General features: G+C 30.7%; 2 protein-coding genes across 6 annotated transcripts; one reads left to right on the top strand and one right to left on the bottom strand.

The window, feature by feature from the left end:
- Positions 1–22306: 22306 nt before the first annotated feature.
- LOC117683666 (protein draper-like) lies at positions 22307–35680 on the top strand. Of its 5 annotated transcripts, XM_066073969.1 has the most exons (8): positions 22307–22429; positions 22513–22574; positions 22673–22826; positions 22916–22980; positions 23060–23172; positions 31596–31626; positions 33430–33450; positions 35273–35680. In XM_066073969.1, exons 1-8 carry the CDS (start codon positions 22347–22349, stop codon positions 35479–35481), a joined length of 738 nt encoding a protein of 245 aa, XP_065930041.1. In that variant the 5' UTR covers positions 22307–22346; the 3' UTR covers positions 35482–35680. The 5 variants fall into 5 exon arrangements, with proteins under 5 accessions (XP_065930041.1, XP_065930044.1, XP_065930043.1 ...); XM_066073972.1 differs by lacking the exon at positions 33430–33450; XM_066073968.1 differs by lacking the exons at positions 22307–22429; positions 22513–22574; positions 22673–22826; positions 22916–22980; positions 23060–23172 and adding exons at positions 30232–30678; positions 30759–30820; positions 30919–31072; positions 31339–31403 and having other exon boundaries at positions 31483–31626.
- Positions 35681–59654: 23974 nt separating this feature from the next.
- Positions 59655–66772, bottom strand: LOC117683899 (multiple epidermal growth factor-like domains protein 11). Its single transcript, XM_066074111.1, has 7 exons — positions 66550–66772; positions 66386–66445; positions 64368–64383; positions 64195–64256; positions 63820–63948; positions 63550–63618; positions 59655–61377 (listed from the first exon to the last, which is right to left on the bottom strand). The coding sequence occupies exons 1-7, from the start codon at positions 66749–66751 to the stop codon at positions 61184–61186; spliced, it is 732 nt and encodes a 243-aa protein (XP_065930183.1). The 5' UTR covers positions 66752–66772; the 3' UTR covers positions 59655–61183.
- Between the last annotated feature and the right edge of the window lie 5317 nt (positions 66773–72089).

Below are 72089 nucleotides of genomic sequence, written 5' to 3' on the forward strand. Positions count from 1 at the left end.
CTTTCAACTTAGCAATTTTTGCTGTGTATAAATTTTTGATTTATTTACGGATATCTATATATAAAATTATATACAAATGCTCAGATTAATTTAAAAGGAAGAAGGAAACATGAGTTTTGTAAATATGCTACATATACTGAGAAAATCGTTTTCAATCGCATTTTCACATCTACGCTTTGATAAACTTGCTCATACATTTTCTGATAAAATGAGAAATGCCACCAAAGATTTTTTTGCGTGCATTGTTTGTGTTTTAATTATCTGTTGTATTGATGCTGCATATAATGAACAGTAAGTATTTATTTCTTGTTACTTATAAACAGATGCCTTACTGTATTTAGGATAATTCCTTTTTTTATTTTTTATTTCCTGATGTAACTAGTCAGCACTTAATCGTTGTTTGCTATTGTGTAGTTTAGAAGGATCTTCTTGCACTTATGGACAAAATTGGGATCGATTACAACAGAAATGTACAAGTAAGTAATATAGAACACATGAAAGTTGATGAAGTTTTCAAAATTAAAAAAAGAAATTGAGCTTCCCTTTTTTATTGTAGAATGTGACTCTGGTTTCTATGGAAATGATTGCAAAAAACCTTGTGATTATCCATTCTATGGAGCCAACTGCGTTTTAACGTGTGATTGTTCAAAAGAAGATTGTCACTTCAAAAACGGCTGTAGAGATCATCATATAAAAGGTATTTTACTAGAGATAAAGCTCGATTACATACGTTAAAACTTACAGTGAAGACAGTTTGAAGTTTCGTTACAGCATTTTATCATATTTTGTATTTAGGTGAAAATAATCAAAATAGCTTATCAAAAATAAACCCGAGTTTCAAGAACGTCAAAAACGGTAATTAATTGTTCTTATTTGATGTCTTACAATATTATTCACTTTAGATTACATAAAGCTCTAGATAGGGTGTCAAAGAATTTTCGATATGTTGCATGAAGAAGAATAAACATGTTGTATCTTGCTTTAAAAACAAGGAATGACAGTGTAGTACATATAAAACTAAACGAAATAAAGACAACACACCTTTTAAACCATTAGGATGAACCCTGGTTCTAACACAACTCTCTCTCTCTCTCTCTCTCTCTCTCTCTCTCTCAGAAAAAAACACTGTCCTATTGTTTTGACTACAAGCAAAACCTTGTATGCATATTTCAAATTCAAAAATAATGTTTAGCTTATACATAAACATTACCTGCTCTGTTTAAGCTAGTGAATTTTGCTTAAAAAAATGATGGTTAGAAACATCATCTAGCCAAAAAAGAATGTAACCAATATTTATAGGAGTCATTCTTCTTGCAGAGATAGCTCATATCGTTCTACTGTCGATCATTTAAACCTATATAAGGAAATTCCATCGCTGTCAAGGACTAGGAGGGAATGAAATGTATCAAGTGAATTCAATCTTTTAATTTTGTTTTCAAAATGTTGTTCTCATTGCATCAAACATATGCCTTAAAATGGCGTAATACAAAAAGTTGAAATCATATGAGTCATTGTTTTTCCATTTTCCATTCTAATACATATACAATAAATGACTTCGGTGTGGAAATATACCTGCTACTTTTCATCAGCATAGTAGCGTACATGTAACTATTTTATTTAATAACACATTATGTTTTATTATGCATCAAAATAAAAATGTTAATAAATAAACATCGCGCACTACTTAAGTGAATCCTTTTCAATTATATTGTAACTTTTTAAAGGAAAATAAAATGATCATAAACTCATAAAACAATACAATACGCTTAAACTGTCCCCCACAATTTTTTTAGTAAACTAATATCTAATCTAGCCCTATCTATTTAAAATACATTTTTCTATTTAATTGTTTGTAAGTGTTTAACGAGCTTGGTGTTGACAGTTTGATAAATGATAATCAATAATTATACATTGTATTATCAGCGAAATTGGTTTAATAAACCATATTGAAAGTAAAAAAAGACATGCATAAGTTTATGAAGCTTTCATACAAAAAGAATATGTTCATAGTTCTTTGGAAAAAGTTAAATTTTCAAAATCACCCAATTTAAACTGTATTATTAAAAAAACATGTATATGTTAAACTACTCCCATGATAGTCGACAGTTTCATTAAAAATCTTGATAACATTGCTACACTGAAATATTTATTTTCCAAAAAAAAAAAATAAGTGAATTATACAACATCTACTTGTGACACTTGGTCAACAGCTGATAACAATTGAACAACTTCGATAGCATCGTTATCTTTAGGAAATATGTGTTAACGGTTTTTGAATGTTAAATAGATAGAGATTGATCTGTTTTTCAGTATCTATACTGGTTGTAACATACATTATATGTGACTACATATATCAAAGATTTAGGATATGCAAAATGAATCAGAAATTCCTGTATTTATGTACTGCCGATCTTCTGAAGGCCATTCTGGTATTTCAAATCAACCTAGTTAATCTAACAGTGGATGAAAAATGTTGCATTGTTCAGAACTGATATAAAAAATATACGCAGTTTGACCATTTTTAAAAAAGTACATATGCTGATACTGTTGACAATTTTTGTCTACATTATTTTGGATGAGATGCTGCCGAATTTGTATACTTAAAGCTCGAAAAGATGTCTCAAAAAGGTCTAGTTTTCTATACAGTGTATAGACTAAAGTATGCATATTTCAAGCTCATTATTTTGCCGACATTGTTTTACGCAGCTTGATTCTACTGCAAAGTGTTTAAACTGATTTTCAGATTAGCCATTTCGGAAAATGTCATAATATTATGAATACCATATCAATCGCTTTTATTAATATTTCCTTAATTAGTATAAATATGATTTTATCATTTACCGCACGTTTTGGGGAACCAAAAATGGAATTTATACAATACGTAATGCGTCATTATTTAGTGATATAGTCATTTCATGTATTTATTTAATTTTTTTTTTAAATCGTTAATCTAAAATTATTTTAGCAAAGGTACATGTATCCAATATGCTATTTATTTTTCTAATATGTCAATTTGTATTTCTTGAAGCAACACGAGGTGATGGGTATGTATGAAACTTTGTAATTATTTAAGAGTCCGAAAATTTCTATGATTTACATTTTACATGCAAGCCAAACAAGTTCTGAAACCGTTATACTATTTGTATATGTACTAGGGTACTAGGAAAGACATGTTGCGCTGGATATAATTGGAATCCCATAATAAAGAACTGTATAAGTGAGTATTATTTCGTAATGAAACAAAATTATAAAGTTTTCGAAGCACCTGAATACTTGTAATAAAAATAAAAGATGTTGTACATATATATGCTATTAATATAGGAATCTGAAGTATTTGAAGTGTTGTTTTATGCACTTAATATTCTTCCTTCAATAAAAAAAAGAGATTGGAATTCAGTATGTGTAACAAAGATGCTATACTTTTGAATTAGCTATCTATTATGGTGGAATAACACACCTGGAAAAAGTTAGTCAAATGTACAGGACATTATTTGATAATGAAAGAGATAAAGATAAATAAACTGTACATGTGTCAAATAAGCGACATTTTTGCAGTTTGGGAATAAAAAATAATATCTAAAATAATTTTTTGAGTAAGTAACAACAAAAGCCCTTGCCGGATTCGAATTCGGGATGTACAGATCACAAGTCCGACACTTTATCCACTCGGCTATGGCCCTTTCTATAAAACGAAATGTCGTTTCGATTAGCGGTCAGCCATTTTGTGATGATGTGTTATTCCTTTATAAAAACTATGAAATGCGATTTGTGTTTAAGGGTGTGAGACAGGTTTTTATGGACTTAACTGTACGCTGCAATGTCCAAAAGGTACATACGGAAAGGACTGTCAGCACATGTGTAGTTGTGAGGTTAAAGACTGTCATCATGTATTCGGTTGTTTTAAACGTAAGGTTACATTTACTTACTTAATATCCTAAGCAAACATTCTATTCATTTAAATAATTCACCATTCGTAAAATAGTCATACTTCTACATTGTAATTCATTTAAAAACAAAATAATTCACGATGCGATCCTTATTTCACTTTTTTTTTTTATTTTAATGACAACATTTTTTTTAAAAGCTTCCACACAGAGAACAAAAAACATAACCTATGGTCGAGTTACAACAATTGAAAAGAGCCTTCTAAAAGGTAATTGAAATGTAAACACGATTATTTATTTAAAAAAAATATCCTATCATGTATTTGTTATATGTGACAGTGACAGACAAAATGGGACCAGATGCAGCAAAAAACGTAACAGAGAAAAAAATCACAACGTCGTGTCAAGTGTTTTTTAATAACGCGTTTTTTTTTTTGTTAAAAAATCTAATATTTTAATGTACACATTAAAAATGAAAATAATTTCTTTAAAGTGACTTTTGCAAATGCACTTCATTCCCAATACGCAATATCAATTATTTTTCTCGGACATTTCGTTTAAAATTTTTAAAAAAGCGAGTATATAAACAAACGAGTCCGACATGCAGTTATGACGTGCCATGTCAATCATGAAGAAAAACGACTTATATTTAATATTTCGTCGGAATTCGCGAGTTAAAATTGAAGTTGGTGACATAATCATGAGCCAGGATAGTCAGGCAAGTTCTGTTCCATCTGAATTGAAGGATTATTAGAATGACGAGTTTGTTAATGAACTTAAATTAGTTGACTTTCTGTATTTCGGGAATATCATAACAGAATCAAAGATGAAAGTGAAAGAACTCTAAACGATGATTCTGACACGAGTTCCTCAGCAACTGATTACGAATCGGTCGTTAATGTTGACCCCTCAGATGAAGATGAATCTGTGTATATCAAGCAGGCTCAATTTAGGAATTAGACATGTGGTTGTACAGAATTCTACGGTAAACCCTGTAGTGTGATTGTTGTTTATGATCAATTCAATTCTGATTAAGCACAAACATAAATCTGTAACTGCATTTATCATGTACATTGTCCATGTAAATTGTGACAGTTTACATGAGTAGATAATGATTTAATTACACATTGTATGTACCGGACCAGTAATATTTCTCTATATTGTAGGAAACCTGCCGATGTCTGTGGAAGGGAAGTTCCATTATTCTTGGGATTATGCCTAGCAGGTTCACATACCTCATCATGCACAGCAGGTTGGTCCAGTTTACTTTAGGACACCATGGAAATGCAATATATATTTGGCATGTGTTCTGAAGGTTCAAATTAGATTTTCATTTGAGTATTGTATGTAAAAAGGATTTAATTAAACATTGAGTCATTAATTTTGGAATGATATAGTCTCGTAAGTGCAACAATATGTGCATACAAACTAAGTAATGCACATCAGCATGTTAACAAAAGTTTGCTTGCACACACCGTTGCATTTACAGGACTATAGTTTTCGAAAAATAATGACTCAATGCTCATATCATTAGTTTTTAAAATTCCTAGATTGTCTGCCTAGATGATTAATTTCTCAAGATCCATTTTTTATCTTATGGGTAAGTTCAAATTAATGGAATAGCAACTGTAACAGCCGCAAGCATGAACTTTGATTTTCGCTTGTAACGTTGCGTTTGTAGATACATTAACAGAGGTAAATTCATAGATGCAGATGACGTCATGAATCAGTTTTTATTTTACCAAAGTTGCCCTTTCAAAAATATCCAAAGATGTATTTGATGAAAGAAGAGAACTTTTTATGTCTTTCTTCAGGTAGCAGAATCAGGTCAAGTAAATATATACACAACATTCCAGAGGTGAGATTGTTCAGGACCAGGACAAAGCAGTGGTGTTTTATGACGAAAACATATCTCCAGAAATTCTTGAAACCTTTGAAAAATTTGTTAAGATATCATCACTTTGGATTTCATGCTGACAGCCCTGGACGGATTGAGATGAAGGAGAGAAATTCAGGCAACCCTGTTTCTGTGAATGTGCTTAAAGGAAATGAACAACCAAAAGCAGGACATCTGCCTGATGTTATCACAGAGAGGGGTCTTGACATTGGAAGACAATGGTATTTGTTTGAGAGTTTCAGAGAATTCTGCTCGTCAGATGCTGCAAAGGATGCCGTTTTCGTCCAAGGCCTGTGCTTCCCAAACCTGAGGCTATAGCTATTGCTGATTAAGAAAATGGCAAGCCCACTATCATAAAACGGAAACAATCTTTACTGCATTAACTCATATCTGAAAACAAGTTTATTTTCAATGGTCATTGACTGTTTCATAACATACCATGCGCTGAGCCTCCCATAAAATATCAGTTACTAAATTTGTTATAAAACTGTTGTCAAAAATGTGTTAATAACTCATTTATCTTCTTTATTTTTTATTTAGATTTTATGTGTATAATATTCTCAGATTATACACCTGCATATTTATATAAATTTTGAAAATACTAAACTTTGTACGAATATTCAGAATATGTTTAATGTTATTAACCTTTATTGTCAGTTTCTTATTTTTTTGTATTTTTCATTAATACACTGGTTGTTTTCTTTTGATGAATGATTCTCTGTTACCATGGTAACATATATTGAAATGTATTATATCAAGGAATAATGGAAAAATTCATTTACTGTACATTATGAATTATGTTGTTAACCCCCAGAATATCATGTCTTTTATTTCTTTTTTAAATTGTATTACTTTCTGAAGAAATATAAAAAAACGTGTAAGCTTTATTCTCCGGAAAGGAATTATGTGAAAATTGTTGTCTTATTCAAATTGTCATATTTCCCATTAGTGTTGGACATTTTATAAAAAAATATTTTGGATTCTTTTTCTTAACATTAATACAAATCAAAAAAGCAGAAAAAAAATGAAAATGTGAATTTTCCTTATCTGGTCCTATTCTGCTAGTCACTGTCACATATAATCATGACTTTTAAATGGACTGCTAGATATAACAATAAAAACCTTACGACACTAGTCATCGTTTAAAGAGAGTACGATATACTAAATGCAATGTTATTTCGAAGACAAATGTACTCAAGAGATGATAAACTCCTTGAATACGACCATTGATCACACGCCTTTCATCAAACGTTCAATTATTAAATTTTGTTAATGTATGTGCTGTAAAAATGTTATTTTTCATGCTGAACAGATCCCATTCTTTATTTGAAGAAATGTCCCCATGTATTTAAAGTAGAAAGATAATATTTACTTTGATCCATTTGCTGGAAACTTGTTGCATTGTAGTCTAGAGTAGACTACTTTAGTTTTTAATTTGTATCATAAATTACAAAAATTATATTTTAGTCTAGCATTTGTTGTTTACATAACTTAGTAGTGTTTTACTCTGGAACATTTAATTGACTAACAAATATGGTCACATTAGAGCTCCAAAACATTATTCTATCAACAATTTAAAACAGCAGTTTAATATCAATTAGATGTAAAAATCAATGATTAACATAAGGGTCGGGCCACGCATAGTCACCGATTTTTTTTATAATTCATACCTGGGCACATCTAGGTTTAGAAAAACAATCATGTACTAAAAGTTGATAGCTTGCTTAACCGTTGACATGATAACCGAGGCTGAAGATGGAAAAATAGCAAAACTTACTGTCTTTGAAGCCATGTTATAGTCACATTTTCTAGAGCCTTCAGACAGAATTTGGAAACATTCCTGTAAAGACGTTGGTTACTCGGAGTTTTAGTTTTCAAATTCGAATAAAGTTTAATGTCATGAGTAAAACTTGTTCGAAACACAGAACGTATTCCTGATATGAATTATGATTGATAAAACATTCGATGTTTTACTATATTAAGGGGTGAAGTTAAAAATAAATTGATCTTTTAGCAAAACAGAGGAAATTTGGACTAAATTTTTCAGATGTTGTTTTTCGTTGAAACATTTTGGGCAGTTCCATAATAATAACAGTTTAGATTTTATTAGTTATTCAACATAATTTTGCATACTTTCTGGTGGTTTTATCTCACCTATTCATTTAGATAATCGTATGACACACGATACAAAAATATTGAAAAATGCTTAAAAACGATAAAAGACACCATATCTCCAAATTTTGATCATTGACCTTCTATAAATTTAATGCTAGCAAAATTGAACCGATATATTTAGTTTAAGAGCACAGCTGTTTCCGTATTTTATTAATCAATTTTTTAGTTAAATTGAATAAAAAATAGGCATGGATTTGAAAACTAATAGAGGAAATTTTGACTGGAATATTTTTAACAATATTTAAACATTTACTCAAAAACCAGGTCATTCACCTACTTTTTTGAAAGTAAAAAATAACACTACAATCAAAGTTCTATTATACACGATGGATGGTTTTTCTTAATTATCAGTGAATTTTTTTGCATTCTGTCATCCTTAAACTACAGATAACTCTTTCATTTTGTGACTGAGTAATATTAGTTAATGTGTTAATAAAGGAATTTTTTTTTCAAAAATGTAAAACAGAAATGTTTTCATCTGTGTTTGACCAAAAATACCACACATACAGGCCTTTTATGTATATTTTTTTACAATTTCATGGTATTCTATGGTAGCCGATTTTAATGATATGCTATGAGATTTCAGTGCAATGCTATGAGATTTGTATGCTATTCTATGAGAAATTGAAAGAAGTGCCTAATGATATGGTATGCTATGAGATTTAAACAAAAACGCCTCCATGCTCAAATGAGTTCCACATTTTTCAAAGTAAAATGATAAGAAGCCCATTAATCAGCAATGTGAACATTTATTCTTTTAAATAAAAACATTTTAAACCGGGTTAACAACATGTTGTATGCTATGCTTTAGTATGCTTTGGTGTGATTTGAAAATGTGATTCTTTGTGTTTTTATGCTATGGTATGAGATTTCAATGCTATGTTATGCTATGGTGTATGATGTTAAATACATGTTTGAGCTAACTGTAACTGTGAGGGTCAAGTGTTCAAACGTATGAAATTGAAGAAATTCATATCTGTATATTTTCAGATAAGAATGATTTACACTTAAAACTCAACCGAATGTGCGACAATTCTTCAACAAAACCAAAGAATACTCTAATGATGAATGGAGTTATAGTTCTTGCAGCTGTGGCTTTCATTATTTCACTTTTAAATCTGTTTATCCATCGAGTGATAAAACGCTCTAAGTTGACAAGTCGGATTGGTACTATTCGTGTGTAAATGTTTACAAACAAATAATAAATTGATTTGTGAACAATCATTTGAAAACTTTGTAAAGAAAAGAATATTGTTAATCTTAGACTTGCATTGCAATACAATAAATACAAAGGGGGACAATATTGTTAGATAACACGGTTTTAAAGATTCATGCTGATACTATTTTGTCAAGTTTATTAAATAGTGTTATAGTTTATGATTTGTTGAGGATGATGATTTATAGAAAGGGGTAACATAATGTAGCCAACAAAAATTAAATAAAAAATGAAAACAATCATAAATGATTCCTTCACCCGAAATGATATTTTTTTTAATTATAAAATAACGATAAAAAAATGAAATTTGTAATATTTTGTAATTGATATGTCTTCTCGTAAATTGCCAAAGAAAACAAGACAACATAAATTAAAATCACGACCGGTGACAAAGTGTGAAATATTGAATTGGTATTTTTTCTGCTCACAATCTATATGTTAGGGAACTTTTTGTGATTGATAATAGTCTTAACTGGTAGTTTCAAAAGAAAAATAAACTGACTGAAATTGATTAATACGTTTTATCAAGTCCATGGCTATTTCAGACCACAATAAATGTGAAGATATTACGTTACCAATTTTTGATTTCATTTTCTCAATAAAGCCAACAAATAAAATTCATATTTGTATATGATTAATAATTACTATTCGGAAACTAAATATAATTACATCATATTAAGATCGAATGCAGAATTGTGACATAATTCAATTAAATTTCAATTGTAGTATTACGTAATATTATTTTATATAATTTTACGCAATGTGTCTCAATGTTATGTAACAATTAAAGTCACGTTGGTGGCAAAGAGCAACATACATGTACACCATGTCTTGTTTAGTTAATATATCACATGTATGTATCGAAAGATGGAAGTGATGGACAAACGTCAAGTAAACTACACAGGTTATAGCCCCGTCATATGGAAATCAATTATGGATAAAATATATTAAGCAATTTAAAAAAAACACAACATTATTATGAAATAATGTTTCACTTTTATGAGTGTACATTAAATGACCTTTCGATCGGCAACTTCAAGCAATCCCAATAATATCGGATGTCATTTTTTCTATAAATAGCATTTGATTTGATTTACTTATATTCTTTTATAAAAAAACATGTTTTCAACTAGTACACGTTTTTGTGAAAAACAAACGATTTCACTTTTTATTTGAGTCATACATGTAATTCACAAGTTTTGGATATATATCATTTCTGGGAATCCTTCATTATTCTACATAGTTTTACATTATACTTGTATTGAGATTTAACTCCTCAATTATAACTTTGCAATGAACTGCAATAAACACATCCCATAGTAATAAAATTAACAACAGCGGGGTTCAATCTAATATATTTCTTTTCATTCTTAAGTACTGAGCGGTATTTACCTAAAAAATGCAGACCAATTTTAACATTATGATAGTGGCACATCATTTATCATTTTTTTCTTTGTTGTCATTGTTTTTAATAAAGTTTCGGTGAACGGAAATGGACATCCCCGATGACTATATAAAACCGATACTATGAATCTCATTTTTCAAAAATTTATTTTTAGTTATAAACTTTAAAGGAAATATTCTGAACAGAAGTTTTCAACTTGTACAATATGCTAGGATTCGCCAACATTTATAGAGTCTTATCATAGTTTAGTCCTGTTTTGGTCACAGGTCCGATATAAGATATAAGTTAGATTTTAGTAATCACCGCTGAATGACATCTACAGCAAGTACATGTACAATGTAGTCTGCAAAATTGCAGCAACTTAAAATCATTACCTTTGACAACTATTCCCTTAAATGTATCATTATCTGTTTTGGCTTCACTGCGAAAAAGTAGAGCGCACGTTCGTAGAAACTTGGGAGGTGGGGGGGGGAGGGGTGGGGATGGCAAAAGTGTATACTAACATCTAAGATGGTGAACGGATGAAGTGTATTCGGATGCACAAAACGATCTAAAGTGGCGTTAAGGTTTTTTCCTCATCAGGAAAGTAAAGAGAAGAGAGTGGATGGGTTAAGTTAAAGACCTAATCCAGGCTCTTAAATTGGCAGCCATCTGAGAATTCTGTTGAGCTCTTTTTTACCTAGTTCTTAGGCTAAATGGATTTTACGTGATGTTAATGTAAATATGTTTTTCGATATGCAGAGTATGATTTATTCTAAAACATGTAAATGGTGATCAGCTTAAGGAATTCATAGCGTGATATAATTGGATTATTGTTATGATGTTGACCGATACAGGTAAGCATAAAACATGTACAATAATATGAAACACCGGCATACATAAGAATTTCTTTCACTCTCAAAATGAGTGATATCCCTTTGCCAGCTACACATTTTGTATCATCATCATTCAATATATTAAATAAGCTTATCAGCGTTACCTTTCCTAGCGCATTTGTACAGTTTCTGTCATTTTAATTGCAACAGTTATTTTTTTTTTCATTTGTCAGACTTACTCTTTTAAATTGATCTCATATTCACACGGTGACATTTTGTATTAAATTACTTATCATTCTTATATGAGTTATAAAAGGGAGGGATATACGTTTTATTTCTTAACGTAATATGATGCATCAGATATAATGTAGGCCATGACTATATGATATTCTTCTTACCCCATGCAACAGAAAAATGCCCAATATCTTGAAAATATCTAAACCACTAAACCATATATATATATATATATATATATATATATATATATATATATATATATATATATATATATATATATATATATATATATTTTAAATGTCACTATGATGCATCAAACGGTGTAAAGTGCATGACACCAAGGGGTGGTTTTTAACACACCCCCCCCCCCCCCCCCTTGAAAGGATGACATATTTTGATAAATTTTGAGATCTTTATCCCTAACTCATAATTATTCTTGCTGTTTGTGTCATTGTGCATCAAATGGTGTATATGTTATTCTCCCCTTTCGAGACACTCTGGCTTTCCAGAAAGGGAAATAATAAAGTAGTTTATCTTATTCATACGTAACTATAGTGTTTGACCAATATGGATAATTTCTAGTCTATTGGTGACCCTGCTTTATTTAGGAGACTTAACAATTGCCCTAAATACATAGTACATATAACATTTTTGTTTTTCCTAAAAGAAACAATTCCAAAAATCAAAATATGTGCATCTAGAGAAAAAAAAAACAATCAAGAAACAATACAAAAATTGCTACTGAACATGTACAGTTGTAGGAATTAAGAGATTCTGAATCTCTAAAAGAAGATTTAATGACAAGGTTGGTGGGGGCTGTGGACGATATACATTTCAAGTTTAACTTGAATATTAGTTATTGATCCCCAGATAGAATATAATACTCTGATCATATTTCAATAGATCATTTTTCGATTATGAAAGTGTGATGTGATTTTTTTTTTATAAAAAACATTTTCTACAAATTTATTAAACTCTCTAGACCTCAAATTATATTTTGATTTTGATAGACCATTCTACAATTAAGATGAGTATGAATGTAAAGGTTTTTTAAACTTTGAATTTTAAGGGAAAAAAAACCTGTAATTTTATTTATAGTGTAAGAAGGGATACATATCAATTTTCTGCTACTATTAGACTACAAGGATAACATTTTAATTAAAAAAAATGTTTTGTGTTTTATCTCCCTCGCTCGGAATGGGCTGTAAATAAGGGCGCGGATGAGGCCCAAATTTTGAAAAATTAAGCCTTAATCTTGCAGGCCCCCCAGTGTGTCTTTAGTGTATATATGCACTGCAATATGTAGATTTCATGCTCTGGGTGAGTCTATGCGAGGCATTCGAGAAAAGAAAACAAACAGGAATTGGAAATGCGTTTGGTAAAGGTAAAGGTATAATTTTTTTAGTCTTTCTCTCATATAAATTGCCTCGCACGACTTCTAACTTCTAAATAATACCCCCAGTCGACCCCTGTACCGCCCATAGCTTCCACAACTCCTTGATGGGCATACAAGCTGAGCTGTCAAATTAAGGCGCTCATATTTCACATTAAAAATTACCAGTTCGTCTTACGTGAGTGTGAAATATGTTTATTGTGGTTTTTGTTTTGCATTGTATTTATTTTCAAAAACAATTACTTGATTTACGTACATGTGTCCATATGTTTGTTAGTGGATTGTTCACGTACAACAAAACTCGATATTTACCGTTTAAAAAAAATGTTCGGAAAAATAGCAAGGTTTCGTCCGTTTTTTACGCTTGCATCAATTTTCTTCTTGTATGAACACTTTAGACACAAGTTTCTTTTTAAGAGTTATAAAGAAAAACATTATTTTCGTTATTCTTATCAAATTAATTTTGATTTAACATCCCCAATTTTATAGATACATTTGCTTCTTTAAAAGAAAATTTGTGTACAACCATTTCTTACTATCTGCGCAATATATCAATATGTAAGGATTTATATCCGTGTGATCAAATATGAACTTCACATTTGTCCTCATTACTAAATTAATATATTTCATTTCTTGAATAATGATATGTAATAAACAAAAGATGAATGTTATATATATATATATATATATATATATATATATATATATATATATATATATTATATATATATATATATATATATATATATATATATATATATATATATATATATATATACGATATATGATGTTTCAATATATTTCTTTTCACCAACAAAATGAACAATTTCACTTTAAATTCATGGAATAATGATCAAATATGTACGTTGCATGAAATCGTTTATGTTCCTGTCGAAATCAAAACGATGGTTTTTATTTTTAAGTACGTCCTTTAAGCTTTTTTATGTTATTTTTTATTTTGCTTACACAATGCCTTAGTTCAAATTTTTTTCTAATAAATGGTTGCAAAATGGCGGATACGATAAATTGATAGATATGAAATCCGTAGTACCTACAATGCGTTTGTTGATGAAGAACAAAATATGCCTTTTGTTATTTCAGTAATAAATCACCGATATCAAACAAAAATATATGCATAGAGTTATTTTCCCAACTGTAATTTAATAACTTTTTTTATTCTAACATATGTTACATGTCTGCTTCAAATGAAGTTTATCTATAACAGGGCTTGTATAATTAATACTCCTATCATACGTTGAACTAAAATGTTTTATTTCAATTAATGAAAAATATAGTGTGATAATCTCATTGTTATTCATAAAGAATTTTGAAATATGATATGCAACGTACTACTAACAAGATATAAATGCCACTTATTTATTGTTATACATTGTGCATGACCAATTCAGTTCAATGCAAGTAAATCTTATTACAGGTTATTGCATGCCATTTAACATGCCGTTAGAATTTCACATGGGAATATGCGAAAACAGGATGTATTCTGTTCGATCCTGACTTTGATAAAGCAGCCATAATCCAAGATAACAATCAAGGAGTGCTCATTTTTGTACCCAAAATGCATACAACATGATCTGATAAAACAAAACATGTTATAATATTATCAAAAATAACAGCTGCAGGTTGATTGTTGTGTATCAAAATAGATTTATTTCATAAATCTATCTTATGAAACATTTGAAAAAAAGACGATTTTATAGTATTGAAGGAATAGAAGTTTGCAGCAGCTATTACGCGTATCAGATAGTACCTTTTTTAATGTCATCACCTTATGTTTCTTTTTTCTTTTTTTTGTTTTGGAACAGAAAGGAATGTTGCATTTGTGGAGATTAATTAGAACCCAGATCATCTGGTTTTTAACATAATAAGCACTATACCAATAGTCCTCACATGTCATCCACTGCCTTGCTCATCTTGAAATGTCAGATATCGTACTCCACAACTTCTGTGCACTCTTTCTAATTAAAGTGTTGTCTTCAGGATAAACAATTTATTAATATTAAAAGTGTTCCGTACATTACTATTTTACCCGATTATTTTTTTTTTAAATTAATCAAAATTCTGCTCAAAATCTAAACACAAATATGATATGGTTAGAAAAAAATAGACTAGACAATGTTGCTATTGTGAATGGAAAATATACACCTGTTCTAATTATACATAATTTATCTCACTTTCTCTGTTTAGATCGCTGATATCAGTATATATATTATTCAATATTAAAGAGAGTACGGAAATATTAGGTAATCATAAAATAAAAACATCACTTTTTTAACAGCAAAGAGAGAGACTTCAGCTTTTGTAAAACATAGAGGAGTTACATTTCCAAATGAATGTTACAGTTATTTTGATAACAGTATGTTTTATAAATTTTTTGATAGACCATACGAATGAGACGAAAATTTGTGGAAGGTAAACATTTTTACTTTATTTATTTTATAAACTTTCATTAAAGATTTATAATTATCACGGGAAAAAAGTAGCGAAAAGATATTTAGTCAATGGTATCTTAGGACACATTAATCATAATAGTGATCATACCCTTTTGTAGCCAAATAGGGTTTTTGTGCTGTGCAGGATATCAATGGAACAACATGCTAGACACATGTATACGTAAGTATGACAAAGAAGTCAAGAATTAGTTTAACATTGAGATCACCAACGTTATATAATATTTGTCCGATGTTCAACAGGTTGTAAAACGGGCTTCTATGGCTTTAACTGCACGATTCCATGCCAGTTCCCAACATACGGGTTGGATTGTCAGTCGATATGTAACTGCAGTAACGGTACATGTCATTTTGCAACTGGCTGCATCGGAACAACAGTGACCGTAATAGGTAAACAACGAACACATCATACCCTATATTTAAAAGCATGTCCTTTTACTGTAATCAAGTCGATTATAGATTTAAAAAATGAATTATTCCACTCTCAATTTTGTAAATTATAGAAATATCACGAAACAAAATATAATCATGTTAGAAACACTGGTGTAAATTATTAAGAAATTGTGTACCCCGCTATCATGTATTATTGTAATTTTACTGAAAGCTAGAAAAGAGAAAAAAAGAATGTAGAGAAAAAAAGGATAGGAAAACATTGTATCTTGCATTTCTTTTTAGAAAACGACAGTTTGTATAGAATAACGTCTAGAGGCAGCCTTGATGATGAGGTGAAGCCTAACAGCCAGCCATCAAATATGACGACTGGAACAATTGTTCTTGCAACAGTTGCTTTCAGCATTTTACTGGTGATTCTGTTTACCTATCGAGTGGAAAAGCGTATGAAATTGATGAACCACCCCTCACATAATGTGTGATTAAAGGAATTAAAATCAACATTCTACAATTCATTAATATATACTGTGCTAATTTTGTATAGTTTGTAAATTAAACCAAACGAACAATGTTAAGTAAATAAGTTCTATCAAATTCAAAGAATAATGAAATATGTTGTATAACTACATATTGATAAAGTTGATGGGATTTTTTTGTTGTTTTTATGATATGTTTGATTATAAGATTACAATAAAATTATATTTGTTATTATGTTTATTGTTTTTATCATATAAGTTGCACATGTTATCTCTTGTTTGTTCCTGTTTGAAGTGTAGTGAATGAAATATCTAAAAAATTAAATTGATCATTCAATAATTATTTACAATAGGTACATGTTTGTACATGTATTTTGTAGATGACAACATCAAGTTGTAGATTTGCCACTCTCGTAAAAAAAAAAGTTATTTCAAAGAAAAAATATATCTTTTCTTAAAGCCATTGGATAGATGCATCGTTTTAAAATTCTGATATTTAATACATTTTTGTTTAGCAAAAATCAATGACTTTGATTCTTTATAATGATGTTTGAAATATAATTGGTGTAATTGATTTTCATATATTTAAATTTAGTGTATAATTTTCCTTTTGTTTGCAAAAGGAAATCTGCGACGTTCAATTTTTTATGAACACATTTTGCTCATTCATGCACCATTAGCACAGATACAAACGTCTTCACGTGTTTTGAGTATATTTATTTTTGTACCAAGAATAAATGAAACTTTCAATCTCACATAACCAATTAAATATGTACTTTTGAAAAAAGTCAATGACATCCAAAAATAAGCAGTCAATGCTTAAATAAATACTAAAGTCCGTAACCAGAACAATTATTTCAAACAGCTTCCTGTAAGAAGTTCACTTAGTAACATACAATGTTGTTTATAATTTTTGAACAAACCAAACAATAATGATTTGAAGATAGCTTCCATATTATCACATTATCGGTGAATGGTTGAAATAAAAGAAAGATATCGTTTTTATATTGAAAAAGATAAGGATAAGTTCAGCTTATTTCAATAAAATAAGTGCAATTAGGAAAACGATGTAAAAATTTAATCTTTAAAACCACTAGCCTTAGTTTTTGGTCACTCTCAAAAATTGTTCATTTGATTTAAATTAGATAAATTTTATAAACATTTAATACACCATTTATATGTGGTTCAATAATTTAGTTACCAGATTTCTGATGCTTTTGAGTAAAAAAAATGAAGTCACAGCTTTGGCAAAAATAAGTTGATGACACATCACAATTTAAACTTGCAATTGCAAGTCCCTTTTTCTGAAACACAATTCTAAAACTCATTCTCAAAACCTTTGTATAATTCAGCTATACTTGTCTTAATGTTTCATATTTGCTCCATAATTGTGCCCACCCCCCCCCCCCCCCCAAAAAAAAAAAAAATTAAACATTTAACTTTAACTGTTAGTATTTTTAAATAAGCATGCACTTGTGAAAACACCTGAACTATAGCAAATCATTTTTGTGGTCGGCATTGGTCGATCACAGCTGCGTCCGTATGAGGCATCCGGCAAATTTTACATTTTGCGCAGGAGTTGCATCTCGGATTACTTTCGATGGTTTATTATACAGTGACAGCTTCTTGTAAATGTTCAATAACATGTAGATTACTAAAAAGTATTCAGATTCCTTTACATTTATATTAAAACATTAACACAGTTTGAGAAGGATTCAAATTTTAAGGGAAAGTGCACTTCGCCTACTAAGTGTTAAGTTTATTCATTTCTTGCTATTTCGGAAATCAACAAAACGGTGCGATATATCATAATCAAAATAACAAGAAGTTGACCCATGAATGTCGTTCCTTAATAGGAATACATGTTCAGATTTATTTTTGCAGGGAAGTAGAACCGGGACAATCATGTTTTACTATGAAACAAAAAGGATATTGAACAATAATTTTATTAAGGTTTTGTCCTTGACTCTCTATGAAAAATAAGCTGATTTGACATTTGCTGTAAATACACATACTTTAACAAATAATACTACATGAATCTAATGAAAATCATAATGCAATCATTGTATATAATCAAAGTACTGAAGTACTGACGGGAGTTGATTTTATCGCTTATCATTTATTCAAAATCAACGATATGTGATTTTGCATCGCAAGTAATATCAGTAATCGAAATATTTCTGAGAAATTGTATGGATCCAGGCAAGATTGAACTCTTGTTTTGTTCAACCAAATGCTCTGCTGTCTCCGTTTATCTCCGACAAGCAAGAAAAACTCTGTTTTGTCGGATATTAACGGAGACAGCCAAGCGTCTGGTTGAACGAGACTACATTTAACTCTAGCGTAGGAATACATACGAAAAATATCTAAACTGTTTGTACAATTTAAAATCTTATTATTTTCATTGTATTAATAAAAAAGTTTTCCTGAAAAACAATGCTTCAGAATACATTGCATCGAATTTATCGATTATTTTCAAGAACTAAGTGTTGTCAGCGGTATCAATTCGTGCGTAGGTCCAAACACTGTTTTACTTTGTTTTGCCCCTGTAAGTGCATAATCAATTCCCAAAAATGAATCAAACTTTTTAAAAGCTAAAATACCCACTCTGTTGTAGACACTTTAATTACCATTTAACAGGCGTTTTAATTTAAATGATTTCACTTGGGGATAAACGAGAATCAACGACCAAAACTACTCTTGCGATCATAGAACTGATTATATATGGTTAAATTTGTTATCTTCGGTATACATTAAGAATTTTTTTTATATAAGTTGATGAAATGTGTTCCATGCCATTATATTTGTCAATAACATTTCACAAATTTAAGGAGGTTGTTTTCTCAAACAATAGTAATGTCATTCGAATATAAAGATGAAATCCTAAAACGTTCATTTATTTTATTTGTGGCCCATGTCACATGCCATTTTTTTGAAAATATAGGGTTCCAAACAGAATTGAAAATTTCTCTGAAATTTTTGCTAAAATGGAAATTGATTATTTGAAGAAATCAAACAAATGTTAATGGTTTTCATTATTTTTTAGTTATGATTATAATACAGTATGAAGATAAACACATGTAATAACAATTAAAGTGAAATCTAAGTGAAAGTTTATAACTTCTTGTTTTACGAGTGGCTTCAAATGCCAGTGCATAATGAACAAAACAACAGGTGTTACAAAAGTTTGGAGTAATCAAATTATAACGCAAATTTTAAGAAAAGTTATCGTAGTGTCATTTTTCCAAAACTTTGCATACAAATAGACTCATTTAAAAGTGAAACAAGTAGGGGTCACATCTCAACAATTTGAGATGTAGCATAAAATAAGCTGATTTAAGGCCAAAATTGAAATATTTTTGTCTTAGTTTTAATGAAATATAAGCTAAATATGCCAAAATATATTGATAGAAATATCAAAATAATCCCTTACTAAACTCTGTAAAAATGTATATTTTCAGCAGTTTTATTCATTAAAGTTTATTTATTATTTTTATCTTATTTATCATTGAAAAATATAAATATACGGCTAGAATCAATATGTGATGCAGAATTTTCAGACTAGAGGTAACCAAAAATGGCTATCCAAAACCTAATGAGCGAATCCTTTAACACTTCAATACTTAAACTTGAATTGACTTCACCTTAAGACAGAACAGCCGAATAATTCATTTTGTAAATTATATTGATGTATACCGTGTCCCAAAAACGTATATCCGAAATATATTTTGTTCGAGTTAAGAGAATAAAAAGTAATGTTTTATATTTGCTTATACTGAGATATTAATACTATCAAACAGTAAATACGTAAGATTATTTTCATTTGTGATTTACATCTATATGAAAAATACCAATAATATCTTGGCTTGTTAATATTATGCTTTCTTTCAACACTATTATCAGCTTTTGTACACCCCAAGCTTTGCAATGCATTTTTTTTAATACGCAAGTTGCAGATTTTAGTGAGGAATATCACTGGTATAACTAACTCTCCGCATCAATCTACGTTGTACTTTGATATTTTACTCCCCGAGTACATCAAAGCAATTACCTGTTATAACCTTCTACATAGTAACTGTGTAATGCATACTAAATTTAAAATGAGACAGGTCATTTACCATTGATACATTGTAATATTTTTTTTTCATAAATCTAATTTCAGTTCATGGATAATAAGCAACACTCAGAACCATAAAAAACAGCACATCTCAATTTTCGAATACATTGACGGGTACATTTTCTTAAAACTACTTTTTCAATCTACAATTTTTAGAAATCACAAAGATTCACAAATATTTACAATGAATATTTTATACTTTTTTAATATTGAAAAAAGTTGCTTCCTGTTATACATAATTAAATGTTAACATTGCACCTATCAACCTCATTATATTTAGAGAGAAAAGGAAACGCAAGTTCAATTCATGCTCCTTAATCTTAAGGAAACTTTTAAACTCGTTCTTTGTATATGCAGAGGGTAAGTTAGGGTAAGATAGATTCATTTTTCAGATAAATGTGTAAAACGAAAATGCACGTACCATTAACATTTAATTGAAATAAACATATTTTATAAAGTGGGACAGTGATAGTAAATAATTTGAACGTTAGTGATATCTAAAATACTTGTACATGTAAGCTATAAAATTTGTATTTTTTGATATGTTCATTAAAAAAAAAAATAATAAACAGCACATTATTATATTTAACTTAGCTTATGGAGTTGGATATACTGGAAGTAACTGTGACATCCCTCCCCCTCCCCGCTTGTGACATTTCCTCCCCATTTCCTTGATGAGGCCCCTGTCTATCGCAGGCTAAACCCCCGACGTAAGCCAGTAGCAAAAACAACCTGCTTGACAGATACATGTACTATACGGATAAAGTGTCCTCCATAAGAACACAACACACCGCGTCCAGTAACCAATAAAAGGGAGATGAAGGAATTTGAACGAGCAACATTTGGGTTGCTGACTTAACACATGAATGCTTAACAAATGCACTTCACCATATACAAACAGCTGGTTTAGAAACATTCATTATGAAGCATATTTTAAAAAAAACCGCCATAACAGAAATCCACAACAAACCGTAATCATTTATAGCATCACTGCATGTGAGTTAAGTGCTTATTTGATCTATTGTACAAAGGCTATAACGCTGTTCTCATATATTGTAAGTGGTTTACTTATGGGTTCGGTTTTCAAATTCGGATTGTTAAAAAGTTCAATGCCATTGGTAAAATTTGTCTAAACACGAAAAAAGTTTTCACAAAACATTCGATTTATAAGTATATTATTGAATTAGGCTCAAACAAAATTAGGTTTTTACCAAAGTAGAGAAAATTCGGACTACATTATCCAGATATTGGTCCCTATAATGTTTTTGACTGTACAGTAAATTTTAAAATGTAAGGAATTTATTTGTAAGTCAACTTGATTTTGCATGTCTCACTTTTTCCTTTAAAAAAGCGTATGACACACTAAACATTTTAAAAAAAAAATTCTTTAAAAGGATAAAAGACACAAATCTCAATTTTTTTATCACTGACCTCATATAAACTTTATGTCAGCAGAATAAAGGTAAAACAATTCGTTTTCTTCAATTATCATTTTTTTTTTGTTTAATTGAATTAAAATGGTTAGGAATTTGAAAACTGATACAGAATATTCTAAATAGAATGATTATAAAAATTGTCAACGAAATCTTAATACTTTGCATCTATGTAGTGTCATTGTAATTCATAAAATGGTTTTCATTTTTAAAAGAGTTTTAGCAATTTGTAGGATTTTCAATTGATGTGTTATCATCTAAAAGGAACAAGTTATTCTAGTAAACATTGAGGAGTTCTACTTAATATCAAACCAAAAACAAATATTAATTCAATTGATTCCTGATTTTCAGGAACAAGGAAGGATTGATTATAAAAAACAAAATACTTTCCTGTATAATCTCTAAACTTTTAACGAAATTCTCAATTCTAACAAACAAAAATGAATAACACAGATGTTTTATTCTTTTTGATTTTGATATACCTTTGGAATTTCGGAGATATATATTCGACACTTTGCGGGAGGTACGATATATTGCGACTTGATATATTGTGTTTGAATTTCATGATTGCAATATAAACAACATATACATTTATTATCGTTTCAGTGTAAACGGAACATCTTGCTGTTCCGGGTTTTATTGGGACAAAACACAAATGAGTTGTATACGTAAGTTTTGTAGCTACGAAATAAAACTGTGGAGCTTTCTTACTAACAAACCAGTTTAGAAATTTATTGAATTTCGTCTGTACATTCCATTGATTAAGCCTGTAAGGTGGGTTACTTTGGAACAAACTGCGACAAGAAATGTGTTTACCCTTTGTATGGAAAAGACTGTCAGTTAGTATGCAATTGCTCAAAAAGGGACTGTTGGCATGTCGGAGGATGTACATTGGATATTACTGGTAACATCTGTGATGGGTATGTAAATTGCTTTTACATTACATAGATGTATAATGTTTGATGAATTTTGCTTGCATCAATACTTCTTTCTCTTTATTTTGGTAAAGACAAACAGGGGCTATAATCTGTTGTAATGGATTCAAGTGGAATAATGAGGACAGAAAATGCATACGTAAGTAAACATACATTATTTTTTCTATATCATATTACATTTCAAATAACATAAATTCTCTCAATTTATAATACTTCAGGTTGTGACAACGGATACACTGGACAAAACTGTGAGGATGTTTGTCGTTTCCCTTCATATGGCCAGGACTGTCAGTCAATATGCAACTGTACACAGACAAAGTGCAATCCTGTGGTTGGGTGTTTTGGACACTCAACAAGATTTGGTATGCTTTTTTGAACAACCCATAGAAATGTTGTAGCCAAAACTTTTTCAACTTAAACAAAAACAAAAACAAAGAAGGCACATTATAAGAACTCTGTCACTACACATAATAAATATACATTAAACAGGTATAGGCCTACTATCTGAATTGCGAGGACGGAGTAAAGATTATTCTTTTAAAGATGAACGAATATATTCGTGTTTTTTTTTTAATTATACCTTTACTATTTTTTTTTTACTAATTAAGAGTTATTCGATATATCTAGCCTACACCCTGAAAGACTGATTCCCTGTAAAGCAGACTGATTCCCTGCGAAGAGGTGCATCAGTGTTATAAACTGATACAACCCTATTCGGAACAATTTGCAGTTTTCTCTAATCTAAGTAAAAGTACGAAGTATTCCGAATTAAATCACTAATATTCATTATCAAATAAGCTTGTCCGGGAACCAGTTTTTTTTTAGCAAATGACAGCCAAAAAAATGTTGAGTACCAGGTTTGGGGTGCTCAGATACTGAATCAAATTAATTAAATGATAAGAATTGTGAATGTCAATGAACTGAGTTTCTTTATTGGTTGTTACTAATTGAAGATTGTTGTTAAACGGGTTTCATTTTTTGTTATTACTTGTTAGTTACATTAAAATCATACTGAATTTTTTTCTCATTCATGTTTGTATCGATATAATAAAATAGGTAAAGAATACACTGTTTAGGACAACTTTACATCTGAACCATTGTTTTGTTGAATATGAGTGGTTGAAGCAAAATCGAAATCCGTAATGCCATACGTGTACCATTTAATCAATCTATCCAAGGTTTTTGCTATGTTATGCAACTTATTTCGCTAAGTCTAAACTTGTTTAGATTATGAATTTTGATTTCTGGACATTTTAGCTTCATCAAGAAGCCACAACTACACGAGCGTCGACACCACAACAGAACGGTTTAACAGTAAGGTCATCAACTCAGAAGGTGGTTATAATTCTGGTTTTGATTTATACACAAATGTATTGTGTGCATGTTTCATGATTCATTTAAATATTGTACCGTTACATCCCGAAAAATATTTATATAAAAATTAAAAAGTGTATACTTTTTCGTGGAGAGACACCTGGAGTTAACATTTATTTAGCGCTCGGCACATAACTATGATTTCGCTGCATATCTTGCAAACATCGTTGATTAAAGATGCGCTTTTTTCAACACACTTCATTTAAATCTCTATTAGTTTTTAGATTTGATTATCATTATGAATTAATGTATTCTATAGAAAGAATGGTGCAGAAACTCGATCTTTACTGTTTCAAACATTTATTTATCTGAATAATACCTAAATAAATGCTGTTGTTTGTATAAACTTTCGTCTTGCATAAATCCTGTTTTGGGCACATATTTCTTTATATTGGGTGTAAAGACGACACACTCGTTACGTTATTTTATCAAATAAATTGCGACAAAATATCAAACAATTCAAATAAAATGCATTTGTGGGCTTAAAACTACCCTTTTTAATAGTTTCGTTAGCTTATTCATTACGATATTTGTGCACAACTATTCCTTTCTAATCGTGCAAAATGTTAATATGTTCTGCACATTTGACCTCATTACTAAATATATTTCATTTCTTATATAAAAATTCACAAAGAATGTTTGCAAAGTTGTTTCAACACAAATGTTCGTATTACCTATGAGTAAATGCGTCTGTGGATGAAAAAATGAAAATTACATTTCGTTATTTTAGAAATAAATCATTGATCTGATCTGAAACGAAAAATCCGCATAGTGTTATTTCCCTTCTGTGACAATTTTTCTTTTATTTACAAAAGCCTGTATAATTAATATCTTTTTAAAAATCTCAATTTTATTTTCTAAAATGTGTTACACGTCTGCCTCAAATGACTTTTTTATTTAAGATGTCATTCAGGCTTTTATCCAAATCTTAGCTGAACTATTTTATTGTAATAAATTGAAAAATAATGTTAAAATCGCATTGATATTCATTAGAAATCTTGTCACACTTAACAACTACATTTTGAAAATCAATATGCAACGTACTAGTAAAAGGATACAAACGCTACTGATTAATATTTACAAATGTATACATTGTGCATGACCATTCAGCTCAATGTAAGTAAATCTGATTACAGTTTATTGCATGTCATTTAACATCCCATTAAAATTTAACATGGGAATATGCAAAACCAGGAATCATTCTTCTCGATCTTGACAGTGATAAAGCAGACAATTTTTATTATGCAGCCATAATCCAAGATAATAATCATGGAGTGCTCATTTATGTACCCAAAATGCATACATCATGATCTGATAAAATGAAACACTTAATAATATTATCAGAAACAGCTGCATTTTGGTACTTGTGTATCAAAATAGGTTTCAAAAATTTATGTGTTTTTGAAATATTTAAAATAAGACGATTTTATACTATTAGTGGGTTTAAAATTTAAGTTCGCAGCAGCTACTACACACATCAGAGTGCACCTCAAGCAATATTCATGTTTTGTAACAGAAACGAATATTCTGTTTGCTGAGATAAATTGGAACCCAGATTATCTGGTTTTTAATACAAACACTGTACCAATAGTACTCACATGCCATCCACTTAGTACACCCAGCCCCTCTAGGAATGTCATATGTCGTACTCCGCAATTTTTGTGTCCTCCTTTTTAAAGTGTTGTCTTTAGGATTAACAATTATTAGATTTAAGATTGTTCCGTAAACTACTTTTTTACTCGATGATTCTTTTTAAAATTAATCAAAATTCTACTCAAAGACTAAACACAGTTATGATTTGACTAAAAAAAAAATAGACTAGACAAAGTTATCATTAAAAATAGAAAATACACCTGTTCTAATTATATAACTATAATTTAATTCTGGTTGTCACGCGACATTTAATTGGATAGAAAAAAATTAATTAATTTTGTATAACCTGGTTTGCACGTCACAAGACACGTCACAATGCACCACCGTCAAAACGTACTAATCCACTTGGTGTTACATTTGAATTTTGAACAGATTAATAACATTTTTGAAAGTAAAACAAATATTATTTGTACAGCAAAATGCAGAAAATTAAAGTATAAGGAATGAACTCAAAGGGGAAGGAAAGTCAAACACATAATTCATTTATTTTAATAAAGTGGTGTAAATTATAACATGTGGTCATGCTGTTTTGGAAATAAAATACGTAATTAAGCTTTAATGAACATTTGAAGTTGGAGAAATCGTATTTACTGGAGGCTGACATGGTGTAGAAATCTCTTGTATTAAAAACAAAAAAAAATAATTATTTTGACGTCACACCATCTATTCCGGTTGAGTTTACATAAACAAATGAATGTACACAGTGCTCTGAATATAATTAACGCTGGTTTCTGCCTTTCTGTTACTCAAATAATCGACTAACCAAAATCGATAATGTTTGAGTTCTCACGTCAATCTAAAGAATAAATACATGTATCATTGTATGCATAAATTGAAGTAAATGACAGCTGTTAATTTATAATCTGCTATCATTCAAAGTTGAAAACGACCTCTATTAAGTTTGTTATTCCAAGTCAAGTTCTTCGCTAACTGATTAAATGTTTTAATTGTAATCGGGATGTTTAAAATTCATTCTTTGAAATCGGAATTACCATGTCGAAATAACGACGGCAGACATTTTCTATGATACTTGGCATCTGTTGACAATTTCCACATTTACGCGAATATTTCTCCGACACTAACCTCCGCTTTTAGATTTCAACGAACATGCTCCATTTGACGTTTATGAGTTTGTAGTTTGCAAAGGTAAAAGAACGGTCTCAAATTAATATTGTTTCAAATTTTCCACAACTTGTCATTCAGAGCGAATATCATGATTTACTAATACTGATGTTAGGTTGATAAGACAAACCGGAATAGATGGTGTGACGTCATAGATTAAAGTTCAATGGCATCCCCCATGGCGGCGGGAAATTTAAATTAAGCGATCGATTTTCTTAATTAATTCATTGTTCCGGGGTTTTTAATGAAAATAAATACGATTTACAATTATAGTAGATGATAATTAATTGATTTATCGTACAACACATTTTTAGTTTCCTTCCCCTCTAATATCTACCCAAGTTATAATCGTATAACCTGGGTTGGAGCAATTTACGCTTTTTTAAATCTGCTTCGCGGATTATAAAGCGTCAATTGCCCCAACCCAGGATATAATCGTATAACTTGGGTAGACTTTGAGATCATTTCTTAAATATTACATCTCACTTTCTCTGTTTAGATCGTAGATTTCAGTACATATTTTTCAATATGAAAGAGAGGACGGAAATAATAAGCTATCATAAAATAAAAACAACATTTTTCTAACAGCAAAGAGTGAGACTACGAATTTTGTAAAAGATAGAAGAATTACATACCTGAATGAATATTACAGTTTTTTCGATAACAGTGTGCTTTATAAGTTTTTTGATAGACCATATAAATGAAACATACTTTTGTGAAGAAAAAAAGATAAAAAGATAGAAAAACATTTTGTCTTGCATTTAATAACTTTTTAGAAAAAAAAACTACAGTTTTACGTATAGATTAATGTCTAGAGGCAGCCTTGAAGATGAAATGAAGACTAACAGCCAGTCATTAAAGATGACGATTGGATGTGGGGATTTAGAACTGAGACAATCATGTTTTAGTTAAATACCGAAAAATACAGTTTATATTGGTAAAAATACATGGTAAATACTATAAAGCAGAGTGGATATTAAACACTATTTTTTGCATATTTTTTTGGCTTTCTATAAAGAAATAAGCTGATTTGAAATGTGCTCTTAATACACATACTTTTGTTAAAAAAAGAAAAAAACTATTTGAATTTAGAAAGTAGAAATTAGAAAGTAATCACTGCATTAAAAAATGATTTGAACTTTAAAGAGGCTAAAACATCCAATCTGATGTAGACACTTAACCTAGCATTTAACAGACGGCGGCGTTGTAATTTAAATCATTTCACGTGGGAATAAACGAAAATTCAACAACAAAACTACATAGGCGATCGTTAATCTAATTATATAATGTTATCTCCGTTGTCTTTGGTATAAAATATGAAATGTTTATATCATTTGAAGGAATGTGTGCCATGCCATTATGTTTGTCAATTAATGAAATCGGTTCATAAATTTAAATTGAAACAAATTTAAGTCCAATTTAAGAGATATAGTAATTGCGGTACGTAAAAAAGATGTTTGATATAATTGAGGAAACATACTCAATGTTAACATTTTGTTTTTGAAAGCATGCAAGTATTTAAGTTAAGTATTTAACTTAAATTTACATTAAACTCAGAGGAAATAAGTAACAAAACGTTTATAATCGGTTACAAGAAAAACGGAAATGAATAAATAAATAAATAAAATACACTTTACAAATCTAACATCTTTATACTTGGAATTGTTACAATGGAAAATATCATTAATCGTTAAATTTAAAAAAAGAACCAAAAAGATGTACTGTGTATCTAATGGGGAAAAAATCACTTAAAATTTTGTACACATGTCAATGATTTAATTAAAGTGATTTTATAGCTATCGAATGCCGATCTGGAATAAAGGTAAACAGATTAGACGATGCTACTATTTTAAAATACCCCATGCCCTACTATTAAAACATAGCATACTTTCATTCATTTTTTTCATAGAAAATAAACCTTAGTATGTGTTGTAAAATTGAAAAGAAAGAAGGAAACATCCGAGCATTTTGATGGTGTAACACCTAAATTAAAAGAATCTGTTTCAGTATGATATGTTAGAGTGACATGTACAAATACAATAAACGTGGTAAAATAAATAAATTGTTAATTCTGTTAACGATTTGCTTCCTGGACATTCAGATAGGCCAGGCCTCTGTCACAGGGATTTGTGGAAGGTAATATTTTATCTTGTCTAATTTATCATTGAGTACTTAAAGATATACACAAATAACGGTTTTAAGGACTGGATTCAATGTTTATTAGTTTTGTACACAAAAAAAAGAAGATTGGGACATTTTGCATCTTTTAACAAAAACCCACAAAAGCGTAAACTGTTCCAAACCGTTTTATAATTCATTGCTTAAAATTTATTAGGTGCTATTACATTGTAATTGTAAATATAAACAGTCATTTTGGCCTATGAAAGGGCAACAATTTGTACACAATTCAAATGTAACGTCAGACGGATTGATACCTTTTTGACATTAGTCTTATGTGACATAGTAAACATTCAATATTAGGCAAAACATATTTTTTAGCCAATCAGAAGGCCTGTTACAACAACAAATTTAATCATTTATGGTCAAAATAGTACGTTAATTGTCGCTGCTCTCTTTACATTATGTTTTTAGCCGTAATCATTATCATGGAGATACATTATGAAAATATACAAATGACTAGTCACCGATATCATAGATTTCGATGATCATTAATGTATACTGTTTGTTTTGAAGCATCAATGGAACTACATGTTGTATTGGTTATCGATGGAATGACACACAAGGAAAGTGTATAAGTAAGTATGGAATACAAGTTTTGTCAGTTTTTACATTTTAATTAATGTCATACTATATAACCCCGTCTTTTTTTAGGTTGTGGAAAAGGCCTCACTGGAATAAAATGTACAATACAATTTAAGTTTCCACAATATGGATTAGATTGTCAGTCGACATGTAACTGCACTATCGATACATGTCACTATTTGGATAACCCCCCCCCCTATAAGCCATTAGCAAAAACAACCTGCTGGACGGAGACTATACGGATAAAGTGTCTTTCATAAGAACACAACATACTGCGTCCGGTGACCAATAAGAGGGAGATAAATGGGTTTGAACGAACAACATCTGGGTTGTTGACTTAACACATGGATGCTTAACAAATGCTTTTCATCATATACAAACAGCTGGTTTAGAAACATTCATTATGAGACATATTGAAAAAAAACGAAATCAATAAAACAATTCGTTTTCCTCTTTTTATCTCTTAGCATGATTATCATTTTTTTTTGGTAAATTGAAAACTGATACAGGTGATTCTAAATGGAATATTCATGAAAAACGTCAGTGACATTTTAATACTTGGTATCTACATGTATGTGGTGTCATTGCAATTCATAAAACAGTTTTCATTTTCAAAAAAGTTTTAGCAATTTGTAGGATTTTCAATTGATGTGTAATTATCTAAAAGGACCAATTTATTCTAGTAAACATTGAGGAGTTCTACTTAATATCAAACCAAAAACGAAAATTATTCAATTGATTCCTGATTTGCAGGAACAAGGAAGGAACAATTGTAATAAACAAAATACTTTCCTGTATAATTTCTAAACTTTGAACGGAATTTTCAATTTCAACAAACAAACATGAATAACACAGATGTTTTATTCTTTTTGATTGTGATATACCTTTTTAATTTCGGAGATTTATATTCGACACTTTGTGGGAGGTAAGAAATATAAAGACTTGATAAAGTGTGTTAGGATTTCTCGGTTTTGATTGCAATATAAATATCTATTATCGTTTCAGTGTAAACGGAACATCTTGCTGTTCCGGGTTCCACTGGGACAAAACACAAATGAGCTGTATACGTAAGTTTTGTAGCTACGAAATAAAACTGTGGACCTTTCTTACTAACAAAGCGGTTTAGAAATATATTGAATTTCGTCTGTATATTCCATTGATTTAGCCTGTAAGGTGGGTTTCTTTGGAACAAACTGCGACAAGAAATGTGTTTACCCTTCGTATGGAAAAGACTGTCAGTTAACATGCAATTGCTCAAAAAGGGACTGTTGGCATGTCGCAGGATGTACATTGGATATTACTGGTAACATCTGTGGTGGGTATGTAAATTGCTTTTACATTACATACAGCAAAACTCGGTTATAACAAAGTCACTGGGACGTAAGAAATAACTTCGCTATATCCGTAATTCGTTATAACCGTATAAGAAATTCATTGAATTTACATAGCTGGGGATCCAAGATGACTTTGCTATATCCGTGAATTCGCAATATCCGTGTTCGTACTAAACGAGTTTTACTGTACATGCATAATGTTTGATGAATTTTGCTTGAAACAATACTTCTTTCTCTTTATTTTGATAAAGACAAACAGGGTCTATAATCTGTTGTAATGGATTCAAGTGGAATAATGAGGAAAGAAAATGCATACGTAAGTAAACTTACAATATTTTTACTATATCATAGTACATTTCAAAAAACATACAATCTCTTAACTTATATTACTTCAGGTTGTAACAACGGATACACTGGACAAAACTGTGAGGATGTTTGTCGTTTCCCTTCATATGGTCAGGACTGTCAATCAATATGCACCTGTACACAGACAAAGTGCAGTCCTGAGGATGGGTGTTATGGCCACTCAACAAGATTTGGTATGCTTTTTTTGAACAACCCATAACAATGTTGTAGCTAAAACTTTATCAACTTAAAATAAGAACAAAAACAAAGAAGGCACATTATAAGAACGCTGTCAGTACACATCATAAATATACATTAAACAGGTATACTATCTAAAATGCGAGGACGGAGTAAAGATTCTTCTTTTAAAGATAAACGAATATATTCGTTTTGTTTTTAAATTTTTATTATACCTTTACTATTTTTTTTACTAAGTAAGAGTTATTCGATATATTTAGCTGACACCCTGAAAATCGCCTTAAACAGACTGATTCCCTGTAAAGCAGAGTGATTTCATGCGAAGAGGTGCGTCATTGTTAGAAACTGATACACCCCTATTCGGAACAATTTGCAGTTTTCTCTAATCTAAGTAAAAGTACGAAGTATTCCGAATAAAATCACGAATATTCATTATCAAATAAGCTTGTCCAGGAACGAGTTTTTAGTAGCAAAAAATGACAGCCAAAAAAATGATGAGTACCGGGTTTGGGGTGCTCAGATACTGAATCAAATTATTTAAATGATAAGAATTGTGAAAGTCAATGAACTGAGTTTCTTTATTGGTTGTTAATAATTGAAGATTGTTGTTTCATTTTTTTGTTATTACTTGTTGGTTACATTAAAATCATACTGAATTTTTTTCTCATTCATGTTTGTATCGATATACATGTAATAACATAATTAAAGTATACCATTGAGGGAGTCAGCAAGATTCTAGTTCCCCTCAAGCAAGCCTATTTCCCTCGGCTTTGCCTTGGAAAATTGACTTGTTCTCGGGGAACTGGAATCTTGCTAACTCCCTCAGTGGTATACTTTATTTGTATAAAAACAAATATGAAAGGCAAACAATTGATGTAAGATATTTGTCACATAATCGAAATCTGGGAAAGAGTGTCAATGAAAGATAACGAGCAAAAACGTTTTTAAAACTCAAACAAATAAACGGTTATCAACTTGATCGAAAAATGTTTTATTATTTTCTTAATATAAAAAAGGAAAAACAATTTAGAGTTTACTGCCAAAAAATGAATGCAACTCCTTCTTAAAGGTATTTCTGTATTCTGTCTCTAATAAATGAATGATTCGATATTTGTTTTCATCATGGAAACCTTTAGCATGTATTATCAAATAAAAATACTCCACAGATTAAATTCAAAGTGTTAATCAAATTGACTGTTCTAAAAACAAAAAACACCCCCCCCCCCAAAAAAAAAAAAAAAAAAAAAAAAAAATCAAACAAACAAACAAACAAAAAACGACGACACCCTAACGTATAGAATGTAGTAAACTTATTGGAACCGACACTCTTAATGAGGCATTTGGTCAATTGCTTATATGTCATAAATAAAAAAGAGTGTTGGTCAATTGTTGTACAGCTCATAGACATATCCGTGTACTTGACAATTAATATGCACATGTCAATATACATATAAACGGCCACTTGAAAAAAGGCAAGTTTAAACACAGAGTTTTCTGATACCAAAAGCATTCTTAATATAATTACCTAAATTGCACAAATCTTTTACATTTTGTGTTGACAATAGTTGAATTAATGACAAGTGGGTTTGATCTAGTAAAACTTGTTAAGGAATTGTTCTCTTAAATTACAATTGGAGGGGCATTTCAATATAAAATGATATTCATCTTCTAACTCTGAAGCATTTAAGAACATAAACCTCCTTGAATTAAATATTGTTGCATCTACCAGTTTCGACGGTAAGACAATGAGACGAATATCTTATTTACATTTGATATCGTTTAACTCTTTTATACATTAGATTTGGTCACCAAACCATTAGGTACAGCCTTTTATTGTTTTTCTTATCTTGTGTTTTGAAAGGATCTATTCTATTTACAGAAAGAGTTTCTTGCATAATTGGTTCAATTTCTGATTGCTTGTTACCTCTTTTTTTCGAGATGGGTTTTAAAATGTAAAAAAAATACTTTGTATTGTTATATTCAGTAGTATATTCTCACTATATAACTCTTTATACACAAATAGTCAATAACGGTAATATTAGTTCGTCCGAAAAATATTGACCGGTCAATAATTTTTTGGATATTGACCGGCTAGGAATAATATCTAGAGAACATTCCCTCTGTTTCTAATAATCGCCTCTGATTTGAGGATTCGTAAATGATGACGTAAATAACTCTTTGCGACTCTAAAACAAGGTGACGGCATTATATATGACAGTCAGTCAAGGCAAGTAAACAACGGAGGCGCAATGCGACGGTTTGCTATCAGAACGAATATAACGATTTGCGAATGACTGTGAAGTAAAATCAGGTAGAACATCTGTATTTTAATTCTTTCGGTCGGCGGAATATCACCAGTGACCATTTGATGCTGACGATATTTTGGAAATGGACTCTGCACAAAACGGAATTCGTGATTTTTTTGTTGAGCTGAGAAAATTACGGCGATTTGTTTTCAATTACTTTCTTAAATTTTTGTTTGTTTTTTTTTTCATATAAAAAAACAAATGTTGACTGTGTTTTCGGGCAACATTGATTATATTAGCCCCCTTGGGACGAAAATATTGCCCTCCGCTTCGCGTCAGGCAATATTTCGTCCCTCGGGGGCTAATGTAATCAATGTTGCCCTCAACCCCAGTCAATATTTGTATAATACAGCTTGATCATTAGTATTTCTCAAATGTCTGGTAAATTCTCTTTTAATTAATATGCCCTTGACAACTGATGATATGTAAGCACTGCCATGTTATTGTCAAGCCCTTTTGTCAATTAAGATAACATGTCTTTTTGTACCTTTATATCCTTTGGTACTTTAATTGAGCAGTAGGTAAAATTTGTTTACATTTAAGATTTGACGGCATCTAAAAATTGCCGGCAAATCAAACACACCTCGTGGTTACTTTTTGTCCGGCCCATATCGACCATCGTAATTATCAGATATCGCAGGTATATTTCTTCTGTCCATCAAGGAAAGATAACTCATCAAAACTATTAAAGGCGCAAAATGATCGATTTTAATGTAATGAGTCGTGTGGATTTTGATTGATTTCACTTTTATTGTTCTCTAGCGAAGCAAAAATATTTAACTAGTATAAAATGATTCAAAGATCTATATCACTTCAGTTGTTATTTAATGGCTACTTCTTCTTTTTTTTTTTTTTTTACAAAATGTTACGTAAATAAAATAATTATTGTAAAAATAACAGATGGTAATAATCGTGTTTTTAATAATTCGGTTTAATTATGTCGATCCACAGACTTTCTTTTTTTATTGATTATCTTGGGCTTAACTTGAAGAAGAGTTCTCAACATTACATATTGATTTACCGCTTTATCTCACCATCCTTGCATTCCAAAATTATGATCATAAATACCATATTTTTATATTATTTTTAAAACCAAATATATTTGTTTGTAAAAACAAATTCTACCATTTAAAAAATCCCACAAAAGGGAAAAAAATAATGGTATTCAAACATCTGAAAAGTAAAATATAAAATAAAATTATCTCACATTTTCCTTTATTTGATAGATTATAAAAAAGTCTCAATATATAGGTTTAGGTGCATTTCATTATCATCCAATAGCCAGAAACAAGCTTTATTTAATTGTTGACTATAGTTTCTTTTGTATTTTCTATAGAAATGCAGATGCCAGATAACTTCACAAAAGTTGTTGACAGAGAATTTTACCAACAAGTCTTGGCAGATAAGAAGCAGTCAACATTAATGATAGGAATTGGTGTTCTTGCAGCGGTGGCTTTGTTCATTGTTATTGGTATATTCGTTACCTACCGACTGGAAAACACCAATAAAGAGAACGAGTCCATCATTTACTATAGCATCAAATAATGACAATATTCCGATTTTTTTTGCTATACAATGGATATGTATTGAGCATTGTTTCGCTTCTGTCCTTCGTCGTCTTGTTGCTGATAATTGTACATTCTTGTTTTATTGATATTTTTAAAGTAGATTGATATTGGTGGAAAAATGAATCAACTTTACTGTCTATTGTACAAGAATTAATAAAAAAAAACACCGAATGTTATTATGCTTCTTTCATCGCATGCCTAGGTAAATGCCGTTCAAGCAAGTTTGTGCCAAGAGACGAAAACGATGCAACAAAACATGGTATAACATCACACATCTTTACATTTTTCAGCATTAATTTAAACTCTTTTAAAACATATTTAAGTTAACAATGTTTTTGTTTATAAATGTTTAAAAAGTTTATATGGTATCAATACATGCTTATCGTTTGAATTATTCATTTTGAAGGTTGATAGGTTTGCTTCTAACAAACATTTTCATAATATTATTGTTGAGTTCTAATACGGAAACAACTTTAATGACATTGTTAATTAATTTTGCCCGTTAAAATACATAGTTTTTCCTATAAGTCTATATTATTTTCTTACATTGTATGATTTAAATTGATAGAAAACAAATTCATTAAATAATTTCATTAATGTAAAAACCAATTTCTATCTTAATTTTGTGTTGTTGAAACATTCACTAATAGATCCGCTCCGGTGAATAAAGGAAACCTGTAAAAAAAAAACTGATACATGCTTTGAAAAATAACAAAGCAAATAGTTAAAACAAAATTGTATATTTATATATTAATTTCACTTTATTACATCAAACAATTCTACGCTCTCTAGGAACAAGGAAATTAACCAGAAATTATAATATTTTGTTTTCAATTGTTTTCAAAAAGTAAGCGAACTTTGCTATTTCAAAACAATTCTTCCGTAATATATGCAGCATATAGTTGTTAATTAAGCCTGCAAAATGGGATATACTGGGATAAACTATGTCAACAAGTGTCCTTTTCCTACACATGGTCCCGAATGCCACATGATATGAACTTGTGAAGAAAATGTTGTGATTTTCACCATTTTCTACGAAATAATTAATACATGTACAGTGGTAACAACGTAATTGTTGACAAGCCAATCGTGTTATATAGGTCTTGTAACGTGGGTGATCGTTCGTGTAACGTGCGGGATCGTGCGTGTATCAGGAAAAATAGTTTGCGTTTTTTAACGTGCGTGTTCGTACGTGATCGTGCGGTTTTTTCGTTTTGTAACTTTTTTTACGGAATGTCAGGATTTATTCTTAAAACAACGACAAGCAGTTTTTGTAAAACAATGTGAATTTTAAACTTTTTTTTATAGAAGAACATTGACAGTTGTTAACATTCATTCTCTCTTCCGTCATTTATCAAGTATGTCCACAGCTCATTCAATCCTTTGTTCGGTCGAATTAGTTTTGCACAATGTTATAGTCAGCCTATATCAAGCATCCATTGTGTCTTGACACATAATTTTAATCATGTTAGCAAGAGCGACACGTTGAATGAAAGCGGTCAAGCTTACCCACTCCCCGTTTTAAACTAAACTAAAACGTGTTTCTTTTAAATGAGAATACGATACGCATTCCTATCTGGTACATTGTGTAAACATTTGTTTGAAATAAATTTACATTACATAAACAGTCAACTCGTATGTAACGTATGTATGTAGTTAACGCATTATCTTCATTTCATTTACACCTAAGTTATTATTCGTTATGGAGACAAAAAATTAATTTGTGTATGAATCATATATTTTTCTCTTGTATGGATGTGTAAATTATTTACTCGTAAAATATAAAACAGTGCATTGCTACTGTAGATGCCGCTTTTCAATAAACTACAAACACCAAGCAATTCAAATTAAAGCAATACGTTTTCTTTATTCTAATCTTAAAAATTAATTTTGATTTTGCGTGTTTAATGGTGTAGGGTCGTTTGGTTGCGTGTTTTATCGTTTTTGTTCGTGTATCGTGAAAATTCAGTAAGTTAGTGATCGTCCGTGTATCGTGCGTGATCGTTCGTGTATCGTGCATGATCGTTCGTGTATCAGAATCGTGCGTGTCTTTTGTCAACAATAACGTTGCTACCACTGTAATAACATATGTTCACATTTATGTATCCAATATTCCTCTGCATATTCTTATTCTTTAGCAATATTTTATACAATTAGTTCAATAAAGTTTAAGGGAAAAACATGTTTGTCGTGCATATAAAACGCATTACATTCAAGATTATAAATAAGTTTAGGAAAAAATGCTACATGCTGTATTTGGGAATTATCTTCGAAATGCAATCACTGTGTCCTTTTACAAATTCCAATTAGTATAACAAGTTGTAACCTTTTTGGGAAAACAATATAAAAAATATTCATTTACAATTATGTTTGATTCAAAATTTGTTTAATTCAAACGAAAAAATAATTAACATGACCCATCTTCCCGGAAAGGGATTTCTGAACTACACCGAGTGTAGCGGATCCAAAGCTCTTGCTTTGGGAAGATGAACGTGACTCTGCTATGTTACCTACAAATATTACCTACAGCTACATATCGTTCGAATTGCAATCATTTTTAGCAATACAGAACTTATTCAGAAATGGAAACGTTTCCTTATTTACGAATTTTAAATTTGGATTTCTTAACTTTTCAAGTCTACAAAAATCAACCACTCCGAGATTGTCGGTTTCACAACCGAAGGTTTCATCGGTAATTATGTCACAATTAATGACAATGATTCTTGTTTTGAAGGCATGCAGTACATATTTCACGAGCATATCAAAGTTAATTCCTCACTTGCATAATACCAATATCAAACAAAAAAAAGTTCTAGCTCCAGAAGGTATGCTCTTATCGGACTTAAACAAATTAAAACATTGATTCAGAAATTTTTAAAGCGGTGAATTTAATATTTAACTGTCCTTCTTCTATTTCAATATATATGCCAAATAAAATAATAACAGTTCTGTTACTTTTAACAACATTTTTTTTACTAGATTAAAAAAAAAAATCAATTGTCATTTATTTGATTTATATTGTTGAAGAGAAAAAAACCGCTGAACATAGTTTACATTACGAAGTTCAAAATCGATATTGCTGTATCCAGTCTCCGAAGTAAACGTTTTACATGACGCAGTAATATTTCCATGCGCTTAAGCAATGTTTGGATTCGGCCTTCAAATAACTACATTATTTTAATGGACTGCTAGGAATACAATTATTCTAACGTATGATTTATAGATACACAAAAATATAAAACTTTGTATTTGATATCCCTTACATTTGGTTCAATTTTTCTAAATAAAAATCCGATTGATTTTCGGCTTACTGCTCGATTAGTTTCTTTAATCATTATTGTTAAAATATAGTAAGTATACTAAATAATTGACAGGAGTATCGGTGTATTTATCAAAAAGACTATACAAAATTGTGTAGGTATAACAACTATATTGTATATGTTTATTGGGGCATTTACATAAAGGCAAAGTTTGTATAAAAATCAAAATGAATGAACCATAACTGTATAAGTTGAAGGTTTATTAAATTCATTATTAATAGTTTTCTATCATATTGTGGTATGTCTTGCTTTTAATTAAAGGAAGTGAACACGAAAAAATTAATTGTTGCTTAATAAAGGACTAAGTGCAGTTTTATGCATTTTTTGCCCCCAAAATCAAAGTTTAAGAAAGAGCTTTAAAAATAAGGTGAGAGATAGTTAAAATCAAGTTGGAAATAAATGTGTAAAAGGTTATCACCACAGTGACGTCATAATGTAGAAATGACGTCATGAAGATTGCATTATTTTGATAAACTGATGATTTATGGCAAAATATGGGTGTTTTCCGATGGTTTTTCGACTAGGAAACATCGAGCGCAGGCTTGCTCAAGTACCATTTTTTAGCATCATGTGTATAACTATCTGAAGAAAAACATATGTTAAAATCGCACTTGAGCAGACCTGCGCTCTATACTTCCGAATGCAAAATATGAGCAAAAATGAGAATATTTTCATTTGTTTGCAAATTTGCGGGAATTGGGTCATTTAGGTGACGTCATAGATAAACAGGGAATGAGCAATGATGACTAAAATCAACATCAAAGTTATAGGAATCCTCTATACAATGATTTGTGAAGATTTTATTTTTATACGATACAATTTAAAAATTGGTTGAAATCGGGGGCAGATATTTGACCATACCGCACATAGTCCTTTAAAAGCCCTTTGAGACTTAAAAATGAGGTCTGTAACTTTTTTGTTTATTTCTATCATGAAATGTTATCAATTAAACACTCTCAGTAAAATGTTTATGGAGGTAATCCATTTTTCCCCAGCATGCATCTGTACTCTGACGTAGATAAGCCACATTGCTGCTGGTGACTGGGTCAGTGTTAGAACTGGGCAAGTATTGAGTTGATAAAAGTTACAAAGAAAAATTATGCCTGGATGGGAAGCTAAACTTTTTACTTTCATGAGCATAAGTGGACAAGGATTTTGTACATTTCTATAAATGATCCTTAGGTAACTATATATGATTTGTGCAAAAAATGAATAAATAATTTGTGAAATATGAGACCATCGCATTCCAGATGTCTGTACGGAGATGTGGCAGTCAGGGTTTACATAAAAAAAATGCTGTTTGTAGATTTAAAAAAAATATATAAAAATGTAATTTCATTTTCTTTGTGGTGTTTCTTACCGTTACTTTTTATTTAATGCTCTAGAAATCTTTTTGCTTTGTTTTTATAAAAATATAAATATTAGATTCGATCTTGATGATACGTATGCCGAATCGGTTTATGCTGTCAGAAGAATAACAGAACTAAGACACTTTTTAAAGATAAGGATGCTAAGCAATGCACCTTGTGTGCTCATTTATGTAGCACACATAATGCTCAAACTCATAACAACACATCAAGAAATTCCCGAGTACAAGAAAAACTAGGTCACAATAACACTGATCCAGGCCAGGCACATTCCATTTTATAGTGACATGTCACATTAACTGCTGGTGGGAATGCATCATTCTGAGATCCGAAATCTTCCTCCATAAACCCTGTTTCAAAATGACAACTCTTTACATCCATTTCAAGTTTCAATTCACATTTTGATGATTGCATTTCATCTTTGTTACTAAACGTGTGTAAAAATGCAATGTGTCTCACTGACGTCAGCATCGGTGCTGCCCTCTCTTAGATGCTTAGAGATAACCCAGCAGGGAGGTAATGATTTTAATAATATGGCAGCGCTCATGGATTGCAACAATTAGTCATTCTAAGTGGTATATCTTCTTACTGAGGAAAGCTGTGTCAAAATGGTTTTCAGGTATCATTATACACATCAAACAGACAAATTTAAGCCCTTGATAATGTTTTCCTGTTCACTTACTTTAAGTAATTGTTTCTATCTTTCAAAAATTATATCAACGTTGGATAGAGGAGATAATGACACACATTACAAGAAGGGCAATGCCACATAGAGTAAACACAATAGAAAATGTTAAATGCATTTATTACATACTTGGTAATAAATACAGGTTTTTGGCATATGTGATACAGATGACATCACACAACTCATATCGGCCTCCGGGGTTGATACAGGTTATCAGCCCTAGGGCTGATACGGATCCATATCACACCTCTTGCGGAACTCCTCTGCTTTTTTTTCCGTTTCGGCATTTGTGCATGTTTACAGATAAAAAATGGAACATTTATTGCAGTCGACATTTTCAAATGCAGTTAATAACTTCATTTTTGGAACATTTAATTTCAAAACACAAGAATAAATTCCAGTTCTGTAGCAACATGTTGGTAAAACAATAAGATCTCTTTGTTTTATTTAATACATGTTAGACTACTTTCAGATAATATTTTAAGTCAATTTGTTCAAGTTGATGCCTTTTTACATAATTTATTACTAAGTATGTAATAAATATAATAATAAATACCCTTTTTCCATATCACAGCCTGTATCAGCCCTCGACCAATATCATCCCTCGGGCCTTCGGCCCTCTGGCTGATATTGGAGTCTTGGGCTGATACAGGCTGTGATATGGAAAAGGGTATGTATTATTCTCTATGTAATTATTGGCATCTATTGAACCAACAGTTGCATTTTCTTCCATTTTGGACTACAGTTTACCTGTATCAGTTTGTTTAAATTTTCACTAAAGTGTACTTAGCATTTTGCTTTCATGGGTAACACCTCTACTGGTGTGTGACCAGTTCTCGCCGAGTACCATTTCTCGCCAGTACATTGTGACATCACGTTATCAATACATAAAGGTTTAAACACTAGGTTCAATTCTATAATATCAAATTCTGCAAATATGTATCCATAACTGGAGACTTCATCAGCAAAAACCATCATACATTAGAATTTCACACGGTAACATCCAAAACAAGGAAGCATCTATTTTGATCCAGACTTTGATAATGAAAAGTACGATAATGCAGCCATAATCGAAGATTATCATCAAGGAGTACACATTTGTGTAACCCGAATGCATACATCATGATCTGATATTACTAAACAATCACTTATTTAGATCTTGACATTGCTAATGTCGATTTTCATAGTGCAACCATTATCAAAGATAATAATCAAGGAGTGTACAGCTGTTTAACCTTTATATGCTCAACTTTTACACAACTGTATACTCCTTTGAATTGATAATTATTATTAAAAGTTTCATAATCTATGATAATTATCGCGGGTTACACCTTTGTTTATCATGAATAAATACAATATTCTCCGATTAAACTAAACAAAATAAAATACTAATAATATCAGAAACGTCAGTAAGTTGACATATATTTTATGAACGAATCAATGTGCATTTATAAAACAGAAAAATGGATTTTAAAGTTAAGTTTAGCACTGGTTTTGTCTTGTTCATCAACATTTTGCCGTCTGTATTTTGCAACATATGTGGAACGTAGGTACACAGATAATATTCATTTTAAAAGTTCATTATTTTAAAACACAATCAACTTTTGTATTAAACTAGATATTTTTTTTAAATATCATTGTAGAGTCGTTGGTGGAAGTATAACATGTTGTGTTGGCTATCGTTGGGACAACACTAAGAAGGAATGCATGCGTGAGTGATACTTATGGTATTTTTTTTTGATAAACTACAGCAATGCTTTTCCTCAAATGTACATTTTTTAAATATGTTTTATTTATTTATTTATTTTAAAATAGCCTGTGCGGTTGGATTTAAAGGACACGACTGTGGGATAAAATGCACTTTTCCTACATATGGACAGGACTGTCAGATGATTTGTTCTTGTAGCCAAAAAGACTGTGACTTTGTCTATGGGTGTAGGCTGTCTTTAAAAGGTATTGTACCTCAGAAAAACATCGTTATTTATGAATTTATGAATTTATTAATGTAATGGTTTCATAATATTTCAAAGTACATGTACACAGAAACCTTAAAGTAAAGATATATTTCATTCGATTCATGTTCCTGATTAAACCTGAAAAAAAAAAACTGCAAATATTTTTGTCAAATGTTCTCGACATCTTGCCGAACAAGATTTTGTTACTAAAAAACTGAGTTTTGGTTAGACACTTATTTAATTGTACCTAGCACATCTCCATTAAATTTAATCGTATAATCAATTTATTGAAAACTCCTTTCATTAAAAATTACTTCAGGAGATTAGGTAAACAACAACTTACCATTAAGATCTACCTAACATTTCAAAATACAATTTATCTATTAACTGTTATTTTGTAATTGAAAAAAATCAAGAAACTTTATCTTTTTAATTGGAGTATTTCTTTATTCAAAGCTCTTTTTGTAAATGAGACTAAGAGGGTCGATGATCGTGGCTCGATATAATGATAACTTGAAATCCTCAAGCTATTTGGAGATTCTGCTTCTTGATAATAGTTTATGACCAACACATACCATAAGTGTAAAGTTAAGGCAGATCTGATGGTTAGTTTGTTGAGTACCCAGCTTCCTTAAGACAGTCAATACAGTCTTAAAATGACAGCGATTATCAAGGTATCTCGATTGAATACTCAGCCAAAATTTTCTCTTTCTATGCATTATATTGTATTATTGACATTAAATTATAAATATGTCAAATTTTCAAAATGGAAAAAAAAAAAAAAATTAATATCACCTATGTTCTTACACATGCTACATCTATTTATAATTTTTTCATGATATCGGTATTTCAGTATTAACCATGTTATGAGAAGTTTTTATTTACAGACTCTCATATAAACCTTTGGTTTTGGTTACTATACCTTTCTTTGTTTCTTCAGCGAGAAACAACTTCACGAGAAATGACATCACAACAGTTAATTTTCACAAAAATGCCACAAAAACAAAAGGTGACGTTGAATAAGGTTTTCTTAAGTGTCATAATCTATCTATATTAAAGTTGATATCTGTCTTGTCTACGAGGTGCTAACGTGCAATACAAATTATAATGCTCTAACATGTTTATATACTTTTAGTTGTTTAAAAGTCTGTACTAAAACATAAAGTTGTGACACATGTGCATGTAAACGTAAGATTTCTATCTTGATATAAGATAAATCTTGTGAAATCCGTTTGAGAAACATTTGCTTACAAGTATAAAACAATACTTAAATCTGAATTGTTAACTAATGTTTAGCAAACATTTGACCAGAAACCAACAGAATGTTATACTTCAAAATACATCTAGAAATAGTTTGTGGCAAAGGGGATACGGTTTTTGTTATATATCAATTATACTGTATAGTACAAATATCGATAAAAGTGTGACCTACTTCTTTTGATACTGAACATATACTTTTAAAGTGTATATGAAGTAAATGTAAATGACTAAGTTTTCTTCAAATGAGTTGCTAGCATTATCTTTTATGAATAATTCAACATTTCAAAGCAAAAGTCTTAGTAAACTTTTTGATTCTCGATTTCTTATGTTATTTTGTCTAAACCATACATTCTACTATGCGATATATTTATTTATTTTATAGATATTACCAGCACCGTTTCGGGTTTAGTCGATGATTATGCAAAATCCAAGAATTGCAATTCCACGCAAATAAATATAAACGAATCGTCTGACCTTATACATGCAACTTTTGGACTAGCTATAGTGGCAGTACTGATCATTGTTATTTATCTTTACACTCATCTACTTGAAAGATATTGAATACGCAGTTTTATGGCCGAGTTTTTCAATATGATTCGATAAATAGAGTTACAGTCTATGTCCATGTTGAATTATTATTCAAGATTGTTTCTTTTTGTTTTGTGAGTGAATATCAAGTTGTTGGAATTCAAATCCTTTATTTCTCTTGATTGATTTTTCTGTAACGATTTATTGTCGATGAAAAAGAGTCTTGCATAACTGCATTTAACTCCTCAAAGTTATTCTGGTATTTCTAGCAGAATAAAGAGAAAGTGTTTCAAACTAAGCTTTGTTTTTTGTTCTTGTGTTTGTTTGCTTGTTTGTTTTTTTCATGTTCGTGTTAAGTGTAAATCATAATGAATATCAATGACAATAGGTATAAATCATAAGGAAACTAATAAGAATGATACTAATAATAAAAATAATAATAATGATTAGGAATTAATAAATTAAAAAAAATTAAAAAGCAAACAGATATGTTCTACTTTTATTTTACAAGTATGTTGTATACGGACCGAAATAGTTATGCGACTGTGATCGGTTTCAGTTATTTTAAACATTGAACCGAAAACACGCTCAAGACATAACTGTGTATAAACAAGTACATGTTCCATAATTATAATTATGTTATTAGCATACAAAGTAAGCACAAAACTTATCGATTGTGAAAAGCGGGGAGGGGGTTGGGGGTTGGGGTGGGGGCGGGAATCATTTATTAATAGCAGTTATTAACACTTCAAGCTGTGTATTGTGGGAAGGGGACAACCAGTGCCATATTCCACGAATTACAGCTTTTATTTACATAATAAGTTTATTTATAATTTTAGAAACCATCCAACCAATAAAAAAGGGGGTACGTTTAAAAAATCACCTTTCCATATGCTAAAAGCATTTTGTTTAATGTAAATATTATTCAAAGAAACGAAATGAAAGAAAGACATTCTAATGGCATCTTTTATTTAGTTTTCTATTTAAAATGGTCAAAAAGATAATGATAAAGAATAATAACATACGATTTTAACAAATCCATAATTTGCGAACTAACAGTCATTGCAGATATAAATTTCATCTCTGCTTTGGCCAATTTTATGACTTGGCCTGTACAAAATAAAGACTAACTCAGTATATTTCAATTCTTTTTATTTAAGAGATTCAAATATTTTGAAAGAAATCATTGTTTTTAATTCATTAAATCATACAATAAACCCTAAAATACCAATCGCGGTTTTATATTTATGAACTCGCAAGGTACATGTATAACACACCACTCAAAGTAAAATGTCACATTTTTAATTCCAGTGCAAACATTTAACATGCAAACAACAGAGAACATTTGAAGATGGCCAATTTTTTAAAATAAATCTGTTTTTGAGATCCACTTCCAGTTTCTGAAAAACAGAACACATTTTTAATGAAATCTTTATACAGAAATCTTATTAATAATGACCGAAGTTAAATACAGCCTAAAATTGGCCATGTCCATCAATCCGTTTTAAATACAAATGTGGCTAAATCCATATTATGTACTCGTGCTATGACAGCCTTAGCTTTATATGAATAATTTAAAAAAAATCAACACTTAAAAAAAAAAATCTGATAATCAACAGTTAAAAGGATTTGCGTTTTAAACTTTTTACAACCAATACAAATTCAAAATTGATAATAATTTTGTAAAATTCGAGAGAATAATATACCAAAATATATGCAAATCATAGCAAGGCCATTATTAATAGACAGTGTGTGTTGTTCGGATTTAAAATTAATGTGCTTACCCCGGCCTAATCCATAATTTAATATTACATTTAACCATAATGCATTTACAAATATAGATGCATGATATACACATCCTTTTTTTTTAGCAATAATTAAGTATATACTTGCACAATTAACTTTATGGCATAGCTAGTTGATATATATATATATATATATATATATATATATATATATATATATATATATATATATATATATATATATATATATATATATATATATATATATATGTACCTTTACTTTTGTTTCTATAACGCCATGCACCATATACATCCAAATATATCTAATGTGCATATTTTTCTCTGTTTTCAGGTTCATCAATCAAAGCCTCAAACGTTTGGTCGTCACATAAGCACGTCTCTTTTTAAAATAAATACTATTTAATAAGAAATGAAATCCTGTATCTATAAGAAGTATTAATCTGTACTGTACGCTTATTTGAAATTTTTAAATCAGTTGAGATGGAAGAGAGAATAAACCAATTGCACTTACAAAGAAGTTATGAGGAAGAGACATCTCTGTATTTCCCTCACACTGCGACTAAGCGTTTCATGTATCTGCTCTAACAAAAAATAAAGAGAAGTTTAACTAAAACGAAATACTATATTGATACATAAAGAGTTTTATTTGTGATTGGTCTTGGCCAATCACAGCTATGCCCGTATGAGGCATCTGACAAATTCTTCTATATGCGCCTCGCACTACATTGTTTGCTATGCAGTATTAGCTTCATGTTAACCTTTAATTGCATGTAGATTACTGAAGACATTATTGTAATATATTTGTTTTGAGATTAAAATATTTATAAAGTCACAAAATAATTACAGTTACCTGTCTTACTTGTATATAAATTCAAATCAAAAGTTCATTTCGCCTCTAATAGAAAAGTTGAGTTATGCATTGCTATTTAGGAAGTCATCAAAACAGTGGTTTGTAATATATTCATCATGTTTATTGCATTTCATGCTTTTACATTACATTAACAAGAAATTAACCGTGATGTTACCAGCCGAACATTCCTTAAAATTGTTTCCTTGTGTAAAAATGTTTTTGCACGAAAAATATTAATATCGGTTTAAAGTCATGTAATGAGTTATACCTGCACTTTCTTTATATTGCAATTATCCGGTTATGTCCGTCCGTCTGTCGGTCATATTAATATTTTTTTTCTAACCGCTTTGCATTTTATGCTCGAGACTAATCATCTCTTAAAATATGATTTGGGGTATTATGTTGATGCATGATTACGTGTTGAAAATTTGCTAAGAAAATGACGTGTGTTGTTTTCTGCCAAAAATCCAATCTTGTTTCCAGAAGTCTTACATTTTACACAGTATCCAAATCAGATATAATATTGACATATTATGTTTTATTTTGACTACATTTTGCATCTTGGACTATGATTGTAGGTGTCCCGATGATGTGTTATTGGGTCTGAGGTATTCACTTTGAACCTGAGGGTCAATAGGTAGCAAACGATGACGTTCTCGTATGCCCCAGTCACACATTCACGGATTAAATGCTGGATTAGCTACGGAAGCAATCCGGAATCATTCGTGGCGATATGTATTGACCCGTGGTTTTTCCGTCTGTTATCGTATCCAAACGTAGCAATACTTGTATAGCTGCGACAATTTTTGAACATGTTCAAAATTCCACTACGGATGAAACCATCTTAGTACTTCCTTAGAAAAACTTACTAAACCATTTTAGAACGTAGAAGTCCGTTTTAACTCCGTATAAATCCGTAGTAATTCGTATGTATCAATTTGTATCCATTCCGTAGTGCATCCGTACTAACTCCGCATCATTAGATTTTCCGGTGTCAACCGTGGAAAATATTCCGTAGTAGAACCTAGAAGTTGATCTGTGAATGTGTGACTGGGGCATTAACGATTATTTGATTTTCCGGTGTCAACCGTGGAAACTATTCCGTAGTAGAACCTTGGAGTTGATCCGTGAATGTGTGACTGGGGCATTAGACACAAACAACATTGTTCCCAAAACTCCTCGTACCTTTTTTCAAAATAGCCGAATAATCTCTCGGAATATGAAGAAGGGTATTACAAATCTATTGCTAATGGGTAATTGTGACGTCATAAACAGTGCAATTTCCCTTAATTTTCATCAAACTGAGCAGAAGACACCAATTCCTCATTGTTTTTTTTGGATAGAAATCTGTGTCCGCAGCAGTCGCCCACGATGAAAACATTATAACTGTGTCATGAAATGTCAAATAAAATATATATTAATTTCGTTGTGGGCAACGGCTGAAGACATATTTTCCTGTTTTAAAATTATTCGAAAATGTACCATTTTTCAACAATTTTCATTAAACTTAGTAATATACTAACGATTTGAAGTTATCATTATTTTTTGAAACAAGATAAAAGTGTTTAACTTAGTAATTTATATACAATCATATTCAAAACTGTATACGTGTATTTTCATAAGATTTAAACAACTTTTTAATTTAAAGGGAAATATTGAAATAAACTCTACCATCTTCTTTGATATACAGGTAGATTTATATTAGATATTGAAATGTTATCAGTTCTAGCATTTAGGAGACAGATGCATGTATACAAGAGTCTGGTGCATACAATAACGATACCTCATTCAAATAGCGACCACACAAAGGTCACGCGTAATAAAGGACATAAGGACAACACGCATAAGAGAGGACTTTGTTTGGCACTTATACTGCCCCTTTTTAATAAACAATACTATATGGAGGGGTGAGGCAATAGAAGGCTTGGGGTGATTTGGGAAACATTAGTAATGTCAGACTTCTATAAATTTAAAACATTCATAAGTTCTATTTCCAAGAACAAAATATGAAATTTTTCGACAAAAAATAAATTGCATTAAAATTTTGAAATTTGCAATAAAAGAAAATAATAATGCTACCTTTGCTATCTTTGACTACGGTCTAAAACATATCCAACCTCCAATAAAGCAATACTATTCTTGAGTGGACATTCAGGGACAAATATTTAACAAAAAGCTAATATTGATATCACATTCATAGAAATACTTCAAATCGAAATCGTTGTAAACACATCAAAGACTGTATTAGTATGTAGAATTACTTTGAAAAAATACAAATGTTTTCAGTTCATGACCATATTGCCCGTTTGATAAACATTATATGGAAGGGTGTTGAAAAAGTAGGTTGAAGGTAATGTGAGAAACATTTGTGATGTCAGACTTCTTTTGAATTTTATATATTTATGGTTTTTATTCTCAAGAACAAAATATGAAAGTTCCATACAAAAAATGAAATGCATTAAAATTTTGAAATTTGCCAAAAAACAATAATAAATAAATAATGCTACCTTTTCTATTTTGACTACGGTCTAAAACATATCCAACCTCCAATAAAGCAATGCTATTTTTGAATGGAAATTCAAGAAAAAATATTTAACAAAGTGCTAATATTGATATCACCTTCATGGAAATATTAAAAAAATCGTTTTAAATATATCAAAGAATGTATTAGTATTTTGAATTACTTTGACGAAATACAAATTTTAAGTATTTGAAAGTCATGCTAGCTTTAAATCCTACCTTCTGCTGTTCTTTCCATAATTTTCACGTTGTGAATGGAAGTCATTTACCCTGACTAAATCTAACAATATGCAGAAGTCACGTGATATATGCGTATTGGTTATGATGTATTCAAGAACTACAGTAATCTCTTATAACGATTATGTAGAAATATTTATTTACATCTAAAATATAAACAGTCAGACAGTTGGGCTGATTGCATTTTTTATAAATTGAGTTTGTATATTTATTTGAGTGTTTTTCATTTATATCAATTCTTACGAAAACAAAAAATATAAATTTATATATATTTTGTTCAATAAAATATGTAATATATTATAAACCCTTATCACACAGTCATGTCTGTTGCCAAATCACAGGGCGAAAAACAATCTTTAAGCAAGTCCTTTAAGGTCGCTTAAAGGTGACGTAAAGGTGGCTTAAAGGATATACAATCTTTAAGCCACCTTTAAGTCACCTTTAAGCTGAGCTTATAAGTCCTTAATGTCCAAACTTCTTTAAGTCACCTTTAATCCAGCTTTAAGCCACCTTTAAGCATCTTTAAGTGGCATTTACGCTCCCTTTAAGTTGTCCTTAAACCATCTTTAAGTTCTCTTTAAGTCAAGTTTGATCAAACTGAACAATAAAAACATATATTAAATGCAAAAGCTCTTTTATAGGGATGGGGGTGTTCCGAGTGATGATATACCCGGTAATTTCCAAGGAAGGGGGGGGGGATGTTCCAGGCGGTTTTAATTGTCGCTCCATTAAACATAGATCGCTATCATCAACAACGCTCCGATGGACACAGATTGCCGTTATAAAATTTTATATAATTTTTTTGGATATAAAATTATTCAATTTAATAAATTATTGTAGGGTTGACCACAGCCTCTGTATCTAAATTTGTCCATGAAATTATATTAAGTATGTTTGTTTCCTATTATAAATTAATCGGTGAAATCTCTCTCTCTCTCTCTCTTTCTCTCTCTCTCTCTCTCTCTCTCTCTCTCTCTCTCTCTCTCTCTCTCTCTCTCTCTCTCTCTCTCTTAGTTCACCCGGTTATTAAACAAAATTAAGATAATGAACAAAAAATGCACGATTTCATTTAATAATCGGTTTAAGGTATGTATTTTTTTTTCAATTTTAATTACTTCTAGGTCTAATTCTAGATCTGCTAGATACATGTTAAAGATGAACAGACTCTCAACTGCCTTTATTATATCGGGCAGGATATTACTGCTTTAAAAGTTTTGTTTGTTTGTGTATATCTAATTAGAGTCTATTGTTTGTCCAACTTAAGAAAACCCCTGGAACTAACACAGAATATACAATATATACACACCAGCTGTGTCGTGTGCCCAGGTGCACGTTTGTGTATATCTAATTAGAGTCTATTGTTTGTCCAACTTAGGAAAACCCCATGGAACTAGCACAGAATATACAAGATATACACACCAGCTGTGTCGTGTGCCCAGGTGCACGTTTGTGTATATCTAATTAGAGTCTATTGTTTGTCCAACTTAAGAAAACCCCTGGAACTAACACAGAATATACAATATATACACACCAGCTGTGTCGTGTGCCCAGGTGCACGTTTGTGTATATCTAATTAGAGTCTATTGTTTGTCCAACTTAGGAAAACCCCATGGAACTAGGACAGAATATACAAGATATACACAACAGGTGTGTCGTGTGCCAAGGTGCGAGTCAGGGTTTCTAAAAGCGTTGAAATCTTAATATGTACGTGTATAGGATAAGTCTAGTGAATAAAAGTTTATTTATATTTGTAATTCATTTTCAAAGTATTATTTCCTAACTCTGGGTTTTAAAAATGTTACGTCTACAAATTAAAAATACATGTATGTAAGAGTCACATACCCGGCCTTGTACACCATGCAATTGTATGTACAAGTATATGTATACATCACTTGCAATTGCCACATACAGTACGTCACCCGTAATTGGTTTTATTGTTTGTTATAGAATTTATAGTCTAAAAATCATGTATACAATTAAATATTTAAACATACCGGAACGGCGCCGTGATCATGAAAACCGGGAAAATTGCGTAGAACTAATACCCTTATAGTTTCAATGCATTTAATAAAAGAAATAATTTCATCTTCTTCCTTGCATTTCATTTAGCTATGTTGATCTACTCGGTTTTAATTTATTTACTTAGTAAGCCTAACGGTTTCCATTTAGGTATAATATATTTTTTTTTACTGAAGACCAAGTTCCGTATTTCATACTAAATATATGCATGCATGTTATTTATAAATTAGATATAACTGATTGTTACAATTTGAATGGAAGCAAAAAATGTTTTCAAGTAAAAAATACACACTGAATACATTGATTCAATATCCACTGATATAAAGGTTATAAAAACCCAATAAAAAGTGTAAGTTGCCGTGGCACAAAGGTAGTGAGGTGATGCTTGTAAACGAAGGGTCCCGGGTTCAATTCTCGTCTTGGGCGTTTTGATTTTTTTTTTCATTTTATTTTCTAGAACAAAAACCGTTTTTGATATCTTTTTTATCATTATCATATAGTTTATATATTTTGTTGGTAAATTAAGCACAATATTGAATTCAAATATTTTTTAATGGCTTAAAGGTGGCTTGAAGGTGGCTTGAATGTGGCTTAAAGGTAGCTTAAAGGTGGCTTAAAGAAGTTTGGACATTAAGGACCTATAAGTTGTCCTTAAAGGTGGCTTTAATATAGTCTTTAAGCTGCCTTTAAACCATCTTTACGTTTTCTTTAAGCCATCTTTAAGCAACACATATAGCTTAAAGGTGGCTTAAAGATCGTCTTTAAGTTACCTTTAAGCAGCTTTAAGCTATTTTTAAGGAGAACTTAAAGATGGTTATTCATCCTGTGTATATACAAGTAGTAAAGTCTGAAATGCATTTAAATAAACAATTATTATATTAGACTCAAACTCCAAGTGGGTTTTACTTGTTATTATCAACTGTAGAATTATAAAAAAAAAGATGTGCTGGCGTGATATTAAAAACAATGAATTAGCTCTAAACTTCAGGTTGTACGAATATTTAGTATGATTTGTAGAAATTTACAACGACTTTACCTTATTTGGTTTGCTTAATTAGTCACTGTACCTCAAGGTTCATTCAAATGATAACTAAAGGATTTAAGAAGGAATCTTACAAAATAGGTATATTAATTTTTTGAGTGTACTAAGTAAAATACTTCTTCATACACTGTTTGCGATATACAACTAGCTAGATTTTTTTACTAAATAATTATAATTTACTAATTAGTTTTACTAACTCAGGTACACAGAAATTGCAAACAAAAAATTCCTGCCGGGCTCCAGTTATAAACTCACGCTTCGTACTTTGTATATGTTATGTAACAGTCTTTTGTTCACTCCTGACATATAAAAACCCTGCAATCCACACAGAATATACAGTAAAATCACAGAGGAGGTCACCTGGACAAAGAATGTATACACATGTATACAGATGCCTGAGTACCTAAGATTAATGATTTCATCATATGCATTAAAAAAGATGAGACATCAGTTTTTCTTTTCAAATTCAATGAATTACTTAGTAAGGTTCTTAATCGCCTTATTTTCCACATTTGAAGATAGTTACATGGATACATATAGTTTCAGTCACGCTGAAACCTTACTGTACATTTTATTATGTACGGATTCATTTTCATTAGGCTAGAATTAAACTTGAACCTGTTGAAAAAAAATGATATCACTATTAAACTCAAATTAATTTTAGTAATAGTTTCAGCAATGCGTAAATCATTTTGAATCTTAAGTTAAAGTTTCATGATACTGAAACCTAGCGGAAATGTGCTGAAACTGATTGATATTTCCATAATAATTTACACAACTCTTTACACGTTTCAATTTTAGTTTCCGCATTGCGGAAACCACCAGGAATCTTAGACTACAGTTTCTGCTTACTGAAACCTAACGGATACTTGCTGAATCGATATAATGGTTTCCGCATTGCGGAAACTATACATTAATATACATTATTATGTCATGCCACTACTCAACGAAAACCAACGTAATTGTGCTGTTGGGATGCTGCAAGTTGGAATGGCACATCATAAAGTAGCAAGACACTTTGGAGTTCATCGGAACACCATCCAGTCATTATAGAGAGACGTCTTCAACAAACTGGCAACACCCAGGATCGACCGCGCTCTGGGCGACCGCGTGTGACGTCACGTCAAGAGGAGAGCCATATTAGACTTGTGCATCTGCGAAATCGTTTCCAGACAGCAAGTTTGACTGCCCGTAGCATTCCAGGGCTTCGACCGATTAGTCCAAGAACTATGCGTAATCGTCTGTGCGAGCAAAACATCAGACCAAGACGTCCAGCAGTGCGCCCATTACTGCTTCAACGTCATCGTATTGCCAGACTAGCGTGGTGCACACGACATCTGCGATTCAGAATTCAGGACTGGGCCAATATTCTGTTCACTGATGAATCCAGACTCCATTTGGATAGCAGTGATGGCCGTTGTAGGGTGTATCGTCGCGTTGGGGAACGTTACCAGGACGCTTGTGTTGTGCTTTGTCGACAATTTGATGGAGGTAGCGTTATGGTGTGGGGTGGAATATCCACACGTGGAAGGACCCCTCTACAAATTGTCAATGGAAATCTCACCGGTGTACGCTATCGAGATGAAATTATTTAGCGTCATGTGATACCCTTCATACAGAAACATCAACATCACATCACTCTGCAGCAAGACAACGCAAGGCCATACGTTGCACGTGTAGTCAGGGACTTTGTTTGTTCAACAGAATGTCGATGCCTTGCCTTGGCCAGCTGTTTCTCCCGATTTGTCGCCGATAGAGCACGTCTGGGATGAAATGGAAAGACGTTTACGCTGTTTACCAAATCAGCCAGTGAATTAGCTGATTTAGGCCAGGCTTTAACCAACATCTGGAACAACATCCCTCAAACATTTCTGAACACTTTAGTGACATCAATGAGGCGTCGCTGTCACGCATGCGTGAACGCAAATGGTGGTCATGCGCGTTATTAATTTTGTTAATTCAATTTCAAATAACAGTGACTTTCGAGTGTTCTGAAATTGCCGTTATTTGACGTTGCCATTAATGTGTTATGAGATGTTGTTACAAATACATGTGTTAACAGTATTACAAAAAAAAAAATGTGTTCATTGTAATGTTTAAATTTATTTTCATATAGTAAATAATGCACAGTTTCTTTTTTCCGATAGTATATATAAAATTACGATATCTTATTTTTATATTTGCATTTGTTGCAAACTATGACAATAACAATGCTCTTTTTTTTATTTTTGTTATGAACTAGAAATCCGCTTTGATTAAGATGACGTAACAAAAAAACTGCAAAAACAAAACGTTACAAGTATTTGATTATCATGATAAATAAATACGTCGCTTCTTTTGACAAGACAACACTTTTTTATTATAATAAATTAAAACAGAAAAGAAAATTAACTTGTAAATTGAAAAAAACCCGAAACTTGGCGGAAGAGTACCACTTCTGTTGAAGTCACAGAATGGTTGGGAATTTGAAAACAAAGCGATTGAAAATTGAGTTTGAGTCCTTTGGGCGTTTTCAGGAGAAATTCTATCGCCGAATAAAACTCAAGAGCATAATGATTTTCCTCCGCCATTACAGAGAAAAGCAATTTCTTTTTATGGAGGAAAACGGACAGAGAAGTAGAAGGAGATAAAGTTGGCCGTGATCCGTGAATGGACTAAACTCTAATTGTATGTGATATTGCGTTTGCAATTTTGCTCGAGGCTACGTGTAGTTATAAGAGTTAGAAATGGTTTTTAACTGATTTAACTCCTTTGACAAATTGCGATAATTGTAGTTTTCAAGAACGTTTTATTACGATATCGATCCACAAACATTATTCTGTCGGTAGGCCTATCCTACATGAATCACTTCTCCCGAAATTAAAGTTATCAGATACAAATCATTTTTTCATTATAAAGTACACACCATAAATAAACAACAAACATATAAAAAAAAAAAGGCAAATAAATCTATTTGGTATAACGTTTACTTTTACTTGGAATAACTCTTGCACAAATACAAAGCAATTGCATCTGAGTTGCTAACAATACTATTATGATATGAAATACAAAATATGATTCATTTTTAAAAGCATCAACTTGTTATAGAATGTTCTCAATGTAGAGTGTATAAAATGTTTAGCAGCAACTGAGTACATGTACCACCTAACCAATTTCATAGATATACTTTTCATTTATTTTGAGAAAAGAAAAACATGGACATAAACAAAATTCGATGCAACAAAACATTTTAGAAACTAAACCGTAGCACTGCGTATTTGATAATTTTAAGTTATTAAGTATAAAGATAGATAAAAATAATCAAAAGTGCCATAATAGCAAGATTAATAATTGCATGCATAAGACTATAACATTTGTTACTGTTCGTTTGCCTTGAATTGCACTGCTTGGACTTTGCATTATCATTGTCTGCAACGGAGGTAGTATTGTAACTATATAAAAGAACATATATATATTACATATATATGTATTTTCTCAAAACACTTTCTAGAAAGAAAAATTCAGCTAAATGCTGTTTTAAAAAGTGAATTTACAAATTATTGTAAAATGAGAACTAATGGCAATTCGTTTTTGAATTCAGTAAAACATTTTTATAAGCATAGTTATACTCTGTAAAGCTTGCATGCTTATTAACTACAAAGTAGTTTTATATTTATTTGAATCATATTATATGTATTATCATTTACAAATATTGCTTACCCATTACAATACACAAAAAAGTTAACAAGCATTCCGAGAATATCTATCAGATGTGTTCCCAGTTCTTTTCCTCATGCGTTCGTTTAAAATTGGTTATGAATACTGGACATGATCTCGTTGCGAGCAACGAGTGGGTCTTCCGTTAGATTATGAATGAATAATAGGGTTTAATCAAAATGTTGACATTTGTTACGAGTTACTATATTAACTTCCTTTTAAATTAATTTTTGGACCTACACTGCAAAATTGAGATTTCTGGAAAAAGTAATTTTAAAACTGCAATATCTCTGCAATGCGTTGTTCGATTTTAAAACACTTTTAAATTTTAGTTTTGTATTCAGCACAAAAACGTCTAAAAACATATATGCTTTATAAATTCAAATTTTGGAATCACTTCCTGTGACGACCGGAAGTGACGGACAACCTGCTATTATTAAAATTTAATAAGTTTAAAACACATTCTGATGAAAAAAAATTGTAAATTTTTTATTTTGAAAAATGTTTAAACCTCAAATTTCTAAACATTTTGTTTGAACGGACCAGAAGTGACAGATGATCATGGTTTCATCTGATTGGCACTAAGAATTTAAAAATATATTATTCCTGAAAATGTCAATGTTCTATCTTTAATCATTTAAAGATAAAGGGAGAACATAATCATTTTTAAAAAAAGAAAAACGAACATAACGGCCGACCAGAAGTGAAGTCATCTACAAAAATATAAGTGATAAAAGACCTTCATGTCTTGTATTATTCATGAAAATTTCATAAAAATCCGTTTTAGCATACTGGAGATATTTGAGTTTTAAGAAAAATGTAAAGAAAAAAAAGAATAATAATAATAGTACAAAAATAGAGAAAAAGAAACCCAGCAAAAACAATACAGTCTTCCGTTGGAAACGGAAGACCCTAATGATGATAAAACAATTCATTACTGATAAGCAAGAAGTGAATGCCATTTTGTTGTAATTAATGATAATCATTTTGAAAATCACTAATTTTGTTGAATGTGCAATCTTCCATATAAATGTATTTCATATCTAGCAGCCTTTAGAAACTGCATGCATTTGTTTTATTTTGCGTTAAGAATTGCTTTCAATATGTTCACTTTAGAATTTATATAATATTTTAACCGTAAACAGCCTTGAAATGAAGTTCCAAGAGGTTGATCATACTCTTAGTTACATCGGCTTAAGGTACATATAGCAAAAGTTATGACTCATACACAGGTAATTGACGATATCACTAAAATCAGTGGTGGAGATGTATTAATTTAAGTCAGTACCTCTTTCATTTTCTGTATTCGTAACATTTTCTGTTTCTTCTGTAGCGTTTGTACTCTTGTAGCTAAAGCTAATTGTAGAAACTACATACCAAATAACAAAAAATCAATTTTTATACACATGCACATGTTCATTTTTGGTAAATGAGCTGTCCATTACTTAGCAAAAACTGAAATATGCTTTATAGCTTTTTAAAGTACACAGGACATACTTATTTTATTCTCCTTTTCTTTTCAAACAGAAATAATCATGATAGTGTGATTAAAATCCCAAGAAAAAAATGTGATAATGTACATCTTACAATCAGAAAAAGGACTCTTTTATGAATCATATTTTGCTTTGCTATGGTAAAATAAGCTTGAAATTCAAATTTATTGTACCATCTAGAGATCGGCTACAGCCTTTGGCAAAATTACAGTCTTCTTTTTGACAAACACAATCATGTCATTTGACAGTTATGTCCGTATAATGGAAAAGTGCACTTGGTGTCACAGTTATTTCCTGTATATCCCACTGCAAAGCTAAATGATGAATAAGGTATATTATTTATTCTCCTTTCACGTAAAAAAATATATATATATATATAGAATTTGAATACGATACGATTCACATTACTTACATACGCATTCCTCACTTTCATGGTCCCACTTGTACCCAACACAACATATAGTTACACCATCGATTCTACGGCTACGTTTTGTGTAATTCATTCATTGTCAAAGATAGTCTACCATGTAATTAACATGTTAAACACATTTTACTTACCTCCCACATATGTTGTTAGATAAAGATGGAATAATGATGACAAAGGTAACACAGATACTGTTCAATTTAACTTTAAATATCATTTTATCTGACGCCTTTTTACTGTATAAACATATGTATCAACTCTTATCAATCCAATGTACATAATTATACTGCATCAATGGCTTCCATTAATGTTCCCTTGTTCCTTCTATATACCATTAAATTGTCATTCATATTTACTTATTTACACCAGGAAGTTTAAATGTCAAACTAGTCGAATTTTATATTGTAAAACATAGATCAAATCTAAAAAGAAATATATTTTTGAAAAAAAATATTTATTTTTTTTTAATTGAGATTCATAGTTTCGGTTTTATAAAGTCATCGGGATTGTCCATTTCTATTCATTGAAACTTTATCAAAAACAATGCCAACAGAAAAAAAACATTGGTAAATGATGTGCCACTATCATAATGTTAAAATTGGTCTGCACTATTTAGGTAAATACCGCTCAGTAGCTAAGAATAAAAAGAGATATATAACATTTAATACCGCTGTTGTTAATTTTGTAACTAAGGGATGTGTTTATTGCAGTTCATTTCAAAGTTATAATTGAGGAGTTAAATCTCATTACAAGTATAATGTAAATCAATGTAGAATAATAAAGAATTCCCAGAATATCTGATGTAATTTCCAAATTGTTTATTTTAAATGACATACATCCAAAACTTGTGAATTACATGTATGACTCAAGTAAAAAGTGAAATCGTTTTTTTTTTTCACAAAAACGTCTAGTTGAAAACATGTTTTTTGTTAAAAGAATATAAGTAAATCAAATCAAAAGTTATTTATAGAAAAAAATGATATCCGATATTAAGGGGATTGCTTGAAGTTGCCGATTGAAAGGACATTAAATGTACACTCATAAAAGTGAAGCATTATTTCATAATAAGGTGTTTTTTTTTCTTTCAAATTGCTTAATGTATTTTAATCATAATTGATTTCCGTATGATGGGGCTATAACCTATGTAGTTTACTTGACGTATGCCCATCAGCTCCATTTTTCGATATATACAGTACCGACCAGACCCAACCTATCACAAGACTATACCCCCAACTAAACACCGTTTCTATTTTCTGGGTTTACTTTTGGTTTACTTTTTGAAAATGTGGGTCCACTCGGGGTTTACTTTGGGTTTACTTGGGTTTTACTTTGGATTTACTCGAGAATTACTTTTGGAGTCAACTCTACGCATTGAATTGTGCAGCAGACCTGTATATTATCTTCTCACCCTACTGCCTGTGATTCCTGCCCCTAGTATATTCCGAATACACATGTAGCGTCTGCTTTCAGGGTATACTTCTGATCGGGGTTTACTCTCTGTGTCCACTCTGAGTTTACTTGGAGTTTACTCTGGGTTTACTCTGGGTCCACTCTAGTAAACCCAGAGTAAACCCAGAAAGTAAACCCATGGTTTAGTTGGGGTTTACTCTCTGTAAGGTTGGGTCTGATCGGTAATTTAACAATCACAAAACAAGATATGGAAAAAAACATGTATGTGGCTCTTTGCCACCAACGTGACTTTCATTGTTACATAACATTGTAACACATCGCGTAAAATTATATAAAATGATATTACGTAATACTACAATTGCAATTTAATTGAATTATGTCACAATTCTGCATTTGATCTTTAAATATGAGGTAATTATATTTTATTTCCGAATAGTAATTATTAATCACATATAAATATGAATTTTATTTATCGGTTGCATTGAGAAAATGAAATCGAAAATTGGTTACGTAATATCTTCACATTAATTGTGGTCTGAAAACGCCATGGACTTGATAAAACGTATTAATCAAATTCAGTCCACTTATTTTACTTTTGAAACTACCAGTTGATACTATTATCAATCACAAAATGTTGCCTAACATATAGATTGTGCGCAGAAAAATACCAATACAAGATTTCACGTATTTGTCCCTGGTCGTAATTTTAATTTATGTTGTCTTCTTTTCTTTGGGAATTGACGAGAAGACATATCAATCACAAAATGTTACAAATTTCATTTTTTTATCGTTTTTAATACATTTTTTTATAATATCGGTTGAAGGAATCATTAATGATCATTTTCATTTTTTACTTAATTTTTGTTGGGTAAATGATGTTACCCCTTTCTATGAATCACCATCCTCTACAAATCATAAACTATAACATTATTCATTAAACTTGACAAAATAGTATCAACATGAGTCTTTAAAACCGTGTTATCAAACAATATTGTCCCCTTTGTATTCATGGTATTGCATTGTAAGTCTTAGATTAACAATATTATTTTCTTTATAAAGCTTTCAAATGATTGGACACAAATCAATGTATTATTTGTTTGTAAACATTTACACACGAATAGTACCAAGGCGACTTATCAGCTTAGAGCGTTTTATCAGTCGATGGAAAAACAGATTTAAAAGTGAAATAATGAAAGCCACAGCTGCAAGAACTATAACTGCAGTCATCATTAGAGTAATCTTTGGTTTTGTTGAAGAGTGGTCGCACATTCGGTTGAGTTTTAAGTGTAAATCATTCTTATCTGAAAATATACAAATATTAATGTCTTCAATTTCATTCGTTTGTACTCATTTCCCTCACAGTTACAGTTAGCTCAAGCATATATTTAACAACATACACCATAGCATAACATAGCATTGAAATCTCATAACATACCATTGGAATCTCATTCTATAGCATACAATCTCAGAATCTTATTCATCGTATCACAGCAAAGCATACCATAGCATACAAATGTAGTATACAACATGTTGTTAACTCGGTTTTAAATGTTTTTATTTGAGAGAATAAATGTTCACAATTGCTGATTAGTGGTAAACTTGGGCTTCTTATCATTTTACTTTAAAATAAACGTAACTCATCTGTGCATGGAGGCGCTTTTATTTAAATCTCATAGCATACCATATCATTAGGCCCTTCATTCAATTTCTCATAGGATAGCATGCAAATCTCATAGCATATCATTAAAATCGCATACCATAGCATAGCATGAAGTTGTAAAAAGATATGCATGAAATGGCAGTAGGTGTAGTATTTCTGGTCAAACACATTGTTCATTTTTGAAAACAAAAAAATCTTTAACACATTAACTTATATTACTCTGTCACTAAATGAAAGAGTTTTTTCTGTAGTTTAAGGGTGACAGAATGACAAAAATTAACTGATAATAATGAAAAACCATCTATTGTGTATCATAGAGCTTTGATTGTAGTGTAATTGTTTACTTTTAAAAAAGTATGTGAATGACCTACTTTTTGAGCTAATGTCTAACTATTGTTAAAAATATTCCAGTCAAAATTTCCTCTATTAGTTTTCAAATCCCTGCCTTAATTTATTCAATTTTACTAAAAAATTGATTAATAAAAATACGGAAACAGCTGTGCTCTTAAACTAAATATATTGGTCCTATTTTGCTGGCATAAAATTTATGTGAGGTCAGTGATCAACATTTTGAGATATAGTGTTTTTTTATCGTTCTTAAGCATTTTTCAATATTTTTAATTTGTATCGTGTGTCATACGGTTATCTGAATAAGTGAGATAAAACCAACAGAAAGTATGCAAATTTATGTTGAATAACAAATAAAATCTTAACTTTTATTATTATGGAACTGCATAAAAATTTAAGAGAAAAACAACATCTGAAAAATTTAGTCGAAAATTCCTCTATTTTGCTAAAAGTTCAATTATTTTTAGCTTCAACCCATAGTATAGTAAAAACATCGAATGAGTTATCAATCAGAACTCATTTCAGGTATACTTTTTGTGTTTTAAACAAATTTTACCCATGACATTAAACTTTATTCGAATTTGACAACTAGAACCCGGAGTAAAGAACGTCCTTACAGGAATGTTTCCAAATTCTATCTAAAGTCTCTAGAAAATGTGACTATAACATGGCTTCAAAGACAGTAAGTTTTGCTATTTTTTCCTCTTCAGCCTCGGTCATCATGTCAACGATTACCAAGGCTATCAACTTTTAGTGCATGTTTGGTTTTTTTTCACCTAGATGTGCCCAGGTATGAATTATAAAGAAAATTGGTGACTATGCATGGGCAGACTCTTATGTTAATCATTGCTTCTTACATCAAATTAATATTAAACCGCTGTTTCAAATTGTTCATAGAATAATGTTTTGGAGCTCTAATGTGACCATTTTTGTCAGTAAATTAAGTGATCCAGGGTATATCACTACTACGGTATGTAAACAACAAATGCTAAACTAAAATATAATTATTACAATTTATTAAACAAATACCCCTAACGTAGTCTACTCTAGTCTACAGTGCAACATGTTTCCAGCATATGGAGCAAAGTAAACATTATCTGTCTACTTTAAATACATGTGGACATTTCTTCAAATTAAGAATGGGATCTGCTCAGCATCGTATGCAACAGACCATTTTCCATGAAATATAACATTTTTATAGCACATATATTAACATGATTTCATAATTAAACGTTTGATGAAAGCCGAGTAATCAATGGTCGTATTTAAGGAGTTTACCATCTCTCGAGTACATTCGTCTTCGAATAACATTGCATTTACTACATCGAACTATTCTTAAACGATGACTAGTGTCGTAAGGATTTTATAGTTATATCTAGTAGTCCATTTAAAAGTAATGTTTATATGTCAAATACATAATGGGATATTTTTTTTAAAATACAAATTGTGCTTACAGTTCAATTACCTTTCAGAAGGCTCTTTTCAATTGTTGTTACTCGACTATAGATTCTGTGTTTTGTTCTCTGTGTTGAAGCTTTTACAAAAAATGATACCATTAAAATAAAAAAAAAGGGAAATAAGAGAATGCCGCGTAAATCATTTTGATTTTGTATAAATTACAATGTAGAAGTACGACTGTTTTACAAATGATGGAATTATTTAAAATAATGTATATCCTATGAGAAACATTTTATAGAAATTTCGCTTGGGATGTTATTTATAAATGTAACCTTACGTTTAAAACAACCGAACACATGATCACAGTCTTTAATCTCACAGCTACAAATATGTTGGCAGTCCTGTCCGTAAGTACCTTTTTGACATTGCAGCGTACAGTTTAGTCCAAATAAACCTGTTTCACACCCTTAAACATATATACTGTTTCTTAATACATAGCTAATTCAAAAGTGTAGAATCTTTGTAACACATTCTGAATGCCAATCTTTTTTTTTTATTTGAGAAAGAACAATAAGCGCGGAAAACAACACTTCAAATACTTCAATTTCATATATCAACAGCATATATATGTACTCCATCTTATATTTTTTTTACAAGTATTCAGGGGGTTCGAAAACTTTATAATTTTGTTTCATTACGAAAAAATACTCACTTGTACAGTTCTTTATTATGCGATTCCACTTATATCCAGCGCAACATGTCTCTCCTAATACTCTATTACATATAAAAATAATATAACTGTCTCGAATCTTGTGTGGCTTGCATGTAAAATGTGAATCATATAAATTTTCGAACTCTTAAATAATTACAAAGTTTCATACATACCCATCACATCGTGTATCTTCAAGAAATACAAATTGGCTAATTAGAAAAATAAATAACATGTTGGATACCTTTGCAAAAATAATTTCAGCTAAAGTATTTAAAAAAAGAAATTGAAGATTTTTTAATTATATAAATGCATAACATAATTATATCACAAAATGATGACGCATTAAGTATTGTATTATATAGATTCTATTTTTGGGTCATTAAAACATGCGGTAAATAATAAAATCATATTTAACCTGATTAAGGAAATATTAATAAAACGATTGATATGGTTTTCATAATATTATGACATTTTCCGAAATAGCTAATCTGAATATCAGTTTGAACACTTTGCAGTAGAATCAAGCTGCGTAAAACAATGTCATCAAAATCATGAGCTAGAAATATGCATATGTACTTTAATTATAACTTCTGAAATATAAAATGTTTCTAAACAAAATTGAACAAATGCGTATATTACATATTAGACCTTTTTGAGACATCCTATCGAGCTTTGAGAATAAAAATTCGGCAGCATCTCGTACAAAATAATGTAGACAAAAATTGTCAACAGTATCAGCATCTGTACTTTTTTAAAAAATGGTCACACTGTATATTTTTATATCAGTTTTGAACAATGCAACATTTTTCTTCCACTGGTACATTAGCTAGGTTGATTTAAAATACCAGAATGGCCTTCAGAAGGTAGGCAAAACATATATATTGGAATTTCTGTTTTATTTTGTATATACTAAATCTTTGATATATGTAGTCACATCCAATGTATGTTTTAACCAGTGTGGATACTAAAAAACAGATCAATCTCTATCTATTTAACATTCAAAAACGTTTACACATATTTCCAAACGGTAACGATGCTATCAAAGCTGTTCAGTTGTTATCAGCTGTTGACCAAGTGTCACAAATAGATGTTGCATAAATCAATAAAGTTTTTTTTTGAAAATAAATATTGGAGTGTAGCAATATTATCAAGATTTTCAATGAAACTGTGGACTATTTATCATGGGATTAGTTTAACATATACATGTTTTTTAATCATACAGTTTAAATTGGGTGATTTTGAACATTTATGTTTTCCCAAAAGAACTATGATGATATTCATTTTGTATGAATTAACTTATGAATGCGTTTTCATTTTTGATATGGCTTATTTAACCAATTTCGCTGATAATGCAAGTATATTGATTATCATTTATCAAACTGTCAACACCAAGCTCGTTTAATACTTACAAACAATTAAATAGAAAAAATGTATTTTAAATAGATAGGACAAGATTAGATATTAGTTTGCTAAAACAAATTGTGGGGGACAGTTTAAGCGTATTGTATCGTTTTATGATTTTATGATCATTTTATTCTCCTTCAAAATAGTTACAATATAATTGAAAAGGATTGGTTTAAGTAGTGCGCGATGTTTATTTAAACATTCTTATTTTGATGCATAATAAAACATAGTGTACTATTAAATAAAATAGTAACGTTACTATGCTAATGAATAGTAGCAGGTATATTTCCACACCGAAGTCATTTATTTTATTAGAATGGGAAAAAAAACATTGACTCATATGATTACAACTTTTTGTATTACACCATTTCAAGGCATATGTTTTTATGCAATGAGAACAACATTTTGAAAACAAAATTAAAAGATTGAATTCAGTTGATACACTTCATCATCTCCTAGTCCTTGACGGCGATGGAATTTCCTTAGATAGCTATATATGATCGACAGTAAAACGATAAGAGCCATCGCTGCAAGAGTTGTGTTAGAACCAGGGGTCATCCTAATGGTTTAACAGGTGCATTGTCTTTATTTCGTTTAGTTCTAAATGTATTAACTCTTTGTTTTAAAGCAAGAGACAACATGTTTATTCTTCTACATGCAACATATCGAGAATTCTTTGATACCAGTATTTAATCTAGAGCTGTATTTAATATAAAGTGAATAATATTAAAGACATCAAACAAGAACAATTAATAATCTTTTATTTTATCATTATTATTGGCCTTACCGTTTTTGACGTTCTTGAAACTCGTGTTTATTTTTGATAAGCTATTTTGATTCTTTTCACCTAAATATAAAATATGATAAAATGCTGTAACAAAACTTCAAACTGTCTTCACTGTAAATTTTAGCTTATGTAAACGAGCAATATTTCTAGTAAAAAAAAAAAACCTTCTATATGATGATCTCTACAGCCATTTTTGAAGTGACATTCTTCTTTTGAACAATTACACTCAAAAACGCAATTGGATCCATAGAATGGATAATTACAGGTTTTTTTGCAATCATTTCCATAGAAACCCAAGTCACATTCTACAATAAAAGGGAAGATCAATTTCTTTTTTTTAATTTTCAAAACTTCATAAACTTTCATGTGTTATATATTACTTACTTGTACATTTCTGTTGTAAGCGATCCCACTTTTGTCCATAACGGCAAGAAGATCGTTCGAAACTACACAACAGCAAATGACGATTAAATGCTGACCAGTTACATCAGAGAATGAAAAAAAAACCCCAGGTTTTATCCAAAATACAGTAAGGCAATTGTAAAAAAGTAAGAAGTATTAAATACTTACTGTTCATTATATGCAGCATCAATACAACAGATAATTAAAAAACAAACAATGCACGCAAATAAATCTTCTGTCGCAATTCTCATTTTATCCGAAAATGAATGATCAAGTTTATCAAAGCGTAGATGTGAAATGTAATAGGAAACGAATTTCTCAAATATTTGTAGCATATTTACAAACCTCATGTTTCCTGCTTCCTTTTAAACTGATCTGAGCATTGGCATATAATTTTATATATAGATATCCGTAAATACGCTAAAAATTTATCAAACCAAAACTCGTTAATTGCAAATTTCAAGGGACCATAAAAAAACGTTTTAATAGCCGTAATTCTTTTTACGTTTAAAGCGAAATTCGAAACTCTCCACCCGCATCGTTCATTGTTTTATAACCTTAAGGCATTTTTTTTATCAGTTATATATATATATATATATATCTATATATATATATATATATATATATATATATATATAAAATATATGCTGTATGCAAAATAAAACAGTAACACGGAAATAACCATCTTTATCTATGAGGTGGTACACTGTTACATTCAATTTCTTTCTACTTTTAAGCTCCGGTCCAAATTTCAAAAGCACTTCAAATACACGAGCAAATAATTTTCTGTTTCTGGGTCTAAAAAACATAATATTTCAAGTAAATCAACCGGACTTATTGACACTTATTAAGATCTGTCAATTGTATTTACTATCGTTGGAGTGTTTCAAAACTATAATGGACATAATTAATCATACTTAAAAGGAGCAGCTGACATAAGTTTTGGTACCTCATCCTTTGACAAATACAAATAGTTTACACGTTTGAATGACCATGAGTTGAATTGCTACTTCATCATGAAATGCTCGACTTCCTCTTGATGAGCTTAATAGTTAACAATGATTAGATTCTATTGTAGAATGAATTGCATATAGACTGATCATTCAGATTATTGGACATAGAATCTTTAGATTCGACTCATCAGTCCCGTGATCTTATTTTATCATAAGAAGCACAATTTGCTGTTTGTTTCTTCTAGTTAACCTATCACTACTAGACTTATTTTCCTCTGTACTCACTATTTGTTTATCTCAATGCTCCGAAATAACACATCTGACAACTTAGAGATCAACAAATGTAGAGTCTACACAAATATTAAATTTCGGTCTCACTCTTCATGAAAAGGGTTATATATAGCTACTAGTAAAGGCCCTTTCATACCAAGTTGCGTTCCCACGAGGTGTTCACGGCGTTGTAAAATTCATGGCATCACCGTAGGATAGCAAGGAAAATTCCGAAAAATGTACAATTTTTATTTGAAAACTTTACAAGGGGAAAATCCCGGCGTCTCGCTGGCGATAGAGGCGATCTTACTGAGCTTCCATGGCATGTAACTGCGTTTCCGCAGAGTTCTACTTGGCGGTTGACTGCGCTCTCACCGAGTATCCGCCGAATGCTCGAGACGTGCTAGGAGTTTTTATTTACCTTGCACTGTGTGCTCTGCGCGCTGACTACCTTCACTTTTCGGTAGGTTATTTTGTAAAATTGTATGGGAAACAAACAATAATTTACAACTAGTAAAAAAAAAGATATAAAACTTGATTTTTTTTTATGAAAAGGTACATTGTAATTGAAACGTAACTACTTCTAAAAAAAATTGTGAAGGACTAGGACAAAAATCTTAGGAATCAGGGTTGAGTTTTACAAAAGAATTTTCGACACAGTCGTAAATATGCAAAGTCTCGAAAAATTATCTTAAAAAGAAAACAACATAAAATCATTTGTTTACAAATATTTCAATTTCCATAATTGTAATTTTCAGCCATAAGAATAAATCTTTGATTAGTTTGCTATAAATTAGCATTCATTAAATAGGTCGTATGTCTTTAGATCTTTTATAAACCACAGCCCATTTCTACAAAAAAGATAAGTTATTAGTTGTTAGTAAACACAAAAACGATTTGAAAACATCAGAACTGAATGACATGAATTCCATCAACGTCCTTTGATTGGTTCTGGAATATTTTTAGCAAATGCTACTTTCAACAAAATCTTCCACATCCAGATTGGTAATTACTACATCGCTTCCTATTGCCCAACAGCCGTTGTTCGAGTTTTCGTAGTCGGATGACAACGCACTAGAAACGCTAATAAACGCAAAAGGAACGTCAATAGAGCGCGATGAACGCAGCAACAAGTCCTTGGGGTCGCTTTGTGAACGCAGCCAAATAAAAAAAAACAACTTATTCAAACGCTGTTGATGCGCAGTAAGAGCGCGATAGAGACAAAGTGAGATCTCAAAGGTCTACGAGGAATCTCCATGCAAGCGCGATTGAGTTATCACTGCCTCTACACTGCAATTAGCTGCGTTCCTTGAGCGCGTCAACGGAGCTCCCGTGGCGCTGTTGGAGACCTTACGGCACTGCCACGGCGACCCCACTCTGCTTCTAAGGCATGTTTATCAGAACGCAGAGCCACGGAGCGTACTTTGTGCATGTTCAAAGTGCACTCCGTCGCAAGGCGTTCTTAAATGTTCTATTCGATCCCACTGCGACGAACGAAGAAGACGTTGAGTTGTTATGGAAACTCTACTGCGTTGACTTCGGCGTTTTGATTTATTTAAGGACGCTGCGGTATCGCCGTGAGAACGCAGCTCCGGTGTGACAGGGGTTTTAATTACCAGAAATGGCACAAACTAAACAGAATATACTGGATATCTTGTCATCAGCAATGTTCAATAACTCTTGAATATCCTGCCAGAATTTATTCATGTGATAACATATGTTCATATTTGACACATTGTAAAATAAAAACCAAATAGCATCTTTAGCTCATGTGAAACAATGTTTGTTGTTTTAAAGAATGTACAGTCTTTGACTCTCCCATTTGCTTACTAAATATCTTAATGGAAGTTTCAGTTTTACATGCTTTCCATTATAACTTTGTATGACAAATATATACTCAGATTTATCGAAAAGCATGAAAAGGGGGAAGGACATATTAGGTTTGTAGAAGTGTAACAAATAATTGATAAAATCAGTTTCCAATGTATTTACACATTTATTCTTTGATAAACTGTTTATAAGTTCTCTAGTAAAATTAGATTTGCCACAAAAGTTTACGTTGCATACATTGTTTGTCTTCAAATTCTGACACCGTTGCATTGATACTTCATACAATGACAAGTATTAAAATATAATTCATTTTCTCTCAATCCTAACAAATTAAGCAGAATGATCTGTTTTTGATTTTTTAAAGTTGTTAAAACATAAGGTCGTTAAAGTATAACTTGCCAATAAATATTGTTTTCGTTTTACTTAACCAAGTCGATATCGATACGACAAAACATGGTTATTGGCGGACACAGCTTTTTCCCCCGCTTTTTTGAAGTATGTGAGTAGAAGTCACTTTAATTGATCGATTCATTAATTAAATAGAATGCTATTATTTTAATCAAGCATTTAATTAGCGTTCGCACTCATTACAAAAACGTGGTTTTTTTTGTTATGGCTAGATAATTGTTTAAAGTTATAAAACAACAGGATCTGTTTTGCGAGTCACTGGTAACCACTAAATTAATGTGGCATTTACGTCAATTAATTTGACATATCATTAAAGGTTAATAAAAAAATATTACTTGAAGAACACTTCACTGCATTTAAATGAACAGTGATAATATATATAATTCAAAATGATAGAATTCATTTTTTCATTCATAGTTATCTAGGTGTTTGAAATCTTTCTAAAATATGTTTTGAGGATGGGAATATACATACTTCATGCACATAATATACTTTTATACAAATTTAAGAAAATTTAACGTAGATAGATATCTTAAGTACTCTGACATGTTTTTAATTTTTAAAAAAAAATATCCATTTAAAATTTGAACTATGAAATTTGGATTCGATAAGTCTAATTTGATTGAAGTATTATTGTTTTAACGTGTTGGTTCTATTTTAATCAGAATAAGGAAATGGAAACGTGTTTTCAAGGGTCCTCAATTATAATTGGCTTGGCACCTATATTTAGAACTTTTGTGACATGAGTGATATCAAGTACTTTAACATACACAACAGCTTGAATAACTTGTGCTGTTCATTATACGTCAAGAAGAAAGCAAAGGAATTGGTTTTTGATGTGCAAGGTTATTTAAGAATATTTCTCACGTATTCGTTATGTCATTTTAATGACGAGTCAGACGTACTCAATTTTTTTTGTACAATTAAATGATAGCTGAAAGTTTAATCACGAGTTATTGTATTTTGTTTCCTAATTGTTCTGTCACCTTTAAAAGTTTATTTTAAAAATGACTTTCTATACAAATATGCAATACATTTTAGTTTTCTATGCATGCATGGAATGTGTTTTCAAAATCGGATTATTAATGATCTGTGGTAATAAAGAACAGTCTTCCAAGTTCAAAAATCCAAAAGAAAAATACAAAAAAGGAGCAGAGCAAACACAGACCTTTAAAAAAAGATAGTGGTAAAGGATCAGGTGAAATTGTGGAGTGAGCATTTTCTGCTGACCTATCAAACCTGCCATGTGCTCTTTGTCGTAATCAAGAATTGTCCGTAGACAACTAGGTGGTCAATTATTGTCAAACAGTTAATATGAAAAACGTCAGTTAGCATTAAGTGCGATGCCATGAATAAAATGTTATCTTTATCGGGCATTTACAGTAACATACATGTAATATATGTTATCTTTATAATTTTATGGACTTCGCTCTAAAGCAAAACCAAGACAGACTTGTATCGAAACAGAATTTTTTTTTTTTCACAAAAATTGTAAAGATTAAATGTTACAGTACCCGCAACGTTATTTTTTACAATCCTATCCTATCTTATCGTGTATCAATCCTATCGTATCGTGCGTGTATACTGTTCTAACGTGCGTTAATCCTATCCTATCGTGCGTGTATACTGTTCTATCGCGCGTTAATGCTATCCTTTCGTGCGTGAATCCTATCAGGTTTATCGTTCAATTTTAACAGTTTTTCTGTTTATCCTATCGTGTTAATCGTTTTTCATAAGCAAGTAAATTAAGATATTAATTTCGAAGCTGCAATTCGCTCAGTGCGCCGTATACGAAAATTTATTGAACAAGAATTGTAAAATCCTTTCCAGCATTCTACATA

The sequence above is a fragment of the Magallana gigas genome, chromosome 10 (assembly GCF_963853765.1).
Source record: "Magallana gigas chromosome 10, xbMagGiga1.1, whole genome shotgun sequence".
In the NCBI taxonomy this organism is placed as follows: domain Eukaryota; kingdom Metazoa; phylum Mollusca; class Bivalvia; order Ostreida; family Ostreidae; genus Magallana; species Magallana gigas.

Bases quoted from the DNA above. Each gene is read 5' to 3' on its own strand.
- LOC117683666 (XM_066073969.1), top strand. From the start codon at position 22,347: ATGAATAACACAGATGTTTTATTCTTTTTGATTTTGATATACCTTTGG. The intron at 22,430-22,512 runs GTACGATATATT...TTATCGTTTCAG, and splicing joins TATTCGACACTTTGCGGGAG to TGTAAACGGAACATCTTGCT. The intron at 31,627-33,429 runs GTATGCTTTTTT...TTTATACATTAG, and splicing joins TGGCCACTCAACAAGATTTG to ATTTGGTCACCAAACCATTA.
- LOC117683899 (XM_066074111.1), bottom strand. From the start codon at position 66,751: ATGAAAGTTTATGAAGTTTTGAAAATTAAAAAAAAGAAATTGATCTTC. The intron at 63,949-64,194 runs GTGAGTATTTTT...TATATGTTTAAG, and splicing joins CATAATAAAGAACTGTACAA to GGTGTGAAACAGGTTTATTT. The intron at 63,619-63,819 runs GTAAGGTTACAT...TTTTTGTAAAAG, and splicing joins TGTGTTCGGTTGTTTTAAAC to CTTCAACACAGAGAACAAAA.